The sequence below is a fragment of the Pleuronectes platessa genome, chromosome 10 (assembly GCF_947347685.1).
Source record: "Pleuronectes platessa chromosome 10, fPlePla1.1, whole genome shotgun sequence".
NCBI lineage: Eukaryota > Metazoa > Chordata > Actinopteri > Pleuronectiformes > Pleuronectidae > Pleuronectes > Pleuronectes platessa.
In genome coordinates this window covers 13,368,621-13,438,085 of record NC_070635.1, presented here as the reverse complement: position 1 = coordinate 13,438,085, position 69,465 = coordinate 13,368,621, and the positions used below count along the sequence as shown (strand labels likewise).

Genomic DNA, 69,465 nt, shown 5'->3' with positions numbered 1-69,465 from the left:
CGGGAGACATCTGGGAGGCAAGACGTACGGAGGCCAAAACCAGCAACCACCGATGAAGTGGTTTCCAGATAAATACTCGAACGAGTCTGTAATGAGCTGAGGAATTATTTTAAATTCATGGTAGGTGTGATGCGAATGCAGATTAAAAAAATAAATAATTGAATACTCTCCACATCTGCGTCTGGTTTTTTGTTTTTGTTTTTCAGTGTCTAAAACATAAAAATATGGTTTCTTTAAATAGGAAATGACACCTTTTTACTATACATACGTAAAATATAGACTGGGAGTATGCAGGCTGATATTTGTAGTGGTATTTGGTGAAATGATTGAACGTGTTTATGGCGTGTTGCCTCTGTCATTAACGCTTCATTATGTCATATATCACATCATTCTGCCTGTGGGGGGAAAAAACTAAAGAAATAAAGAAATACAAGAGTCCATACAAGCTTCTGTGTGCGTGTGTGTGTGCGTGTGTGTGTGTGTGTGTGCGTGTGTGCGTGTGTGTGTGTGTGTGTGTGGGTCCTAGAAACAAAGCCGTTTTTTTATATCACAGTTTTATTTATTGTGCCCTGCAGGATTCATGGGAAGATTTGACAGATACTTCAGGCGCGTTATGGGCCCACAAATCAAACTGCTTTGCACGTCGACATTGTGCTCATAGGAAATATCAGATAAATTATAAAAAGAAAAGAAACGCACTACAATGATTATTCGGCTTTTCGCCCCTCAGGGATTCAAAAAGATGAAATTCTGGGTATGAATAAATTATGTTTATGAATGAAATAATCTCAATTTTCATGCTCTGGTACTTTTATACCACCTGCCTCTCTAGAGTCAACTTCCATGAGATAGTCTCCACTTCCTGTTGGATTCAAGTGTCCTTGCCCAGTTGCTTTCTGGGTAAAGGCAAACATGTATAGGCCTGTAAAGGTGGTTTTAAGAAGTATTTGAAGTAAAATAATGCAGGAATTTCAGGATAAATTTGGCCTAAAAAAATCCACCAGTGTATTCCTGATGGAAACAGCTTTGATCTGATGTGTTATGGGCTGAGCTCACACAACCTCACTTCACTCTACGGGCTTCAGCGGTGCACGAATAAGGGAATCAAACTTGTGTGCTCATGACTACACTGCCCTGAACTTCTCCTCCACAGTTCACCCGCGGCCTCCTCTGTCACCAGAGATGTCATGAGGTTTGATGTATAGGGGTCACGATAGGTCATGGCAAGCAACAGCCGAGAAACTTTCTGTTTTTCCTCGGCACGGCTCCTCACATTGCTGCTTGCACAGACGAGATCCATCCCAACATTCACAGGGGTCAAACTGGGATGTCATCCACGCACAGCACTGTATCCCAGTGGCTTTAGAAACATTTCAGAAGGTAGAACATCTGTATTTTATCTTGTTTTTAAACCGTTAATCCTCACTTATCCTCACAGTTATCTCTTATTCCTCAGAGGAGGTAATGAGATGCATGTGGGTGACCTTTTGAGGGGTGTGGGAGGTAGAAGAGGGTGAGGTGAGGGGGGCATTGAGGGGGAAACAGGAAGGGAGGGAAGGGTTTGAGGTATCTCCCACTCTTTGGACTCAAGTTCACCTCAGCTACAGGGTCCCGGTAAGGTCCAGTCTAATTCCTGGTAAAGGGAGGTTGTTAAGCTGCATCATAAAATGTGTGTGATGCTGTCAAACATGTTCACCTTAACAACAGCGACTGGGGCCTGTTGACTCAGCCATGGATATTCACATAGCTGCTCATTAATGGATTATATTGGTTTTAATATTGGATTTTGGGCTGAGAAAGTATTGGTACATGCATGCATGCAGCTGAGTGAGATTTTTGAAAATGAATTGTCTCTTAAATGTCTCTAAACTCTTAAATAAGAACAAGTAATTCATACTCTGCTTTTGCACCATTCTCACAAAAGACAATAAAAGAAAGTTAGTAAGAAGCCTCCATTTTGTTTAAATAAGCATCTTTAGATAGCAATTCATGCCATAATTAAATGACCATAAAACGAAAGAACCAGAACACTTAGTGGGATTAGATGTTCCATGATGGAAACGACACAAGTGGCGCAGGTCTGTAATAAATGGGGAGTGGCCTTTTGTGCCTTGAACGCATCACTCTGAACGCCGCTCCTCGGATGAGCCGCTGCCTCCACCTGCTGGTGGTCAGGGCGCACTACAGCACTGTGCACGGAGCTGTGACACCATCAGCAGGACGGGGGGGATCCCAGTTCAAATTAAGAACACTACTGTTTATTTAGTAGTGTCATTTTCTAGTAATAAATTGATAAATGTTGTGGAATGTAATTTGGAAGCTGTTTCAGTGTGTGTGTTTGTGTGTGTGTGTGTGTGTGTGTCTGTGTGTGTGTGTGTGTGTGTGTGTTACCAAGAAACTACATCTTGATATTTGTTGTAAAATATCTTTGAATGACATGCCTCAATAAAGGTTGTTGCCAGCTGCAAAACCAAGACCTGTGTGTGTCTGTGTGAGTGTCTGTGTGTGTAGCAACAAACGGATGTGCCTTTTCTGCACTGAGACAAGTCTAATTGTTAGTAGACGGTTGTAAAGCAATTAGACGTTTTAGGACATACCATCCACCATCGACCCCCCCCCCCCCCCTCCCCTCTCTCCCTCTGCTTGTCTGTCTGTGTTTGTGTGTGTGTGTCTATGTGTGTGTGTGTGGGTGTGGGGGGGGGGGGTCTGTGTGTGTGTGTCTATGTGTGTGTGTGTGGGTGGGTGGGGGGGGGGGGTCTGTGTGTGTATGTCTATGTGTGTGTGTGTCTATGTGTGTGTGTGGGGGGGGGGGGGGGGTGTTTGTGTGTCTTTACGTGCGCCTCTGTGCAGCTCGAGGCCTATCTTCCAGCAATATTACATATTTGACTCTTTGCCCTGGCGGAAACGCAGCTCCACGAAGCCTCTTCATGCTTCGCTCTTTTCGCAGCTTATAAACAGCTGAAGCTGAGATTGTGGTTTATTGCAGCGGGGACATCAACATGTCCTACACGCGACATTGTTAATGTCGATGCTGCGATAACTGAGTGCAAAGCAGCCCACAGGCCAAAATGGGTCTGGCTGTGTTTTTTCCCCTTCACTGTCACAGTCACTTTCTGAGAAACTCTCTTCTTCGATAAAGGATCCAGTGATTATTCATCGCTGCTCGTACTTTTTATCTTTATGAAAGGGTTAAAATGAAAAGCTTTAATTCTCACAAGATATAAAAATCTTAATGTAGAAATTATTATTATTTCATTAGATTTTATACTAGATATTATTATTAGAAATGCAGTTTTATACCAGAAGAGTTCAGTAAAGCATTTCTGAGAGAAACCAAATTCAAATAAAAAGTGTCGACAGGCCTTGTGAAGTTTCTGTGGCTCATTTGGTTTGTTGCCGCCATAAAGCAACAAACCAGCAGACGTACTTAAAGTTTAGAAAAAGTTTTTTCTTTAATAAAACTGTTTTCTGTCTCAATTTAATTCATTTTTAATTCTAGTATTTCTTCTAATCTTGTCTCTGAAGTTTTTTCCATTTTTTCAGGTTGAAAAAAGACAATTAATTAAATGAGTTGTAGTTAATTAATTTATATTATCTTAGAAATATACCATGTGTATTAACTCTACTCGAATCAATTGCAAGCTTATAATAAATAATAATTTCCTCACATGCTATACAAACTACTCTTTATTTTTTGGATGAAACTAAGAACGATGAGGTATTTTTTAAGTGTGCACAGTGTTTTCACAAATGGTTTTTAAAAAAACGTTTAAAGTGGCAGAAACATAAAAAAATAACTTAAACAATGAACATAGATAGTGTAGAAAACATTCAGGTCAAAGTCGAGGATAATTCCATGCACATAACAAATAGGCCTATTATACTTTACACTATATGTGTTTGTTTGTGTGTGTGTGTGTGTGTGTCTGTGTGTGTGTGTGTGTGTGTGTGTGTGTGTGTGTGTCAGTGTGTGTGTGTGTGTGTGTATCTGCGCAAATTACAACATCTAAAGTCAAGACGAGACACTGTGTCCCCTGAAACACATGAAAACACTGGATCGCTGGAGAGAGAGAAGGGAAAAGAGGCAACAACACATAACTTTACAACCACATGTGTAACAGCTCAGGAATACTAAGGACAGACGACCCCCACCCTCCCCCCTCTCCTTCCCCTCTTTCTGTCTCGGACTCTATAATCCTCCATCAGTTCAGAACCGGGTTAAATGTCCCTCCGCCGGTCCTTGTTTTCCTTCTTCATCTTCATCCTGCGGTTCTGAAACCAGATTTTCACTTGCCTCTCGGTCAAATTCAGCTGTCTGGCTATCTCGTACCTACGGTCCCGAGGGAGGTACATGTTAAACAGAAACTCCTTTTCCAGTTCGAGGATTTGGTGCTTTGTGTACGGGCAGCGCTTTTTTCTGGTGGGCTTCGCGTGAAGCCAGTTGGATGACGGGTTATCTGGAAACAAGGGGTTGGTCAGAACCAGGAGAGAAGAGAGTTAGGCCCCAAATGCTCCCAGTCAGGACAGCGTTCATAAAACAAGGCGGTGTAGTCTAGCGAGTGGGGGGTTAGGCATGCTGCTCGCGACAAGGTTATAAATTTGTAAAGGAATCCTTCTGGTTTTATTTCCACTCGGCGCTGAGCAATTTGATGACAATGATATGAAAAATCATTACCTAACCCTTTTGGAATGTGTGTAATTACGCAGTGGTGTGTGCAAACCACCTTGACAAATAAGCATGTAAGAATATGCACTGTGTTATTAACAATAAATGGCTTTTTACGCACGTTTTGTTTTTTTAACGCTAAATCGGTCCATGACAACCCCGTTACATGTGCAAGCATTTCCATTTATCTAAATTTCTCCATAGAGTGATCAGAGTATAAATAAAACGCTGCATCGCTTACTTGCATCTCGCTCCCTCTTCCCATCTGCTGACGGGCTGTCGTCACAGGGTTTAGACGTGGATGTGGTCTCGCAGGGAATCTCCGTAAGGGACGCTCCGTTTTCAATGTCAGACAAAAGAGGTGTGTGCGTCTCCAAAGTTGTACATTCAGCGCTCCCAATCAGAGGCTCGGGTTTGATATCATAGTGCATGGCCGCCGACGGTAATCCCGTCAAACACAGGGACGCAGAGACCGGGTCCATCGCCCAGGAGCGCGTAAACATGCCATCGCTGTCGCCGTTCGTGTAGTGGTGATGTATGTAGGTCGGGGCGGCTGTGTTCGGAGGGTGGGCCGGGATGGGACTCCAAGATCCACCGAAAATAGAAGATTTCCCCTGCAAAGGACACGAATCCTGTCCGCCATATTCGGTGAGCAGCGTCTGCTCCACCCCTGCAGCTGATGAGTACCTCGGTGCCATATCTTCCTGCTCGGGAAGAACACGCGAGTCAACATAATAACTCGTGCCCAGCGTCGACATCGCACAGAAAGAGCAAAACGCAAAAAAAGCTAACGCGTCACAGTCCTGCAATCTTTCCAAAAAACAGATTCATTGCATGATCAAATGTGCTGCGTTCCTGCACCAGCTTGGAGCTCAATGCGTCCAGCAAGTTGAACCTTGCCCAAGACTGGATAGGGCGCCCCGAACACGTGACCGTGGGACAGAACAATAAATAATAAATCAGCCTGCTGCTCAACTAAATGGCCACCATTTTCCCCACCACATTTTAATAGCAAATCCCCGCGTCTTTATTGGGGAATATTTCGTTTTATAAGCAATAAACGTTAGATTTTTTTGTCAGGAGATGTAATGTTGTTGTAATCGAACATAGTTGTTCTAGAGGGGAGGTCTGACACTACTTGAAAGTCTCCATTTGTGAAACAAGCTATTCCTTTAAAAAAAATTGTGTTTCTATAAAAACCTAATGGGATTATTTTTTCTCCAAAATAATAACAGTAAAAAGGCTCAAACCTATAATAATGTTATGACTTCCTACTATAAAACTCTGGTTTTTGGAAAGCAATTTGAGTTTTTTCGGTGGCTGGTTTGTGCAACATCTTTTTAAATAAGAGAGAACCACCGAAGATGTGTTTAAAGGCTCGTTGGACTTTACAAGAATCTAAACACATTAAGAGTCCGTTTCCAGGATGCGCATTGGTGCGTCTGCGGGGCTGCGGGTCCACTTTGAAGGCAATCTAAAACGGAAAGTGGGGTGAGGTTATTTGGGTGCTATATAACAGTCCTTTTTATCACGGGCAATTGGGTTGTTTTTCTTCAGGTTACAACCTGGCTGTCTCAGCTAAATATCACCAATAAAGCTCGGCCTTTGTGTCCTTTCTCTGGGTGAGCAGACGCATCCGGCATTTCCTACGGCGAGGCAACTGGCAGACTGCAATGATCATAACCGAGGCCTTGTCTGTGCTTTCCTGCTCTGCTGGACGCATACAGGCTTTAATCCCCTCATTTCCCTACAGCGTGCATCTTTACGCCCTGCTGCTAAAATCAGACGCGCACTCAAAATCCCTCAGAGACGTATAATCTTGAATTACAGTTAAATTTGATTCTCTGAAGATGTCTCTCGCCATTTCCAGACACACACATATCCTACATATAAGGTTGCACACAATGGGGGGGAAAGGAGCCACATTAAAATGAAATCCTCTGGAGTATTTTACGCACAACAATAAAACCCATTATTGCACCTTGTTTTGGAAAAATCCATTTAGCTTCAGAGTCTGTGCCAAATTATGAACAAAAGACGAAAAAAAGAAATGCATCCAGTGATTAACAGCGATGCGCTTTTCGTGTGGCGACGAGTTTTACTGAGGTAATCAAGGCAGTTTCGTGTTGTGGGAGAAATAATTTAGCCCAACAACATGAGACTACCTAAACCACTCAGCAGTCCGCTCTCCTCTTCTGCGAAAATCGGCCACACCGTGTTTTAACAACGTGTTTTAGTGTGAAAACGGTAATTTCTTGGTGTAAAATCTGGCTACATATTTGGAAACCTGCAAAAGCGCAAAAGACAATAATCAAACAAATGCTAGGATTAGAAAAGGAACCCACATAGTCTCACATCGTGCACCACGAAACTGTTTTGCATCGTTTTAGACTTTTGTTGTCTATGTAGCATTACAATGTGTCATTAAAAAGTTACATTTGTTTTGGAAAATGGCACCTTTACTTTAAAACACTTTATTTTTAAAACAATGAGAAGAAACAATTCTTCCCTCTGACGGGGTTCACATTTAAATATGATGTTTAGGACGAAAAGCCTGAAGTGTGCACGGACATCTATCACAGGCCTAACTATGGAGAACAACTCGATGAGCTACTGTGTGTAGTGTTTAGTGTGGACGCAGCTGACAGCCCAACACACAAAGGCACCATCAGCACCACACACTGTACATGTGCCAACTTTACAGTGTAAACAGCGAGCAGCCCCCCCCCCCCCCCCTCTCTGTGTGTGTGTCTCTCTCTCTCTTTGAGTGAAATAAAAAAGTCTACAATTGCAGGGATGGTTTTTATTAATTTGACCAGCAAAATGTGCAAATATTCATCCAACCTCTTGGGTTCTCCAGCTGTCACACAAAAGGGTCTACACGTATCTGTGACACAAGTGTCCCAAGGGACTAGTCCAGCATGCAAATTCCAATGATTCACTCAAGTTGAATATACAATATGTACAAGCCTGCAGCTCAGAAACTTTGTGGTCACATTCTGAACATTTTTTTTTTTTTTTCAACACAATGGATCAACGTTACAAATGTAGCCATTTATAAATACATATACCCACGACAGAAAAACTTTAACAGACGTGAAAATAACAATTTCCAAAGAACAACAATCAATAAGTTAGCATAGGGTCCTATCTTCTCCATGGACATTCTCACAGTTGGGTGGGTGGTGGGTGTTGGGTTGGGGGAACTGCACAGGCGCCCTTGCCATGGATGCAGGAGGGCGCCAGAGACGCAGACCGCCGTCTCACGAGAAACTGAAGTTGCCGGAGAGCTCTCGGATCCTATTCTCCCGGCTCATTTTTTTCAGCTTCATCCTCCTGTTTTGGAACCAGATTTTGACTTGCCTGTCAGAGAGGTGCACACCGCGGCTGATCTCCAGGCGACGCTCCCGAGTCAAGTACATGTTGAAGAGAAACTCCTTCTCCAGCTCCAGAGTCTGGTGCTTGGTGTAGGGGCAGCGCTTCTTTCGGCCACTCTTTGCTGTGAGCCAATTAGCCGTAGTTTCCATTTTCGCATCTCCTACAATGACAGGGGGAATTACACGTTAGAAGTATTAAGGCAACAGGTGTGACAAATCCATTTTTACTGAAGGGATCTCTAACAAAAAATACAGACGAGAAAAATTTAAAATCCAATACAATCTAAATTTGTAGAGTTGATTAAAGAGTGGTCTCAAACCATTGGGTATGTTGGCTGGATGACACCTACGCTGTGACCTGGCACCTACCACACAACCATAGATTAGATGGGCGCGTAATGACTCATTTCTACTACGATTTTACGCACAACCAGAGAGCTCTGTGGATAGCCTCATAAATGCAACTCAGCACTTTACCAGACACTGCTATTTGCTACCGTTTAACAGCCTTAACCACAGCAGCCTGTAGCCAACTGCATCTTCATTATGACATAAAACAGTCTGCAGGAAATATAGCGAGGCCTGTGTCTTTGACGAGAGGACAAAAAGAAATCAGTGCTGTGCAGGGCAGATGCAACACAGCACACTGGCCTTCCACTACAGTAGATAATTACTAAAACCTGATAGTACAAAAACAATCATAGTTATTAGTGTGCTTTATAGTTATCAAAATATACTTGTTAAAAATAAATCTGTACGGCCTGGATGAGTTATGATGCAAAAGGTCACAGCACAGATATCTGTAATCTTAAAAAACAGCAATTACTATGATCCCCAGCTCTGATTGGTTCAGTCATGTTCAATTTCGCCTCATGCCCAATAAACCAGTAAATACCCGGGTTAACACACACCTGTGAGTGGCTGACTAGTTGACCCAAATATTTATCCTGGGTAAGAAAACTTCAACTTATCCTCATGCATTCATTTGTGGTTAGAAATGTGTCAAATTTGACGCGTAAAAATCCCATGTGCATGCCCTCTATTTGTGTTTATTTTGAATGTAGGCTTTGTCGAGTCTTAACCTTTGACGGTCTTTTCTGGACACTCCGCACTGCACGGCTCTTCGGGCTCGGGGGAGGATGAGCCCTCCGGGGAGAGGCGGCTGTCCTCCTCTCTGGCCGGGGCGCAGGGCGCAGGGACAGGCGCCTCCTCGTGGCTCTCCCTCCGCTCGGGCTCCGCGGGCGCAGCCGGCGGCAGGGAGGACTGGCTGTCCAAGCGGGCAGGTCGCTGCAGGGTAAAGTGATTCATGCTTGGCTGGACGTCATGGTAAAGCCTGGAGGACGTGTATGACTGGGACAGGCGGAAGTAGCCGGGGACCGGCACGGTGCTGCCGGTGACCGGGCATGATGCGCTGGAGTAGGATATGTCCTCTACTGTCGCTCCTTTTGGACATTTGTCAGACTCGTAAAGACAATATGCGCCCTCCTCTTTTATCGTCGGGGAGAAGGAACACTGAGCCATGTGCTGGCCGCTGGGTTGATCCACCCGGCAGGATCTCGACGGCTCCAGCCACGTTTCCATCCCCTGAACATACGGAGCTGAAGCAGGGATCACGCTCTGGGTGCTCGGCTCGTTGCGCTTACCGATCCCCGGAAAACAGGAGCCCGCACCGGAGAGTCCATATGAATATTCCGACGCCGGTGGCAGATACACGCCGTTACTCTGGTAATACGAACCGCTGTCGGTTCTCACGTTGATTAAAGAGTCCACGAAAAACGAATTTCCAGCTTGGTTGTTGGGGCATGTCATCGTTGTGGTATAATTTGACGGAGGATGAAGATAGCCCTTTCTGGCTGACATTTCTTGTGCAAAACATTGCTGAATAATTACTGATACTCACGCTTCTCACTGTAGCCTGCAGCCAATTAAAACACCAGGCGAGCACAGACTCCTCCCAGTCCGACCGGGCTGCTCCACTGTGCCATATATTTTGTTTTAGTCTAAGTAAAGAGAAAAGTGAGGTGGGAAAGTGGCGCATCAGAGGGCTTTTAGGTAAAAATCTTTAAATCTCCTCAGAATCTCCCAGTTTGAGCCCCAATCAGCGCCTGTGGAGCCCAGAGCTGCCTTTATCTAAATTTAACATCAGCCTCTGTTTGACAACTCAGTTGCTGAAAGCTTTCCCTAACAATTATGTACAATGCATAGCTTTATGGCCAGTTTTACAGCACTGTAAACATGAAGGGTTCTGGAGGAGCCTCTGAGAAGCTCTGTCTGCGTCAAAGACCCCAAAGAAGGTCGAGGGACTCTCCACCCCTTCTCGTGCTGCTTTGATGATTATTATTATTTGGCCATTTGAAAGATTCCTCGTGGACTGTGCAGTTGCAGTGTACACATGTTGTTTCGTCTCGCCACATTGCAAGACTTCCATCTGAGCTCGTCCAGCTTCAGAGGACCGTGGTGTGAATACTGTGGGAGCACATTCCTTGGCTGAGTCCAGTCACCTTTTTTTAACTGCAAAGGCTGTGTGGAGCATTTATGAAGGTGACACGCAGGCACACTGGAGCGAGCGCCTCAGCTGAACAAAGCCCTGGAGCTACATTTTCCTTTCCTTCATGCTCACCAAAGAATTACTCTGTGCAGAAAAAGGAACTAACATGATCTCGCTATTAACGCGTAAGAGAACTATAATAAATAGTTCATGATATTCTTTACGCACAATCCAGACACACACATACACAACATGAACACAATCACCCACACAATACAGGCACAAACAAACAGAATCACACACACACACACACACACACACACTCTTATTCCAAGAACTATATAGTCCCCATTCTCTCCAATCTTGTTACGCCCGAATAAAACGCTTGGAGTCTGCTTTAATTGAACACTTGAAATTGCAGAATTATTTTGGGAAAGAAAAATGTATAATAAAAAAAAGAGACCATTTACGTTATTTTTAAAACTACTTTCTTTGTATAGTTATTCTTTATACTTAATTTCTGAGACAACAGTGCTTCACATCTGAGTTGCTGGTTAAGCGAAAGAAAATATAGAAAAAGTAGTAATTGTGTTTCTGACCCAACTCATAAATACAAATAAATAAATGGCTAATTATTGTGTAAAATATTCAAAAGTTATTAAATATAACCTAATTGTAGCATTTGGTACAATTTAATCTTAATTTTAAATAAACGCTTGAATAATCTGGTATTGATTTTTTGGTGCAAGATCGCCTTGTCAGGTAATTCAAACGGATATTATGGAAATTAGATTCGGTGGTTTCCTTCATATAAATAAACAAAGAGCAATTTAAAAAAACGTTAACCTGACGTCTGCAATATTTAAATATATAAATAAACTCAGAGTAACGGCAGTGTACTTCCTTAGGACAATATGGTTAAGAGTTAAAAAGGCCAAACAGATTTAGGTCAGCCTGCATGTCTCCAAAGATGGTTTCAGCCGGAAGACGTCGACTGCCTCCATTTCCCTGTGCGTCTGGAGCCAAAGAGTCTAGAAATCAGAGCTACACTTTATGTACTGCCATTTAATATGGCGTCAAACATGCAGCATGTCTGGCTGCAATGGATGATCATTTTCATTAAGCCTATTAGATTATCTGCTGCGATGATCTCCAGTGTGCGTAATGGGGGGAGCTGCGGTTGTTTTCTATTCCCATCAAAGCTGAGCTTGTATTCCATAAATAATATTTCTTGAAGGAATATTTTGAAGATAGAAAACTAAAATCCTGGAATAATTGTTTGGCGTAAAAACAAAGTCTAGCTTTGGCTGTGTCCATGTCAGCGCGCACGCCTTGGCACTCACAATGAAACACACACACACACACACACACACACACACACACACACACACACACACACACACACACACACACAAACACACACACACACACACACACACAAACACACACACACATGCACGCACATTCAACGAGCTGCATCAAAACATTAAAGTGAACAAATTGTTTATATGGGACAATTCAAAGTTTCTATAATTTCACGTTTACATTGTCTACGTACAATCTAAAGAACATAAAGCCAATTATAAAACGAGCCATAATTTACATTTTAACCGTATAGAGATGATAAAAGTTAGTGAGCCACATAGTGCTTGGAGTCTAGGCCCGTGTGATCTTATATATTCGTGTGCGTTAGTCACCCCAGGCCAATAACTTCTGCACAACTGCAACCTGAGTAGCTTCTTTGGATCTGATGCTCAGAAACAGAACGTCTTTTCTTGCACTATTTACCCCTAGCTATTATCTCACAGTAATGCTGCCATTATATCATAACGGGTTGGAAATGAAAAAAAGCGTCTTCACTCCAGCGCCTCTCAGATGGAGATGAACAGGGAGAAAGTGGAGAAAGAGACATACACGTCCCTTAAATCGCATTAAAAAGCACAGCGTGCAGCCATAAAAAACATATATATGAAACATTTCATCGCCTACCTTAGCAATGACATCGTGACGCGTGGTGACATATTCTCAAGCAGCTGAGCCAAACTTCTTTTTTGATATATCTCAATTCACGGCAATGACATTGATCGGAGGAGCGCCTCCCAGTGGGCGAATGGCACGCAGGCCCTGAACGCGCCGCGCCGCACAACACAAATGCAGAATATTCCTACCGCGGTAAGATGCTGCAACAAATGACGCCGGAAAGGTCCGTGAACACAAGCTTTCAATGCTCACAGCCGTTGTTTTTCAGCCCCTTAGTCACAGTTAATAACCTTGGTCTCAGACGCTTTATTGCACTACACTCCAAATGCTCCAGACGAATCCGCGTTTTATGGCCAAGTTACTGGAGCAACTGGGAGGATGTGCAGCAATCAAAGTGGAATTCCTGGGAGCCTCACAGGACGCACGCTATATGGAAGGCATCAGGGCCCTTATTAGCTTATGGCCGGCTATTTAAGCGGTTTTCAGGGGCCTTGTGGTGGACATAAAGCCACCTCAACCGAGTTCTTACCCATCATCTTTACGCAGGCTTGCTTCATTGTGCCAAGGTCTCCATGACCTAAATTCATAGCCTGTTTATATAGAATTAAAAGTGGTGTGGTCTCTTAGGTTATACTCCAGACGATAATACATGATAGTAAATAAAAGGTCATGCAGCTGGTGATGACTGTGAGAGTTTGTCAGCGCTTTATGTATTCCAATGTCACTGCCTCAACACAGGTTGGGGCTTTATTGGCTGAAAGGGAATACGCTCTTAAACCCTGACAACAACTTCCCTGGTAGCATACTCACAAATATTTTTACCTGATCTGAAAAGAGCTGGTCAGTTAAAATCCATATACATTCAAACAAGTGTCATGATGCTTTCAGGAAACGCTAACAGGCATGATGGGTCCAGAATCAGCCTCTGCACGTCACCCAAGAACTGAATGGAGCCTTTGTAATGGATATCAAATTATAACTGCGCCAGATCTTATTTCCAGTCATCGGGGGGGAATAAATAGCATCAGACACACATCAGTCGTACATCGGATACTAACCACGTGCTGGTGTATAAAACAAAATATGGGATTCTGTTTCATTGGCGGGGTTCCTGCGCTTTTATCAGCGGTTTGCCCTTTTTAAATGAAGCTGGACAATAATCCGACCTTACGGCCCCAGAGCTGAACAAAGCGCTGGCACCGAAGGTCCGAGCGCAGATGTTGAATTTCAGACTTAAAACTGTGTGAAATCTATTAACTGGGATCAGATTATTTTAACTTAACTCATTCTCTTACTATGGGAGCGTCATTTCATGGGGGCACAGATTGATCACCGCCAGTGATGCCAGGTGGGCTCTGTGGAGTAATTCCATGACACACAAAACACTTTCCAGTTATCCGAGATGTATTTGTACAATAAAGTTAAAAGATTAAGCGAGAGAGGGAGAGAGAGAGAGAAAGAAAGAGAGAGAGAGAGAGAGACAGAGAGGGTAAACACGACCAATAATACCATGTCAACGTTTCTGACCACAAAAGTTGTGCGTAGGCGTGCGTAAAATTGAGAAAGTTTAATTTAAAAGAGGTTAGAAAAACGTATTTGCTGAAAATACAGTACAGTACATGTGTACACTGGGGACAATTAAGTTTCATTTCAAGAAGAAAACATTTTTTTGAAAATGCAGTACGCTAATACCCGTCTGTTTAAAAGGCCTAGTATAGGCGAAAGTAAATTCAGACACAACTGGTTTCCGCGTAAATACGCAAACACGTAACTTTAAAATCTGGAAATATGATAGTCCCCAAATATAATAATAATAATAATAATATTTATAATAATAATATTAATTATAATAATAAGAGAGGCAAATGGGTTTAATGACAAAAAGAGTGTAAATAGAATTCATTATGAAGTCTGGTACATTAGAAAAACTCGCCACCTTGTCCTGGTGTAGATGTGAAGTCTACATGATGGGTAGCATTGTTCATGGCTGCGAGCCAGTGTCACTGTCTTTGTTCAGTTGGTTTTTATAGCAAGGGGTTCGTGGTGTAGTACTGTAAACGGTCCCTGCTTAGTTTCTTCTCCTTCATCCTCCTGTTCTGAAACCAGATTTTCACCTGGCGATCTGTGAGATTGAGCATCCGCGAGAGCTGCAGCCGCTTCTCCTTGTTGATGTAAACACTGAAGAAGAATTCCCTCTCCAGCTCCCTGATCTGATACTTGGAGTACGGACACCTCTTCTTGCGCGTCCTCTGGCCACCTGGAACACAACGAAAAGCCAAAGGTCACACTCACACATATCCCATCACACATCTTTTATAAGACACATGGCAACAGACGTGGACGTGCTGAGTCTATTTCTTGCTCTGGAGCAGGAGCAGTTGTGAATCGTTGGAGTTCAAGTGTCTCCATCCTCTCAGGCCTCTTGTAAACAAAGACTGGACTTGATAGTGGAACATGTTGGGCATGAGGGATTGCGTGTCGGAAGTTGTGAAAAACCACTACAAATCTGTAAATCCATACTGGCTGGTTTTATAAGGGTGAAGGCGTGGGCCCCAAACCCAAACCCACTGGAGTATCATGTATCTGTATAGTATGCTTTTATTGTGCGCTTTTGCTTCGACTGTGCGTAACAAAAACCTGTGTTGGTGTTAGTTTTGTGTTAGTGAAGCAAATTCCTTCATGCATGGGGGAGCAGTTGTAGGATACGATTTAATCCAGCCAGTGATTCCGTAAATATTTTTGTTTAAATAAGGAGCAATGTATAAATCTGGCCAAGAGTGAGATTGAAATACAGCCCACTTCAGTCAGCAAACAGTAACAATAAACATAAAGATGATGAGCAAATTCATTCCAATCACAGTGACAATAATGTGGGGGGTTTAGGGGCACCTGGGGTGTTTGGGTTGTTATCTAAGCAGTATATGGAGACAACAACTATTTAGCATATTAATACACATTTACGGGTTATTAAAACAAGACCATTCATGCACGACAACAGAGCAAAACCTGGAGATCCTGTTTAAAATCCTGGAGGACAAGCTTAACGCCAAAGTCTTCACGGCCAATTTCAACCCCAAGCACGTGATCTTGTCGTTTATAACATAGTTTTGTTATAGGGTAAATCTACAGGCCCTCCATAAACCTTACGTGCATATAAAAACAGCATATAAAACGCTTTTAAGAGCAACGCGTTAGATTTTTCTCCTTATTGCAGTAGGCGCGTCTACTCACTGCTGCCTTTGCTCTGCTTCTCCTCGCCGTGGCCGGGGGACGACTTGGGGCTGCAGCTCTCCGCCGTGTCCGAGTCTGCGTGCGCCGGCGCGGGGCTCGCTCTGGCCGCGTGTCTGTCCGCGTCCGTCGCCTGTGCTGTCGGTGTTGTGCTGCTCTCCGCGCCCCCGTAGGCAGTGTCGAAGAACTGGTCGAACGCCTGCGGCAGGACGCCGTTCCTGCCTACGCTGCCGTGGAAGCCCGGCGCCGGGTTGGAGGAGCTGGGGTGGTTGGCGCTGGAGCCGCCTTTCATCAGAAGCTCTCCCCCACGCGAGGTCGGGCTTGCCCAGCCGTCCCTGTGCATGATATCCTCCGTGTAGCAGTGTGACAGGCTCCCCCTGCCGTGGTGCCATTTACTGGAAGAATCAATGCCATAGTCTCTGAAAGCCACTTCTCTGACGGACGGGACCTGTGGCAGCGCTGAGGACTGGTGGTAGGAGTATGTCATGGGGCAAGAGGACTGGCTCTGGGTTAAATAATGAGGGAGACCCGAGAAGTCTGCTCCGGGGACGTAGTAAGTGCAGCTCGGTAAATACATATTCGAGCCAGAGATCCGCTCATTGAAATCCATAATCTGCCTTTGGAAATGTCCTAAAATAATCCTCGCATTGTTCCTGCGCGGCGCTGCGCTCCAGTCACTTTGAGGCAGACTGCTGGAGCAGAAATCCTGAGACTTGCAAGCTGACGTGGGGATCCATCTCTATCCATTCCTGAGGGCCAAAGCCATGTGACCACTGGCACAAAATGACAGATAGCCTACGCCTCAACGTGTAGGCTATATGAGTCAATGAGTCTATGAAGAAGACCTTTGGCTGCACGGGGAAGGAAAAATACCGAGAGGGAAATTTGCATGGACCCAAATTGGGCAATTTTGATGGAGCTAATATCGTAAGCGCGGGTTCTTCGATCCCAGTATGATTGGTAGGGCTACTGGTGGCTGTGTGTACACTATTGGTGTTGAATTAACACATCACAGAGGAGAATATAACAGATAATAACAAACGATTTCATGCGTAAAGTTCCAAGATTTAAGTTTGTAAACCTAACCCTCACCTTAACCCCAACCTTAACCTTTACGCAGAGATTTGAATACTTTAGATGATGAGGATCACAATGCATGTATGTTTACATGAGGTAGATTATGCATGTACACCTTAATCCTTGCAGCACTAATGGAAACAATGGGGAATTTGCTGCATTTGATAGGACAAGGGAATCTGCACCGGAACGTGCGTCAATTATGCGTCAATTACTTTTGAAAGCTATCTTCACTGATAAGGTCGTTTTTTGGATATTTTGTAATCGAGCTCATGCATGCACGAATTCCTGTAACCTCTGTTTGTGAATCTAATACTGCTCCGCTGGCTATTTATAGAGCAATGGAGTCGACAAGTGGCGGAGCGAAGTGAGTCATGCTGCACTTTTACCAGGAATCAGTCCAATGTTGCACAGGGAGACAAAGAGACAATAGCCTGTAGACAGGCCTGGTTGTTTCTCTCTCTCCCCCTCTCTCTCTCCCCTTGTATGGCTGCTTCATGCCTATTTATGTGGAGTAACATTCTTATAATCACCATTAAAACATATATGCATATATGGAAGGATATACATGTATGTTTTTATGGATAACGACTTAGGCTCTGTGGACAAATGCGCCATATCTGCAGAGTTACGTTCAACTGCATGCTGGTTTTCTCTTGTTTGTTTGCGTCAAAGTTGATGTTAAATCCGTCTGTATGTTTATTCACCACGTGTTGGTAATTGTGCACAATGTGCTCACTGCACAGAGGATTCATGCGCCAAAATAAAAACGTTGGAATACAAAGAAGAGGACGGGCCAGAGAGCTGGAGTGAAGTTCACATGAGGGCAATCAGCTGATATACACGCAGTCACGGCAGAGCACGCGTTTAATGTTTAATGTAAACACACAGATGTTGTTTATAGGCCATGAATATTGAAAGTCATTTGCTCCGATCTTTACATCGCCTGTTCCCTCTTTTGCAACGCCCAAAATAAACCGTTGGACACGGGCTGTTTCCCCACACTCCAATCCATTTTCATTAGCCAGCGCTGCTGAGTGGAAGCGGGCACATGTGTCACGTAACACTTGATCCGGCTGCATGGAGCAACTCTTTTTTAAAATTCAGTCCAAATTCACGTTTCCTGCATCAAAGACTGTGAATTTGTCATGTGCAGGGAAGCATTAGGAGGCGGTAATATTTCACTCATGTCCAGGTGCTTTGCTGCTCCACTGCCACTCACTGACTGTGTGTTATTACCATGTGAGGCTGTTATTCACTTGGCGATTAGAATTGTCTTACATAATAAATGTGAAGGTATTTTTTATAATAATTGTTCTGTGGTGGTGTTCAGTCGCTCATGGGCAGCCTCAGGCCGAGACTGGAGGAGGGGCCCAGTTTGTCACTTTAAACCTTCCTCCTTCTACAGCTCTGTTTTCAACAGGGTTTGGCCTATAACTATTAACAAATATCAAATAAAAACTGAGCCAATAAATGTCCTTTGGTGCACTAAAGTAAAAGTAACTAATGGGCTTTGAAGAAAAAATTAAAAAGCTGGTAAACCTTGACCCCTAAATTATCTAGTGATTTTCAAATAAATAAGTGGAATTATAGCCAATATGCTAAACAGATTTCCAGGTGCCATTTGTTTATATATTTCTTAAATTAATTCCCGGATATTCCAGAGTTGCTGATCGCTTGTGAGTCGTCCTAAAAGGTTCAGATGCAATCGGAAATGGGGAAAAAAATGTAATCTTGAGGCAAAAGATTTCTGAAAAAAGAATTCATGCGTGACGTTTATAAATAAGCTGGAAGTGTAACAGTGATTTAGATCTAACCCATGTGTCTGGTGTGGATTATTCTAACGGGATTGAAAAAACAAAACTATTTTCTTGGTAAATTCTCTGTCCACACTTCTGCAGGATTGTGGTTTAGTTTAATAGTTTAACGATTTAGTGACTTGTTTTCTCTTGATCCCTGAATTTATTCGACCAGAAGCTATTTTCTAATATTGAACTGAAAGATTAAGAGTTTAGAGGCCAGGCCGGGAAGTTTGTGCAGAACAAATTACAGACATCGGTTAGTAGTATTTAGTTTGATATCGGTTACTGATGTAGAGGGACATTTTTATTTAAATGTATAACTGTCTTGGAAATAAAGAAGGTGTTAATCAGTATTACTGTTCCAGTAGGTTTGAATTAAGTGTTTCTGGGGAGACTGTATTTGTCTCACATGGGGCCTTTAAATTGCTGAGGAGGAAACCAAATAGCAGCCATTTTCAAATCTCCTCATTTTTATAATATTCAGGATGACTTGGAGGTGTTAATAAAGATAATTTAAACTGATTTATCACTTCAATTAAATATTTCTGTGTGAGGAGTGCGAGGAGTTTATGTTAATGAGAGTTCAGCATGAAAAATTAAACATGCAAAACGATATTGAGAAGATATAAGTTTAAAGATGAAACAAAAAATGTGCCCCTGGTTTTTCCTTTACTGATTTTTAACTTTTGATTAGATTTTCCCATGAAATCGTCTTTTTGGAACTTGCCTCGGCCGCCCGTGGTCTCATTATATTTCAAGTAAACTATATTGAAATATGATAGTAAAATGAATTCAGTTTGAAGATACAGCAGATAAAAGATGTGAAGAGGCAGAGGACAGAGGAGGAGGAGGGAGCAGGAAAAGATGGTTGGTAGCTGCAGTCTGACAGCACCTGGGTTGGTGTGTGTGTGTGTGTGTTTGGGTGTGTGTGTGGGGGGGGGGGGGGGGGGGGGGGGGGGCGTCTCCGGATGCAGGGTGCTATTTAAGGGGGTGGGTGGGGGTTTATAGCTGAAGCTGCAGTAAAATGGAACAACTTAGAAAGCTTAATAGAACTTTCTCTGCGCGTGATCCCGATGCCAGCGGATTGGACGTTTAGCCTTTTTGTTTGATTGTGGACACTAAACAGGATTTGTCTCGTTTTTATTTTCAACTATATTAGATTTTCAAATAAAGATTTTTTTCCTACTTGATTGTCTGAAGTTCATTGCAACCTAACCCCCCCAAACATTTCAGTAAAAACATTTTAGAGGATATATATAACTGTCTTTTTTTTTTAAAGGGAACTGAATCAAAGTAAATGTTTCATTCTTCTGGTTCAGCCTTTTATGTCTTTGTGAGTGTGTGAGTTTTAGTGGCTCCAATTTCCTCCATGTCAAATGGGAACTTTTAAATTCAAAGCCAGGGTCCATTTTTCCAATTTTACTGTTTTTACACACAGGTTTTGATCTGCAGTTTACATCATGTTATTATTATTCTTACAGTAACCGATTCACACACTTCAGGCCCAGCAGCCTTTATACGGGACTTTTCTGGAGTGAGCTGCACTGACGTGTTGAGCTGTTAGGGGGAGCAGTGGCACAGGGGAAGAGAGGAGAGCCACCCCCCTGCACAGGAACCACAGAGGAACGTCTCTGAGTCCATCTCCATACACGGTTCAACAAGGTGGAAGAATATTTATAAACCAGAAACACCCTAAACAAAAGTGGTCAACAAAGCAGCACACATGCTCAGAAAATATCCACAAATGATAAACCTGTGCTCATAGAGCCATTCTATCCAGTCTATCAGCAGCCAGGCCTCTGAGTGCAACGATAAACTTGCTATTGTTGGTGAAATCCCCCTGTTTGTGAGAGAGAGGTTAACACTCTGCTGCCTCGTTATCTGGAACTAAAGCTTCTTTTCATGGCACTTACTGACCAATCAAATACAGACGAACTACAGAACCCTGCAGGTCATAAGGTTTGACACCAGGACAGTTCAGAACTCTGTTGTCTGTATCCATATTACATATAAATCAGTAATCCTGTGAAGGAATATATATCCTGTTCACTGATGTCGATTAGTTTAGCTTACTGTAAATGTCATATTCTGTGAATCATGCTAACACCATTATTTAATTTGAGAGTATATCAGTGTATGTATCAAGACGAATATCAATATAGTGAAATATAGTTGGTAAATGGGTTGTTTGGTTTGTTTGGATGACGTGTCAGTCTCTTCTGTTGCAAACTGAAATAAACAATTTGTCCCTGAACACAAAACGAAACTCATCATGAAAAGAATCACGTCGTGTAATGGATTTACTCAAAGAAAACAGACTGCGCCTCTCATGATTTTAATATTTCATTTCTCCGTTTTAAGTATTAATGAATCAATATGCTCATGAACTGTGAACAATGATTTTCGAAACGACAATTTCGAATTCCACTTGATTAAAAAAACTACATGAATAGTGTTGGCCCGTGAGTCCATTAGTTTAACTTTTTCATTTCACATGTGTAGGGAAACAAAAATGAAAATGAGATAATTCGATAAAAAGCTTCTCATTCTCATTTTCAACATATCACGATTATGTTTGTGTTAATACACTGATTCAATTAAAACATATTTGTAACCTATATGTCATAAAAGATATATAACTTAATACAATAAATATTAGATTAAATGCATTTGAAGTGATAGTTACAACAACGATTTTAATTATAAGTTCAACAATAATAATAAAAGTCGCTGTAACTTTCCCAGCTTTATCTCCTTTTCTCAAATATATAATTACTATAGTACCCCTATTTTTTTTAAGCTAATAATACATAAAGGCATCATTATTAATGAAGAAATATGATTTTGAATTCTTACCCAAATATTTAATTGTTAATGTTGATATGATTTAATTTATTTACAATAGGTTAAGTCTAAGAAGTAAGATGCACTGACTGCAGAGTTCCTGGATAGAAGCTGTGCTGTCAGGGTTTCACCACTAGATGGAGACATGAACTCTCAGAGGCTCAGACTCTTAAAGGCCTCAACTCACCATCAGCAGCTCAGACACTTTCCACTGTGACCATTTGAAAATGGACCATGACACGAACTGATGAAGCGATAAACCTGATCCTCTTAGATCGAGCACTCGTGTTCGTTTTGGACTCAACAGGATGAATGAAAATGACAAGCTCACAACGCGTCTCTCAAACATTTATTGTGAAAAACTTTGACTATTGCAGTAAAAACAAAAAAAAAGGTAGAATAGATAGTTGGAGTGAAATAGTATTTACATTTTTAAATATGCGCACTGTTTCAGAACTTCTTTTTTTTTAACGAGGAATCATCCTGGACTGACAGAGAGGAGGTCAGTCTGTTGACAGGCGAGTTATTCAGAATAAATAACCTGTGTTCAGAAACAAGACGTGACGGGGACGAGGTTTGAGCAAAAATATAGAAATTCTCAGACTGTTTGATCACTTTTTAAACAAACACCCTCTGACGAACAGATAAACTGAACGAATGACATAAAGAGATTGGTGAAAAAGCACATATGTCTAAGCTTTTAAATCGTTTCAAATTGTGAAATTAAGATTTTCTTAAAAATGTAATTGTGTATCCACAAATAAATGCTGTAAGAGAGTTGCTTAACGCCTTCTCTTTGGTTTGAACGAATGCGTAAAATGTCAATTTACAGATTCGATCGTTTGGTTATTGTTAATCAGCCATTTGTTAAACTTGGCCCGCTTCTTCTGTCGTGATCTTAGACAGAAATTCCTTTTCTTTTTCTTGGATATTGGATTAATGTGTAAAAATGAAAAATTAGAACTGATTCTAGAGATTGTCTACTCTTCTTAATGTTCTGTTGGATTAAGGCGCGTGTTTCTTTGGGTCTCTCTGGCCTTCAAAACCAAATCTCTTGTCAAATCTGAATGTTTTCAGGAGATCACACATCCCTCGCAGAGTCGCCTTGGTCGACATGTAGCACACCATTTCCGATCCTCTGTGAACAGGCCGCATCGACTGGTTCCAATTAAAACGTGAGGAAGTAGAGGAGTGGGCAAAAAAAAAAAAAACGGAGCCACAGTGGCGTCAAAGAAAACCTTCATATGTAATAAATTATAGCACAGTTTTTTGGGGGGAGTGGAGGAAAAGCACATCCATGTCCGCATGTCACCTCCTGATCAGTATCTCCACAGCTAACTGGAGCTCTTGAATTTATGAACGACCTTCTTCTCCTTTACGCGCCTGTTCTGAAACCAGATTGTCACTTGTCTCTCTGTCAGGTTCGTCTGCGCGGATATCCTTCTCCTTTTGTCCTTGGTGATGAATTTATTGGTGGTGTACTCCCTCTCCAGTTCTTTCAGCTGCACCTTGGTGTATGGCACACGCTTCTTCCTCCCACGGCGAGCAGAGCTGTCTCCAGCAGATATCGATTCTGAGGAGGGGAAGAAAAATGCAAGGTCATATTTCAATCTGCTCGACTGCATCAGTGAGAACACGATTTCAATAATATCATTATTTTTTCTGTTTTGCATTCTTTATTCTCATGTGCGTAAAGCAGTGCAATTTACAAATTTGGCATTAAACATATTTAAAAATCAAATTTCTACAGTCTATTTGCACATTTCCTCAACCAATGCTTGTTTATGATAGTAAAATAATTTAAACATACCTTGTAACGAGGATTTCCACAGAGGATTTGGCTGGGGCTGCTCCTTGGTGCAGTAAACTTGACCACTCCAGCCATTAGTGATGGCCCATGGCTGGTAGGGCTCCATGGGCAACAGGGGCTCGTGTCTTGGCTCAGAGGGCGCACTGAGCGCCGGCACGACAGGCACATCCAAGTAGCTTGGCTGGTAGGGACCGGAGGAGTAGCCCTGGTAAAAAGCAAATTCTTTCGCCCTGCTCGAAAACTCCTCACCGGAGACAGAGGAGTCCATGTATTTCTCGCCATAGCCAGAGGGCTGCGCGCACGCCTTGACGCTGCCGTGTGACATCCTACATGGATAACTGTAACTGCTGCCAAAATATCCATACGGCAGAGACGCGTTGGGTGAACTCTGAGTGGCAGAACAGGGGCTACACTGTTTGCCCGGCTCCCCCATGCCAGAGACTGGCACCTCATTCGCAGTGTAAGTGGTGCTGGGAGCCAGCGAGGTCGGATGCGCTAACAAGTTCCTGCACTGGTTCGCAGCGAAATTGCCTCCAGTAAATCCCTCCATGTTCTTGCTTCTCTCATCCAGGCCGTTGTCGTAGAGGAACATCACCGGGTCAATCCAGTGCGAGTGGAGGAGCAATGAGGCGGTCATAGCATGCCCTACATCGAGACGACCAACTCTTTTTCAAAATCCCCTCGACTGAGCTGAGACAGGGACTCGGGCAGAGTAACGATACCCACACGCCTGAGTGCATCAGGATCGCGAGGTTATTGGCCAGGGTCGAGCACGTGATATGCAAAGGAGATGATAAACGTCTAGACATCAGATAGAGCAGATCAGGCTGTGAGTGTTTGTGGAGACGCTGCACATCAGCATATCCACGTTTCTTTTACGCACATAAGACCTGGATGTATTTTTTTCTCCAATCTCAAATTGACCTGTTCATCTGAATTCTGAACACAGTGAAGCTGAGATGTCGAGACCAATCCCATCGATCAAACAGAGGAGCTAGAACAGACTTACATGAATAATTGTGTAATAGGTTTAGCGTGAGAAAAACTGTAAGTGATATATGTATATTATTTCCCGTCGGAACTGAGGCACAATTACGCGTGCCGTGACAGTTACGCGTGCCATGACAGTTACGCACACTTGATGGATAACGCAAATGGGATGTATCCTGTTTTGATTGGAAATGATTTCGGGTTTAGATCGTAAGATTTATGTTTTATGCGCATTCAGCAAACAATTTTCAGTTTGACATTTTTTGGGCGCTTAATTGGACACCATATCTTTAAATAATCTGAGCTGACTGGATTTGAGCGATGCTTTTACGCACAAAGATTTCACAGACGCATTTTTAAGAAAATAATAGTGCATCTCTACTGTAAATAACTAAAAAAGCATAATATATAAAATTAAAACATTTCATCATCCTCACATTTGGCACGATGATATGTCCATGCAAACTCAAACTTGGCGTCCACAAAATATATGCCAAACTTCCACATTTGGCTGCACTCTTCCTCGTTCAGCTTTGGACGCGGCTGGAGGCCAAGGTCAAGTTGAAAGTTGCAGTCTGGCCAAATAAGCACCTCGGGCCAGGGAGAACAGAGAGGAAACACCGCTGAGAGCCGGAGAGGAGACTTAATCGACAGGATGTGCTCGTTTGTGACAAGGAACTTCAACTCTGTTTTTTTTTCTTTATTCGTTTAAATCTGACTTTGGCAAGAAGATCTTCAGGCAGTAAATAATCAAACACCAGATCTCAGAATGGATTCATTTGTTTCGTCTTACAAAGTTAAAAAAGTGACTCAAATTGGAAAATAAAGCAGACATCTCCATATCTGTACATACGTGGACTCTTGTTTTCCGACGCGCAGTTTGGACAACGAATTGTTCGGCCACTATAAGGCACTAACACGTTCAGTAGACTGTGCGGGGTTAATATTATTATGAAAGAAATAAGTAAAAATGTTCACACCTTTCTTCTTTCATATACATATTTTTTTAATTTCCCATTTTTTGACTTGAGGCCACAGACGCAGCGGAATGTTTGCGCACCTAAATGTGAGCGCTTTTTATTTTTTAGTAGAGTTTTCCCACCTTTTGGGGCAGTAAATCTTTATGGCCCAAGTTCATAGCTTGTGGGCAGAGTGAGTGAGTAGTGGTCTGCACTTCAGGCGGAAAAAAAGACCTGAATGTTTTATATGTAACTGGATAAGTCCAAGTCTGAGTCCTATTTTTGTTTGTTTGGTTGCGTTGTCCTGAGCGGAGCGGCCTTTTGTTTACCGCCATTACGCAGAGTATTGGGATAGAAAAACCTTCTGAAATGGCCGAAGAGACTGGTGTTGGGGGCCCGTTGTTCACACATGAATGCGGCTCATTTGAAAATGTATAAAATCGGATAAATAGCAAATAGGCTACAGTTCTCATGTTATATTGTAGCCGAATAGAAATGTAATTTTCGAGACGAGCTTTGTTTTTCATTTCAGCACAGACATACTGCACTTAATTGCCCAGATTCATGTAAACGTACAAAACACCGCTATATAGTTCATGTTTACATTTTAAGATTTGTGAGTCACAGTTTATTGTTCGTATATACGCGCTCAAGACAAAGAGAATTTAGTGCTGGGCCTCGCTTCGTCAAAGTCAAAACCAAACTGCGGTCAACTGACAACTAAAAAAACAACATTTTGAATATCAAGAGTGAAACATAAAAGTATAATAAGAAATAGACGCATTTGACTGAGATCCGCTGAATTAAAATTCGCATTTAAATACGATTGTTTTGCGTTTCTTAAAAAAAGAACCCATGGTCCCATGCAATGCGATGTATTTCGATGGCTCTGATGAGTTTTAAATTGCTGGATTTGGTTTCTGTTGCTCCTCGTTTACGGAGGAACGAAGCTACGCATAGGAAAAGTGAGTCACAATGAAAGCCACAGATTGAACAATAGAGGCGACTCTCACTGCGTTTAAATGCAGAACAGGAAAAGATCGGATCGTTGCACGTGGCCACATTGTGGATCACAAACAAACTGCGATTAAACAAACAAACAAAAACAAGGTTATCTTTCTTCAGGGAAGTCTGACTTTAGGAAGAAACTGATCCGCAAGACACAGACTATAAATGAATGCCCCTTTCGGCTGTTGTTGCAAAATTACAAGACAGACGACAAATACACGACGTATTTAAGACACTTCTATCATCATCGCATTAAACAATTTAAAAAGCAAACAGACCACTGAATGCAAAGCTTATAAAAAGACGCAGCGAGTTGCAGGAGGGATGATGGTGATGATGTCAGGGCCTGTGTGTGTCTGTGTGTGTGTGTGTGTGTGTCACTGTCTGCTGGAGGCCTGAGACCAAAGCGCTGCTCTGTTTGCAGGACCTATCAAGTACATGACAACACGGCTCTCAGCCTACAGTGCTTAATGGACTTTTTATGGGTTCGTCTTGTGATCGCATGACCTGTGGCACCTTGGCCCCTCAGTGGCTCTTGGCAAACTACATCAGAAACATGCCGCCCTCCTGCTCTGGCCTTAAAGTGGGGATACGGAGAGAGGGAGGCAGATCCCCTGAATGACGATACTGCAGTATGTCCTCCTTGTGGAGCAAGGAACAGGCAATGCGTTATATAACTCCAGTAAAGAGTAATCAACGTAATAGAATTTAGATAATTGGGTTCATACCGAAGGAAAAAGTTGCAGAGTCCTTGTCGTTTGAAACAACGCGTCAGCGCTGGTCTTGTGTTGCTCTGTTCGGCGCCTCGCATCCTGCCTCTGGATCTGCAGCGTGCACGCTCCTCCAGGCAAATGATTGCTCAACGGCTTATCCTGGCTATTGAACCAGTGGCACACGCGACGCATACTTACATTTGGGAGCCATTTACTAAAGCGATGAGCGTCCAAAACGAGTCATTTAGAATCCAAAGTGGCAGCATCTCTCTGTGCCTCAGGTTTAAAACTCTTCCAATTGAGCAAATAACTAATTTGACATTTGAGCTGCACATGAAAGGTGCAATACAAATAAAGTTTATAATTATTATTACTGCAAAGGATCAGAATAAACATGATGCTTTCAGACAGTTATCGCCTTTCCTAGTCAGTCATTAATAAAAGGACGAACTGAAAAAGATGGTAAAATTATTATTCAATAAGTTTTAGACCTCACATTTTGTCTTTTATTTCCTTACATTATATCATATGACACTCGTCTCCAACAGTAACATTTCCGATGTCAAGAGAACAGAACAGCAACATAAAGAAATGATCACAAACAAAAGATAAATATGTGGAGACTGAACAGTTGTTCTGTCTTGAACAGCGCTAATGATTCATCTCAACACCAAAGGTCCCCTCCCGACTTGGCATTTTAAGAAATGCAATCTGCAGAGCAGCCGCTACTTCACAGTCTACTTATCTTATGAATCCACATCTGCATATCTGACAATACACTTGCTTATTAAGTTGAAAAGGAGTGTTTTATTTTTTTAAAAAGGCTACAGATCACACAGGAAATTTGATTTCCTATAGGAAGAAGTGTTCACGTTATGCGTCTCCTTTTGTCGGAGCGCCCCAGGGGTTCATGTCTTTCACAACTTTGAAAAAAAGATAAAGTAAAAAAAAAAAGAAAAGGGAGAGAAAAAGTCCTCAGGGTGAAATGCACCCCGACTACTCGTGCGTTTGTCCTGTGCAGGGCCGGAGCCTGGCAAGGCTGTGGACGTGGTGGAGGCGGACATTACTGACCCTCCTCCTCACGCAGGAACTGGAACACGGAGGAGAAATCTTTATTGGCATAACCACGTGCACACATCATACGGTACATCTGATGGGCTAAGGAGCCGAGGGGGACAGGAGTCTTTGTGCTCGTGGCCGTGTTCTGTGCTAGCCCCAAGTCCTAAAAAAAGAAAAGAAAGGCAAACATACTTTAGAAAAACCTATTGGGCTGAAAATGTCACTCTAAAACAAAAACCACAGGTCCACACACCAGATATTTCTTTTTTCATTTTGTTGTAATAATATTGGCTTCACTCCCATGAAGAAAGACTGATGTAAACTGCAGCTGAAGACTTCACTGCCCCATTTCAAATTGTGTGACCACAGACAAAACGTTTTTCTTTTGTCACAGACCTTTTATGTATACATCACATTTCACACAGATTAGTCCTTGACTGACATGTGATAAATCTGATCCATTTAAAACTCAAGACGTATTAGTACCGATATTTATTTTACTTAAAAGATACAAAAATATAGAAGACATGATAATTTCTTGACGATAACTAAAGTAAATTTAACCATTTACTGTAATTGAGTGCAATTACACTGACCTTCGCCATCAGCTGGGTGCCGAAGCCTCCCTGGTAGTTATTCCCTGAGGGGACTCCCTCCATAACTCCAGGCACAGGGTTGTAGGTGTCACTCGACCAGCAGCGTCCGGAGCTCATGTTCAGGATTTTGGCCAAAAGTTTAGGGTCAAGGCCGAGTCTGTGAGTGGAAGAAAAATGTCATGTTACAGAAAATATATTGCAGCAGCATATGTTAACAAGATATATAATCAGTTTCCTGTTGTTTATTTGAAAAAATAGTTTTCACCTGATTCCCAAGTTCATCGTCTCTGAAGTACCAATCATTCCAATGGCTAAAAGCATGTTGTTGCATATTTTAGCAGCCTGGAGGAGATGACAGGATTAGCATTCAATAACGTTAACACCAGGTTAGATTACTTGAAATAATATTAGTGTACAATACTGCCCCAATACTTATGACACAACACTACAAATTAATCCTGATATTATATTTTATATCCTGAAATATCAGCTCTTACCTGTCCAGTTCCGACTTGACCGCAGTACACCACGTTGGCTCCCATGCAGCTGAGCAGTTCTTTGGCTGCAGTAAATTCCTCCTCCGCTCCTCCGACCATAAAAGTCAGTTTACCCGAACTAGCAGCACCCACACCTGGGAATGGGAAATCAGTTAAAAGTAATAACGTTTATAACAGCAGAATTTTCGAAGTAGCTGGAAAAACATATGATGCATGATGATACAAGTTTAGCACAGCATTAAAGAGATACTTCTATTAATGTAAATAAAACTGTTTATCACACAGAGGCGCAGTACAAACCAATGCATTGCATTGAGATGCAATGGTGAGATAATAATATATATATAAAGCTGCATATCAATCAATGCATCTTCTTTTCTTCTCATAACCTGTCAGCTCTGTAGCGCATGTTGTATGTTATGATCACAAAATCTGTTAGCTATACATGTATAATCTGAACATAATGCAGAATGAATTATTAATTTGTGGACATGTCTACTTGAAATTCAAGCATTAAATGTCAATTAGACATTGATTTCAATGGAGGGCGATTTATCTTTTTGAACTACATGGATTACGTCACTCACTGGAGAATTTTTTTAATTTAATTGAATATGCTAATAGAAAAAAAAATTGAAACAAAAACAGGACAATTAATCAGTAAAACAATAAATGGGAAATCCTCACATCCATACAAGAATTAGAATTCAGACTCTCTCTCTCTCTCACTCCGGATGTCAGTCCAAAGTGTTTGGGCCGTGTCGTAAAAACCCTTCTCCTACAATTTAGGAAAACAGCTGTTTCTGCATCTATTTGTACATTTAACACTGCATCCAGGTTCACATGGGGTTAAAAGCTAAGTAACACAAAATAACCAGGTGCAAGCCACATGGTTACCAAGAAATGAAGCAAGAGTCTCATAATTAATCCTAAAGTTTACAGGAAGCTAAGAGGGGAAAAGGCACAAAACGGGTGCATTACATTTCCCTCTGCCTCGTCTTTGTGAACGGCAGCGTTTTGTATTAAGTGGAACTTGGAAAAAGTAAACTAGTGGAGACAGGTGGGAGTTACAACAGTCAAGTTAAGCCGAAACAAAAAACTCTGAATGGCAGTAAATTAAAACACGTAGTGAGATGTCAAAAGCAAGATTTAACAACAGCGTTAACACAGTAAAGTTCACACATTGATTGCTGCTGTAAAAATGGGGAAGGAAACTTCAGACATCTTAAAATATTATAAAAAAGCACGGTATGAACAAATAACTGTCAGCCACTGAGATGACAAATAAGTCAGTGTGTCATCTGCACAACACCAAAACCTGATCGTGACTAATCCGAGAGATGCCACACAGTATAGAAAAAGATAATAAAACTGAGATTAAACCATATTAGCAATTGCCTTTAAATGGAGATGGGTATACACATATCTTTTTATAAGTTTTGATAGTATTGAAACATGATTTATCAAATTAACTATTTAAACATGATTCAAATTGTGTCCCAAATACAAACTACAAAACTTATTTATAAAGCAACTCAAAACCTAACAAAGTGGCCAATAAAATAAAAAGGATACAAATCTCTAGGTTATATACATTCTATGCTTCAAGAGAAGTGAAATGTGGCTTTTCTTTCTGGAGTGGGACAATGATGGAAAGTCAACAACATATGTATTCTGCCCTTCAGTTACAATTAATAAACTGTCAGGAAAGAGAAGGTTGTTGGACTTTTTTCTCCAGCGGAAGCATTCCTCAACTGTGCAGCGGCTGAAACTTCACTGACACATTCGAACTGAGAGCTGAGACCTTGAGCTAGAGGAGCACCGGCTTTACTATCTGGGAAATAAAAATGATAACATCAATGTTTTTGGGGGGAGAAAACTGTAAGACCTGACCGGGAGAGATTTCCGTTAAACACAGCCTATTTATTGTTTAGGAATGTTTACTGGAAAACCGTGTGGTCACTTCCTCTCAGAGATTTCCCAGATGGAACCCTCCCCTGCAAATGACTATATGCAAAGTCTACCAAGACTCGGATGTAGTTATTTCAGAGTAAGTTGAGGAAATCTGAAAGATGGCAGTTATCTCGTTACGGACATATTTTCACACAAAGTCAGTCACATGCTGACTCAATTACATCCCCACCACTGTGTGTGTGTGTGTGTGTGTGTGTGTGTGTGTGCGCCGTTACATCAAGGCTTTAACCACACTGTTTAAACAGTCACTACCATTCCACTGTACTTCTTTTAATTTCTGCCCGACCACAGACAAAAAGAGAGAGATGTTCAAAAAGTTTCATTTAGGAGCCTGGTGATTGACACGACACATTAAAGAATGACACACTTCAGTTTGCACTGGTTAAACTGCTGCTACCACACAGAAGTGCAGACCCACATATGTTAAAGACAAAAAGCAGGACAACTTTAATCCATGTGCACTACCACAGGACGGAAGCATATAAATCATTACTAATCTTTAGGGCCAGACCATAAAATGGACCAGTTTGAATTCAAACAAAGTGGCTGTCCTGACGTTGACGAGGCCAAGTTCAAACAAACTGTTTCTCTGTGGACCCCCAAGAAAGTCTGAGAGCACATGCTTTACTGTTGGAAACATTTAAGCAGGAAGAGGCAGCTCTTCTCCTCTTCGCCTCAGATACGAAGCCGGTGCACTTTATTACGTCCACCAGGAGGTTTGTTTTCATCTTGCCTGTTTGGTTTTAAGTGAGATGACACAAAAACTTCTAAAAAGTTTAGTTGAAGGATGAAGTATGGTTTAGAGAAGAACCAAAACCATTTTTGTGTGGATCCAGGATATTTGTACACTTTCTTTAGCATTTCTAGAGGGGGTGTTTTTCTTTTCACCATTTTATCAGGAGGAAAAATTATAAAAGATTTCGATAAGTATGTGAACTTTGTTGCAGCCTGATTCAATTTAAGGTGACTGTTGGGCCATGGCGAAGGTACACTCGGTTCTCAGTGATATTGTAGTAACCAGTGCATCAGCTAAAAGCAACACAGTTAATTTGCCACCACTATAATCCTTCAACTTGACAGAACCTTGACGCCTTATAAATAAGAGCCCTGGTCACATACAACACACAGAATATGGTGATTCCTATAGGACAACAATGTACAAAAAAAACCACTCTAAATGGAGGAATGCTTGATTTTCCATAATTCCTGATTGCTAAATAACATCAACAAACAATAAAATATATTAATAGATGACTGGTTTATTAAACTTCTCAGTTTAATCTCAGCTTCTAAGAGATGGTTGACTAAAAAGCAGAAGAACCTCAGTTTAATGCAGCACATTTCACAAAACTGCAAGGGCCTCAAAAATTACCACAAGGTCTCGACACCCTGATAGCTTAATGGTTAAAGCATGTTTTGTTTTTAATATTTTGTCAACTAAAGTATGCGTCACTTCCTATTACGTCTACGGCCCGGTGCTTTTCCCTGCAGGTGGCTAATCTTGAGATTCCGACCCCCGGCCTCGACAAGCTAACCATGGATAAATCCCCAAAAAGACATTTCTGAGGAAAATAGAGTTTAATTCTGCTTGGACCGATTCATTTGCAATGATGCCGGCTTACCTGTATGCTTGATAAAATAGCAATAATATGTCAACAGTTTTTTTCTTTTTTGTCGATCTATGATTTCATAAATGCAACAAACTATAGTTTTTATATATATAGTATATCTATATATAAAACTTTGTAAGCTGTGTTATCAAATATGTTTTGCGGCTCCAGACCAATTTTATTTGGTGGAAGAGGGGGCAAAAGGGCTCTTTTGATAGTAAAGGTTGCCTACCCCTGCTTTAGGGTCACCATATAATAAAAAGGTAAAAGGGCGAGAAATATACTTCAAATAATCAACATAGGTTATACCAGACACCTTCACGTAAGTAGCATTTACTGCAACCTAATTCATGATTCAGAAGTGTAAAAAAACAACAACAAGAAGGTACCTCCAGATACTGGTGCATCCATGAAAACTGCGCCCATCTTCTCTGCAGCAGCAGCCATCTCTTTTGAAACCGATGGGTCGATGGTGCTGGAGTCAATGAGGAGGGAGCCTTTCTTTACCTTTCTGTCGGGAAAAACAAATAATGCTTAGGAGAATCTGCGATAAGTGTAGGAAGTTATCTTGAATCATATTCAAAAGATAAACCAGAGTATACTTGAGAATGCCATTAGGTCCGGTGTACACGTCGATGACATTGGGACTAGAGGGGAGCATTGTGATAATGCGGTCGGCCTTGTCGGCTACCTCAGCTGGATTATCCACAATCTGAAAGAACACACAAAAACCTCTGGGTTAAGAGAGAACAAACAAGGAACTTAAAAAAAGAAAAAAGAAGAGTTGTCTGCATTTCACGGACTCACCTGAGCTCCCAGCTCTTGCATTTCCTTGCAGGACTCCGGGAACACATCTGTGGCGATGACTGGGTATCCATGCTTCAGCAGGTTCTTTGCCATTGGGTTTCCCATGTTGCCCAGACCAATAAACCCCACCTGTGTCTTTGAGGCCATAGACCTTGTGGAGACTAAAACATAACGGCCAAACGGATCAAGAACAAGACACAGTATCCTTAAAATTATATCAATATGCCTTATTTGTATTTACCACACGTTTCTATAGATATCTAACTACATCTTCTAAGAAGGTTATGTTGTCATGTGCGTGTTTGACTGTTTGATATTTAACATTACGCAAAAACTACTGAACGATTAAAATGAAACTTTGTGGAGGGAGCAAGGTACGAATGAACACAAGGGAAAAAACATTGAATTTTGGAGGAAATCTATTGTAGCAGTTGGATCCAGGTATGTTTTCACTTTCTTTAAAACTGCCAGATAGCGCATCAGACTTGGTGAAGATGTGCACTCTGCGTGCACCCTTGTAATTTAAGCCTCCATGTCATGACAAATGTATTTGCATAATTTTAGGCAAAATCCTGTCTGAATCCAACAGCAAAGAGTGTTTCTAAACTGTAACCTATCCTACCATTGCCAAGAGAGCTGATTACATTACAATTTACATTTTAACCCTATGCAGATGCCCTTCAGTGTCAAAGTCATCTTATGCAATCATACCCTGGGCTTTTCAATGATTACTTTGGTTTGGGGGGTTGCTCTTCCATAAACTTATGTCAACATTAAAAATCATGAATCACTTATATACATTACATTTGATTCCTTCAGGCCAACTTCAAACCAACCCAACTGCTGTGTTCCCTTCTGTGAGATTGTGTTACAACCATTTGTTCGCTCAAATGCTGTTAAATAAGCAACACGACAACATTATGCAACCTGAAGGCACACTTCCAATGACGGATGTTTGCAGAAGAACGAGTATATCTGAATTGGACCTCACAGAAGCTGTTGTAGCTTCAGTTTAAGAAGTCACCGAGTCACCAACCATGTTTCTGCAAGGTGCAGGGGGACAGCCATTACATAATGAACCCCAGGCAGAGAGTGTAGAGAAGGACAGCGGTCAGAAACAAGGCCGTGGAAACATAATGGCTGTTCGCGCGAAGGCATTTTAAAACAGAACGAGCTCTTTTAAACATGTGAAATGTGAACTCCAGGCCCTGAAGCAGCAGCAGCAGCCAACAAAGCAAATCCAGAGCAGCCAAACTTCTTCTACTCCTGCAGCATTTTAACAGAGACGAGTGTTGTTTTAAGCCATAACGAGGCTTCAGCTGACAGCCGGAGCTCCTGGAGGAGACACCACGACGTGTGTATCGCGTGCAGGGTCTGAGTTTGTTCCGCTTACCGCACACAGAGTCAACATGCTTGCTACACCTTCCAACTAGGTACCGAGACCCTCTGAGCACGGCGGCCATGCTTCTTCCCTCTTGATCCTGCGTGTGACGTCGCGGGAACGTGATTTAATGGCAGGTTCGTCCGGCCAATCAGGCGACAGAGCCGCGCAGCGGGACTTCCTGTGTCCAGCCAATGAGCTGCATGGTGAGGCGGGACTTAGAGATGTAAAGGGACACGTTCAGCATAGATATCTATGACGTTGAGCACGAAGCGAGCGGAAGTAAATATTGTACCATGTCGTTTATATTTGGAAAATAAATATTTATTAGTAGAAGCAAGTTTAAAAATAAAATAAAATATGGAAACAGGAACTGTGGTTGACAACACAATACGCATGCGCGCTGACTTGTACTACCACGGGCTTTAAACCTACACGTCAGCTGATTTGGTAACACCTCTGACACACCCACCCGTCACAAGATAAAGAAACCTGTTTTAGGGAGGACTTGTATGATGACAGATTTGTCTTCATGACAGATTTGTCTTTATTTATTTCCTAATGTGCATATTTATGATTTCACAATAAAGTGAATCTTTAGAATAAACCCAGAGATGCCCCACTTGCTTTCAACAGATCCCCCAGAAACTCTGCTTTGGTCTGTCTTATCCAACATTGGGAGACGAATTCAAAAGTAAGACCCCACACATGTATTTCTTTGTTAGGGCCAGAGCACTGACAAGCACTCACAGACAGGGAGGCCCTATTGAAATTGTAGGGATTATTATTATACATTTTCAGGCAAATTAATTGGCTTTTTGAGGGCTTTAACATACTTTTGTATTAGTTACCTCATGCGCCGAAGTGAACTGCGCACATCCTGCGCAAAAGCAAACCGCGCACCTCCTGCGCAGAAGCGAACTGTGCACCTCCTGCGCAAGATTTTAACGATTTTGTTTTTTATTTTGTATTTATTTATTTATTTGTTATTGTTTTTAATTTGACATAGCGTAAGATATTGTGCAATTAATAGGTGGTTGTAGCCCTGCCAATCTGAGGGGTTCAGTTTCTTGCCAAGGACACTTTGGCATGCAGATGGGAAAGAGTGGGGATTGAACCTTCTGGTTGGATAACAACCATTCTACCCCCTAGGCCACACCGCCCTTATAGTAACATTAAGGATTAGATTATATTTTCATTCCCATGATAAACTAAGCACAGGAAGAAGATGGACAAATTATTGTGTGTATGTGTCTGTGTCTGTGTCATTCTATGCTGCTTTTGATACACATTTCAGAGAAAACCATTGTATTTTCTACTTTACTACATATATTTTACAGTCTTACTTAAAAGTTACTTTTATATTTTTGGATTTGAGATACTGGCTGATTTAACATGCTTTAAAAACCTATTGTTAGAGAATAACCCAGTAGTTTCCAACCTTGGCTTCTGACGCCTTACAAGAATCACAGTGTGGGACACATTTAATTTACAGTTTTTCTCCATTGCTTTGGCTCATTTCACGAAACAGAAATGACATTCTCAAAACAACACGTGCAAACCTCCAAACCACTGGGCACTTGTTCACAACAGATTGGAATATCTCATTCCTTTAATCAAATTGCAATTGTATTAGCACATCCTTGCAATGACAAGTACAATTTCCAACAGCTTGCACAAGTTTCAAATGATTTAGCACACCTTTGCAAACGGTTAGGTACAATTGCCTTCAGTTAGCCCAATTACCAATTGAATATATATTGCTGGTGAAAACTGACTGTCGCTTCTCAGTCAAGTGGTCGTTCTCTGCAGAACATGTTGGCATAATTTCATTGTTTACATCATCACCTGCACAATAGTTCACTCTACTGTCAAAATCGTACAGGCACATAATACCATGAAAAACATCATGATATATACTGTAATAAAGATATCTTGGATCATTGGCTTAATTTTCAGGTGCAACTAGAACTTTAGTAATCAAGGTTGAGTTTCACACATCTGATCACCAGTCACACAGTGAGTTTACAGTTTTTCTCAATTGCTTTGGCTCATTTCACGAAACAGAAATGACATTCTCAGAGCTCTAAGTGCAATTGGCAAAATAGCCCATATGGTTCAGCTAAACTACATAGATCACCTTCAAAAGGTCATATCTCACTATGCCAAATTTTAGTTTTGATGTGCTTATTGTTTGACAGTATATTGTGCTGTACACATTTTCTGTTACTGTAAGCACGATGTATGGCAATTACTGTAACAATTTCCATGGCAGTATGAGTTCAATAAACATATTTTATGTGAAACCTTGAATAAATATTTTTTCTGTTTGATACACATAATATTCTGGAAAGAAAACATCTACTGTAACCATTCAGTGACCATTCAAGGACTGAGCCAAGATTGAAATGTGCACATGAAGGATATTTCTATGGTCCACTGCCATACTGACAAAACATCTAAACATTTTGACCTGTAGTGTTTAAACAATGCCAAAGGGACTTTTCATTTTGGGGGCACTGACTATTTGTATGAGAAAAGGATTTAGTTTTGACTGATGAGTTGGCTGTTTTGGGAGAGATATGACTTTTGCAGGTGTGCTATGGAGTTTTGCTGAACCATCTATGTTATTTTGAGAGATGAGCCACAGCAATCGAGAAGGAAATTTTCATTTTGGGGGCACTGACTATTTATATGAGAAAATGATTTGCTTTTGAAACTTGAGTTAACTGTTTTGGGTGAGATATGACCTTTTGAAGGTGATCTATGTAGTTGTGCTGAACCATATGGGCTATTTTGCCAATTGCACTTAGAGCTCTGAGAATGTCATTTCTGTTTCGTGAAATGAGCCAAAGCAATGGAGAAAAACTGTAATCAAATCAAACCTCCGGCCTCCTGAACTTTTACTTTGAAGGTGAGCTGTATATCTGTCCCCCTTTGGATGTCCTCGTTCAAGTTTAGGTTCTCAGGTTGACTTCCACTTCATGCACAGAGCAGGTGAGGCCTCACTACTGCACGAATGTATAACAACAACAAATCCCTGGTTTCTATTACAATTTGTTTGTGTTTTTACATACAAAGACAATTGAAGTATCCATCTGTCCCTCCCACCTTCTGTCTATCTATCTATTTATCTATCTATCTATCAATCTATCTATCTATATATCTATATATCTATCTATCTTCATATCTATCTATCCATCTATCTATCTATCTATCTATCTATCTTTATATCTATCTATCTATCTATCTATCTATCTATCTATCTATCTATCTATCTATCTATCTATCTATCTATCTATCTATCTATCTATCTATCTATCTATCTATCTATATATCTATCTATCTATCTATCTATCTATCTATCCATCTATCTATCTATCTATCTATCTATCTATCTATCTATCTATCTATCTATCTATCTATCAATCTATCTATCTATATATCTATCTATATATCTATCTATCTTCATATCTATCTATCCATCTATCTATCTATCTATCTTTATATCTATCTATCTATCTATCTATCTATCTATCTATCTAACTATCTATCCATATCGTTATGCTCATAAGCATTTGTCCAAGCATTCACGGTATCCATTACTCTTCAGAACATTTGTTATTTGTATAGTACATTTTCGCTTGCAGAGAAGAAAATATAAAACATTTATTAGTATTTATCAGGCAACATAAATCAACGTCTTTACACTCTGGTTCATTTAATGCTAGTTTCCCTTTTGATTTAGATTTCAAAGCAGATTACATAATAATGTAATAATATAGTAGAGTAATTGATTGTAAAAAAAAAGTTCCTGGTGTTTCATTAAATATGTTTTTCTAATGTTTGATACAGATCTATATTGCAGACTGCATTGTAATAATGTAATAATTATATTTTAAGGGTTTCTACGTTTTTTTTAAATGTATTACATTATTATGTAATCTGCTTTTAAATATATAATAAACAAATAAGTTGTGTGTGTTTATATATATATAAATATAAATATATGTATATGTATATGTATGTGTATATATATATATGTGGAAATATTAAGGACTTTATTTCTTTGTTGTCATTTTTTTCAGTCGAGTGGGATTCCCGAGGTCTTTTTCCGGATATGACGTACTTTTATTGTTCCAGGAAGTGGACCGGGGAATTCACTGAACTGCGTCAACAATTGTTTTCATGATATACTCGGATTTCAGCGTCTGTTCAACATGTCAACGAGGTACGTTTACGTTTAGTTGTATAACTATTACCGTTCAAATCGTTTGTCAAGAGTTTTCATAAGATACATCGACTGATCGTCTGCGTCGCTAACTGCACGCGTTAGCTAACCTTGTCCTCCACTTTAAAGCTCTGCCGTGCTGCTCTGTTTTCCTTGAGGGCGTTGGAACACTATCAACTATAATTACTGCATTGTTTACTGTGTAAAGTGAATATTTAACTCGGGACACATATCTTCTGAGCACGTATATCCGTGCCCTGGTTTTAACCCGTGTTGTTGTCCTGTAAAGTATGGGGCTAACGCTAGCTAGTTAGCAGTGATAACTGTTATCGCATTAGGCCTCGTCGCGTAGTTGGCAGTCGTCGGTTTTAGCCACCAACACAGTGGACCTTAGTCAACAGACAATTCCGGTTGATAACGTCTGTGTCCACTCTATTCGACAATATTGTTGGGAGTTCTCGGTCCTCATCAGAGGAAATGCTTAGGCTGTCCCGGGCCCAATTACGTAGCTCAAAATTACATCAGCTGAGGCCCAATGGGAAAATCCAACCTGATGTAGAACTCATTAGTCACATGGCCTGGTAGTGTCAGGTTTAAATACATTTTATAAAGAAAATAGGTTTCTTCTGCTGTCCTTTTAAATAAATATATTAACAGTGGCCCTGGGCCAGTAAAGATTCCAGACAGGGAAAGTTGATGGACCTGTCCTGGTCTCTCCGCTACGGTGACTGTTACTGTGGGTGTTATCCCATTGTTTTAGAATAGAGGACAAGATGGTGAACATCCGATGTACGTCTGAAGTTCTTCTGCACAATTTAAGATAGAGTTACTTAGTCTGCTGGTATGAGCTATGTGCTTTTTTTAGACTGCATTGTGTCTGTTACTTTAAAGGTCCAGAATGTATGATTTCTGTCTATGGACATAATATAAGAAATTATGCTGTCAGTCGTCTATAATTATCCAAAACTAATTACCAGTGAGTGTTAATTAGCTCTCTATATATGCAATGGGTGCAGGTCTTCTTCCAAATGGTCCACCTTTTTGCACCACCATGTTTCCATAGTGACCCTTAATAAACAAACCAGACACTGGCTCCGGAGAGTTTGTTTTTATTGGAAGAGGAGGGTTCTACACTTGGCTGCTTCAATTTAAAACTATGAAAATACTGATACGATCATGAAGTCACCTTTTCTCTCTGTGGCCATTGTTTCTGTGTGGTGCTCTGTGCAGCACTAGCTTGTGCCAATATTTACTGTAGCTAAGTTTTTATCAGTCTGCCAGTTCGTAAGCCCACATCTCCCAATTACAAAATAAGTCATGATGTTTTGTAAAGTCAACCTTTATTCAAACAACATGGACCACAGTCTGGACAAGCCACGTCACCTCCATGGGTTGTGACTGGATTCTGGTGACGATGCTATGAGCTAGGTCCTAAACACTCAGTGCCTGAAAGGGTGTGTTTGATCTATTGTTCCCATTCTTGCCAAATTTGTGGACTGCCTCACTATTAAGATGTCATCTTGCAAAGACGGACACTTACAATAACTACAGTGATGAAGAGGATTATAATAATAACCATAATAATAATATTATAATTGCCTGATTCATACAATTTACAGTACTCTTTAATTATATCACTATTAACCTAATGTTTTATAGTGTAAGGTAATGATTACAATGAATTTTACCCTAAGTGTTACGATATATGATTCTTATAGTTGTGAAATATTGGAAAAGGTTTTTTTTATTTCTTGGCTGCAGGGCAAGTGAAAATATACATGGGGCCAGCAAAATTCAGATCCATCAGCCAAGTGGGTCAATGGGGAACATTTTAGGTTGGACACTGCCTGAATATGAAGTGGTCAAACGAGCTGCCAAAGTGCATACTAGGTTAAAACTACATAAGATCCTAGGAATATAGTTATCACTGATCCAAATAAGAAGCTATGTCACACATAATAATAGTCATAATGTCTCATTGAACAAATGTAATACAAGTGTAAATGCAAATATTATGTCAGTGAGTCCACTTACAACAACTACGTAAGCAGAAATTATACTCCCACAGGACTGTTCTGAGAAAGCAGCGGGTAGGTAGTAGCCACTAGCTCAGAAATACACAAAGCTATCCTCTACCCTGAGACACATAATACATGGTGTAAATGTCATCAGACCAAAATAGATAAGATATACGACCTGGATATAAAACGCATGTCGGTGCCAGGTGTATAAAGCTGTGAATAAATATCAGTTTTACTTTCTAATCCTAGTAAAACAAAAGTAATCAGAGAGATAAAATACATGACTTCTGCTTTATTAGTGAAATTGGTACATAGTGTCTACACAGCCAAGGACAGGTTATTTCTTGGTCTTCAGACTTTGTTAAATAAATATCGGACCGATTATATGACCACTGAAAGTTGTGGTTGGCATAAGACAGGCACTAATAGTGTATATTGTTTCAGATGAATTCATGTTGTAGATATGGTGTTACTAATCCTGTGCCTTTATTGTCCATCACGTGTTGGAGATATAAGTTAGTGATTCGTTTTATGAGCTGTGATGTCTTGGACCATGCCTGTGTCTTCTTCTGATAAATAAACACTTTGCCGGTCATTTGAGAAAAGTTTTCTGGTCACAAACTTGGACTTTATTTTTTCCAAAATTGCGACACACTCGTAAGACACGTCCACTGATCTTGATGTGATAACTGGGAAATGAACATGTGACCTTAAGAAAAAAAAACTCAACACTATTTCTGCTATCAAATTGTACCACCTGTGATCTTACATTAGCAGACATCTTTCCACTGTACATGTTATATAATTCAACAATTTTAATAGATTTTAAATGGTCAGTCTAGCAAAAAGAGGATGTGTTCTTATGAAAACAACCACAACAACATATGATTCAAATTGCTTTCACTATAAAGTAGACAACTGACCGTATAGATGACATATTTTTATAATGCAGTAATTATAGGAATGTCAGAATTAATTAAACTTCCTTGAATAACCAGTTTCTCTTGGAGTGCTATTTTATTGCTTTCTCAGGTTATTGTTTTTTCTAATGATATATTTTGTTTCCTGTCTATTTCTGTGCAGCCACTACTGAGTGATTTATGGAACTGTTCCTGGACGGAACTTTATTAAGCAACAACATGGACACGTCAAACTTTGCCCACGTCATCTTCCAGAATGTGGGGAAGAGTTACCTGCCCCATGCTGCACTGGAGTGTCACTATACCCTGACACAGTTCATCAGACCACATCCAAAGGACTGGGTTGGCATATTCAAGGTGACTCTTTTCAAAAGTATAACCAAACTAAATAAATGTTAATGTGGAGCCAGGAGATCTTTACTATCTTAGTGACTTAACAGTGCCATGATTTTATAAAAGTTTGGACAAAGTTATGAAATCGTGAGTGAAACATTGTCATGTTTTCCTGAAAAATGTACTTGGCAGAGTCAATGGAGCATTTCGACCCCCACCACACACTTGAATGGCCCACATGGATCTTGTTATGGGAGCACTTTAAACCAAATACAGTGGCAGTCATTTATTTTAGCCTCATCTGTAGTGAATCTTGGATTTACGAAGAAACGTGTTGCTCCTAGTCTATTTAGACCAACGAGACCAGAAATGTGATGAAAACTGGGATAAAATCACTCTAGATCAAAAAAGTGTTTGTTGTGGCTGCAATGGTTCCTGTTTACTCACATGCTGGAAGTCAGAAATACCCTGTGATCATGCACTTATGGTAACTTACAGTAATACATTTGAGTCAGCCATGAGGAATTGACCGTTTCCACATCTCTACGTCAGAGATTTAAGTTGTTAATGTCCTTGTATAAGTTATGAAAACTTTGCACTGACTGAGTCTGAATATTCAGATATATTGTAGATTTTAGAGGTGCATACATTTACAGTTTTTTTTGCCAAGCTTAAATAAATAAAGTCATGTCAGGCTAATGTCTGGAGGCTGTTTAAATCCTGAAGTGAGCGCTCTGTTATGGCTGGATGCCACATCACATTGTGTTCAGCCTCAAGGTAGGCAGCAACTAGCAGTGCAGATCCTACTGAATTCTTCAACCTCTAAAACACAGAGCTGAGCTGGAAGAGGCCTGAGTGCAGGGTCGTAAATCCTGTGAATGTTCCTGGCAGCGCTGACAGATGAAACATTCCCTGCCAAGTTCTTGTGTTTGCATGCACAGAGATACCTGAATATGCTGAGCACCGGCGTCAGTTCCTTTATGCACATTTAGTCGCTATTGGTTCACAGTCTATGGAGCAGTTTCTGCTTTAGATAATTGCCTTTGTCAAAGAAAATATCCGTTTGAAGAGTATGACTACTTGGAAAATTAATTACTTTCAGATTCTCGCTTTTTCCCACGTCAGCCTAAAACTATTTACAAAGGCGTGAATGACACACTCTAACTTGGCAAGTCAATCACAACAATAGTGATAAATGGATGGGAGGCAGGTTTTTATTAGCTCATGGACTGCCTTTGGCCCCTTGCTGCTGGAACTGTCACCATGCACCCTGATGAGAGCTGCTCTTAGCTTCAAAGAGGAAAGTTGTTGGAAGACGTTGCCACAGAGACCTAGGACAAACCGTGAACCGCTTTATAATTAACCTTTCTCCGAGCTCAGCCATTCTGTGTGATTCACGGGCAACTTGCCTCCTGAATTTACACAGTCTGACTGACGAGCCATTACCTCCTGCAGCAACATGGCCACCAGCTCCTGTTAGTGTTTATGCAGGAGTGTGACATTGCAGGAATGATGGCGAATTGTTTTGTTGAGATCAAGATGCATTTTGCTTTGCTCGGCCTATCATTTTGTAACTGGTTGTATGTTTGTGGAGATTGTAGGGTTGGAGGTGTTGTTGTTTGAGGCCGTTGTTTTTTTTCCCTCTACCCCACTTTCATCCTATACTCCCATTTGTACACATTGCAGACCAGGCTGAGGTAAGGCTGAGGTAAGTGAAAGAGTTCCTCTCAGAGCTTTCACCCACCACCATCTCTGCAGCTCTAATGAGTGGACTGGTGAACACTGGCCCTCAGTAATGACACTCACTAACTAGGTGCATGTTTTAATAGCTTCCTGTTCTTTACGGCTGGAGGCTGGAAAAGCACCGGTAACAATTGGGGGTTTCGTAGCACCAGGGCCTTCTATCTCTGGCTCTGATGAACACTTGCGATATTGTAGCTGCAGGCTGTTTGTACACAGGTGAGAGAATAAACTGGCCGGATTTCTTTCGCCAAAGAAAAAAAATCCCGCTTACATCAAAAGCAACATCTGTCGCAGCAGTATCAATTTAAACATGATCTGTTGGCATGAATATTTAAATTATAATTCCGGTAAAACTTTGATAGTCACATCACACAACTTTAATCTATGTTTTGTGGTGCAGGCTGTGGTAATGGGGTAGTTTGGTCGGGCTTGTGTGTGTGTGTGTGTGTGTGTGTGTGTGTGTGTGTGTGTGTGTGTGTGTGTGTGTGTGTGTGTGTGTGTGTGTGTGTGTGTGTGTGTGTGTGTGTGTGTGTGTGTGTGTGTGTGTGTGTGTGTGTGTGTGTGTGTGTGTGTGTGTGTGTGTGTGCACTGAAAGCCAGCCCACTCAATGTGACTCTGATTTTCTTTGACAGTTTTATGGCACCGGGTTGAAGTTATGGATGTATATTCTGGACTCCCTCCTCATCAGCCATCAGTTAACAACACATAAAATACATATAATTACATTTTGGTTTCAATTTTCAAGTTGCCTATGTATAAAATTTTCACCTATTTCCCTCTTTCCGGTTAGAAGTGAGTTGTTGCTACATTTCGGCAGGGAGGCTTGTTCATGACAAGGGCTGGATGGTGGCACATGGTGACCAGGAGTCGGAGTGGTTCACAGAAATGATCGTTATTCCTCTAAGACATGAAATTGCGTTATCCTAACTTAGATGAAAAACCTCATGATTACTGGAATAAAGCCGTCGGAGATATTTTGGAGGTGGATGTGTATGGAGCCTGTTAATCCTCCATTGTTATTATCATACACTGATGTGGTGAGAACGCCTGGTATAATTGAGTCCCCACTATGTCTCACAGGTCGGTTGGAGCACAGCGAGGGACTATTACACATTCTTGTGGTCCCCTCTTCCTGAGAACTACGTGGAGGGCACCGCAGTCAACAGAACAGTGGTCTTTCAGGGTAAGGCAATGCCAAAGTTTTATATAAGTTTGACACCTTTAAAAAAACACATATCAGAGGGCTGTTCAGGGGATTGTTAAACCTTTTAATACAAAATTAGGGAATGGAGTTAAATGAGAAACTTAACCCACAAATCTCTGTTCTGTTGTGAAAGACAGTTTAGTTAGGTGTTGTTGAAACTTTTATACCGTTTTTTATTAAGCAATTGAAACTGTCACAAATGCGGGAAAGACATGTCTCGCTTTTAAGATTCACACCCACAACATCACTCGTGTAGTTTTTTCTTCCAGACCTCTGAACAACTACGGCAATACAGTGTCTGCACTTTGTACCATTTCAGCTCCACTTATTATGTTGAAGTTATATAGGCATTTTGTGGTAACTGTGAAGTTTCAATGAAATTTAGGACGGAGATGCATTTAGAGTTGTTCACAAGCATCTTTTTCTTGCCCGCACACTGAGTTCACTGGCTGTCATTTGCCCCTAGGATATTATGTGCCAAATGATGACAGTGAGTTCTACCAGTTCTGCTACGTGACCTACAAAGGTGAGATCCGTGGAGCCAGCACGCCATTCCTGTTTCGGGCCAGCAGCCCCATAGACGACGAACTGCTGACAGAGGAGGATGATTGCAACTCTGACATCCTGGTGGTCACCACCAAAGCTGGCTTCCTCGAGGTAGCATGTTCCTCAGCACAGCAGCTTAATACATCCTTGTTTACAAGTGTTTGTTGGCTGAAAGTGAAGTACTGCGTTATTGTGTAAATGGTGCTTGAACCTTGAAATATTTATCTTTCTGTGCAGAAAAAGGTGGAAGAAGCCCAGAGGGAGAAAGAGGAGCTGGTCAAAAATATAGCCCTACTGCAGCATGAGAAGGAGCAGCTGGAGGCTGAGAAGGAGAGTCTGCAACTAGAGTTTGAGCAGGAGAGAGATACGTGTGTCCAGCTGAGAAGAGAGAACCAAGTAAGCAAAGAGATCCTGCAGTAAGGAGGAAAAAGGTCATGTTTGTTGTTATGTAAATATTGCTGAACTGGAAAATGAAACCAAATGCCTAGTTCCTTTTGTTCATTTAATGAATTTTTACTTTAATTTAGCTGCAGATGCTAAAATAATGAATTCATATGATTGATGCTCATCTCCTCTTTTTGTTATTTTGAGTTCAGCTTTATATTTGGCCAAGTAGTCTTTTAGCACCCCCTAGCGAAAGACTGCAAAATATGCAGAGCTCTTCAAACTCCTGATCCACTAAAGGCATAAATCACACTCTTGACAGATATGAATGTCTGTATTATCAAAGCTGTAATTCAGCTTTTTATTGCACAACATTAAGTTTTAAAAGCAGTGTCAGTAGTAATTCATATTGCTGTCTTCACGGTTTGAAACGCCTCACCGATGAAAACATGATTACGGAATTTGTGGCTGTTAATTTTATTACTATACTTTTATATGATATTTTTATGTGCTGTGAATATGAAGATTCCAAAATCCAACTTATAAACCAAGTGTTAAAATATAATTTCCTATTTGCTTTTTTGATGTCATCTTTTAATATTGAAAACGCCACGTTGACGCATAATGTTTATTTAGATTTAGATTCAACTTTCAAAGACAATAAACTTTTATGATTCACGCAAATTTTCCACACGCTTAGAGTCAATGATAGAGATAGAAGGTGATATACTAGGACTATATACAAGCACTATTGTGTCACGTTAGTTTTTAACCTAGATTTAATTAGCTCTTCAAATGGAGTAGATTTATTTCCTCTATGAATGAGAGTGATTATACTCCTCATAAGATCATGTCGATTACCAAACCTCTGTATTTTATTTGGCCCCACTTATTTAGACTTTTATTCAATTTTTTTCCAACATTATATTTTATCGTCTCATAGGAGGTGCAGAATTCTTCCCAGGCCCTGCAAGAGGAGAAAGAGGAGGTCAAGAGGAGACTGGAGGAAGCCACAGCCAAAGTCATCCAGCTGGAGGAGGATCTGATTGGAGTCACTCAGAAGGGCCTACAAAAGGAAACTGAGCTGGACAGGTGAGTTCAGGGCGGATGTCACACATTCACTGATTTACTGGTTTTGTTATCTGTTCATGTACATATAATAATATGAACCCTGATTGATCAGCCAACTGGTATGAACGTATAGATTTTGATGTGTGATACAATTGGTGACTAACACTATTTAACCCTTTCTTAGTCTCAAAGACAGAGTGAAGAAACTTACAGCAGAGAAGGAGGCACTTGATTCTCATCTCAAGAATGAGAAAGATGAGAAGGAACTCTACAAGGTAAAGTACTACTAGTAGTAATTTACTAAATTGTGTCATCACATAAACATTAATGTATTTAGTTTATAATATTGATCTTTTATGGCTAAAGACATGAGAATATTAACAGAGATTTCATGCTGCTTGCTATTTATTTCCTATTTATGTGTATATTTATATGTCTTCACTTGCTGTTGTGTTGTGTTGTGTTAACTGTACTTGACCACTATGGAAAATAGTTATCTATGTATTTTTCTCATCAACTATATTCAACCAATCAATCAGTGTAGGATCCTTTGGTCACAGTGGAGGTTTTCAAGATTTAACTTTTTCCTGTGTTTTCTATGTAGCTACATACAAAAAGAGCAATTCAAGATTCATTAAATTGTTTGTTTATTTATATATTAATCCCCATAATATGTCTAAAATTACTTAAATTAAAAAATTTTAATAGGAAAAAAAATTACGAACTAAACAAATGGGGAACAGCACACTTCGTAGTTTTAGTTGAAAGTGCAACATAGTGTTTTAAAAGGGAAACACGTTCCATTAACGTGTAATACAGTTTATGTGGGTGTAATTGTCAGTTGTTAAAGCGGATGTGGGTAGAATCTGTTGAACATTGTGCTGGCTTCAGCTGAAAAGCTGATTTACCTCTTCACTGGAAAACTGATTGTGAATTGGGGGAGGGGGGTCATCATTGTTGCTAGAGGCTGACAGTAAATCAGGGAGGAGATTCTGTCTTTGTTGTGACTGTTCAGTTACCGAATCAGGATATGAGACCATTAGTTCCGATGCATTCGGTGGTGCCCCCTGTAGAAGGTGCTAACAGCTGGGATGGGGAGACTTGCCCTTTTTCAGTTTCTGGAGGGAGCTGCTGTTGAGCTTTATTTAAAATAGTTGCGGTCAGCTCATCCTCCAGGTGCGCTCTCAGAAGCTGGAGGTTGCTGACCCTCTACACAGCAGTGCCATCGTAGTGAGCGGTATATGATGGTGCACAGCGACCCTCCTGAAATCAACCAGTCACCATCTCTTTTGTTTAGATGAGGAATGCGCTCTACTGAATAGTTTTTTCATATTGGAGACCTGAAAATTAGAGGTCCAGTTCATCGACACTTCCGGTTTCGTTCCAGTTTTTTCCACATTTCCCGGGTGAGAAAACTTTGGCTTTTCCTCCCCAATCATTTAGGCTAAGCAGGGCATGCGTTTTTCTGTTCTTTTTCGGGTCCATCTGGTGTTTCTACCTCTTTGTTGTGGTGGGCACCACACAGGAACTGGGAGTGCCACACACTGCACTGTTGCCACGTAAATGGAGCTAAAAACCCATTCCTAATTTTACTTGCACCATCACACTGGGGTCGTTGCACAAGGAAAACTTTATAGGCCTATTTCAATCTCTGTTTTGTAATTGAGGTCATGCAACATTTGTTTTAACAGTCATTTGCTCTTCGGTACATGATTGTGATTAGTGTTGCATAAATGAGGCAAAAGGCAACAACTTAATACGTTATAACTTCTCATGTTTTATAACTGTGTGTGTGTGTGTTGTGTGTATTGTGTGTGTGTTTGCATCTGTGTGTGTGCACACCAGATTCACCTGAAAAACCGGGAGCTGGAGAACACTAAGCTGAGTGCAGAGCTACAAATGCTGAAGTCTGTGGACGTAAACAAGGAAAACACCATTGCCCAGTTTAAAGATGAGGTGGGACGTCTGCAGACGTGCCTCACTGAGAAGGAGAAGCAGTACAGAGAGATCCTGGCCAAAGTGTCTCCCCTGGTACAAAGAATTTTGTTTTTAAAGTAAACAAAAAGTCACAGCACCTTGGTAGATTTGTCATAAGACACATTTAACTCCACACATTCTTCCGTCATGTGATAATTTAAAGATAAAAGAAAATTGTGAAAATAAGAAAGGTTAATCTAAAATATGTCTGTGTTTGGCAGGGAGATATGAAGGCCCTGAAGGAGCAGCTGAGGCAGAAGGAAGAACAGATCCAGGCCAACCAGCAGCAGTCCTCGCTGTTATCCGCTGAGTTGCGGGATGCCTCTCGGACTCGGGACCGCACCATGTCTGAGCTCTACCACATGAAGCTGGAGGCCGATGCCCTTCGCCAGGCCAAGACTGAAGCTCAGGCCCAGTGTGTCCTCCTGGAGCGCCTGGTGGACCAGATGAAGACAGAGGCCAAGCAGGAAGCAGTAAGGATGACGGCCAGTCTGCATGTCAGGCTTGGTTGATTGAGTTAGCTTATGTGCTTTTTTGGGATATCTAGTTGTAATGAGCAAAGGTATAAAAATTATTTTGACAACATTTAAAGAAAACATTTGACTCTGATGTTTGAAAAACATTTCCAAAAGTACTATCAAATCATTTAAGATAATAGAAACTAATATATGATGTTTAATTAGATGTAAAATATATATCAAAGTTATCTTTCTCATTGTTTGACTGCAAAATAACTATATAAAAGAGTGTATGGTGTATTTTGGTGTATGAGTAAGTTATGGGAATATAAACAAAATGACAGAAAAGGGAAAATCCACAGGGGATTTTACAGCTTCTGTTCTTAGAAGTTGTGACCTGACCAACATCCTCCCCTGATCAGTTCAGTTTCTATCTACGACCGCAGCTTCTTTCCCTGTGTATTTATTTGACTCTTGTACATTTTAATACACGTTAGACAATTAAGACATTGTAGATTATTTGTCATGAAGGGTTAATAAGGGTTCCCTTTATATACTGTATCTCTACATCTTCGTGCAGCTGTTCGATCCCTGTGTTTTGAAATCTCTAATGTGACCTGTTGTGATGTTTTTCGTCACAAGGCCGAAGACGAGGCCGCCGCAGACCCAGCTGTTTTGGCGGAGCTGCAGAGAGAGGTGGAGGACCTGAAGATGCGGCTGCACATGGCTGCTGAACACTACAAGGAGAAATACAAGGAATGTCAGAGAATGCAAAAACAAGTGCTCAAGCTCTCTGAACCGCAAGGGGTAGGTCCCACCAGATACCGGACGACAAACTGTATGCATGCCCCTGGGAGCATGCCTCAGATTCCTGCAGCTCTATGCCTGCCTGTCACACTAAATATACTAAAGGGTTTCAAAAGTTTCTTTGTCCACTCCTGTGTTTGTTTTGCTGATTTCTCACCAAAAACACCTGGAGCTTGACCGACCCATCTCTATCACGATTCAGTGTGTTTTAGTAGTGCACGTTGTAATTTCACCTTTTAATGTTGATACACAATCTTCAGGCAAGACACAAACATTTATTTAAAATGCTGTAATTTAAATTTTTGCCTACTTAATATTGTTTTGCCGTCTTCAGGTCTGTGTGTGCTTGTGCTAATGAGCCATTTCTATTTCTCCCTTTTGTTTGTAGGATGTGAAGAGATGCTCAGCACAGGAAGTCACAGCAATCCCTTTGTCAGTGAGTCCAGACACATCAGTGCCAGGTAATTCCATTTTTTATCGAACCGTGCTAACCTGTAAGCCAAAACTCTTATATAAGTTTATCAGCAGTGTCATTTCGTAGGTGACGGCCTGAATGACCTATTTCATATTAGAAATCAGTCAATAGTTGTCTGACTTGTCCTCCCAGGGAGTCCAGGCTCTGCTGATCCTATGCTGGAAGCCATCATCCAGGAGAAGCTCAAAGGCTTCAGCAGGGAGGCGTCCGACAGAAATGACAAGTACAGAAAATGCAAGCAGCTGCTGATGGTAAGAAAACACATTTTTCTATCTTGTTACTTTCACATATATCAGCATTAGACCATGTAACCGTGTTGTGAAGGGCTTGTGTCGTACAAAGGTATGAAACAGTGTGATTGCTCTTCAGGAGGAGAAGGACCGTAGCTGCATGTTTGCTGATGAGCTGGCCAAAATGGAGGTGAAATTCAAGGAGCAGCTGAAGACCAATGAAAACCTGAAGCTGCAGCTGGCGGCAGAGGAAGATCGCTACAAGGTTGGTGAAGCCGGAGGATGGCCGCCGGTGACGCTGTGCTGTTGTTGAAGCAGGACCGTTTCTGGACTTGTGTGTTTCTACCTCTGTGTACTGCTGGTGAAGCTCAGGGACTAAGCTTTGATGCTATCTCTTCCCCTGAACACAGTCACTCTGACAGTGTGGTTTATGAGCAGGCCTATCTGTGAGACCACGTTTTACTGCTGTTTATGTCGGGCTCCGGTGACGAGCGACGCTTGGCTCGGAGGAGTCCTCTCCAGTTGCCTGGCTAATGCTGCGCTTGGATCAGATCTGGGCAGATATTTGCTTAGTGTCTGGGGGGAATTCAAACAGGTTGTTTGTCTTTGAGCAGCTCTGTACATAAATCTGTCCTCAGCAAAGGGAAGCCTTTTATGGCGATGATCAATTAATGTCATGCACTAAGGTCTGTCTGTACTTCAGCGATGCACAATTCAATCAGCATCTTATGTCAAAGTTTGAGAATAAACAATAGCCCCATTTACACAACCAGGAATGTAACACCACTATAGCACCTATAGGTTTTTGTATAAATGGTACGTAGTCACTTCTCTGATTCAAGAATGCTGGCCACGGCAATATGTAAAGAAAGACGGAGTCCTAATGGCCGCGCAGCAGGATCTCTGCCAGAGTCTCTGATTCTGTGTCTCTTGTTTACCTCAGGGCCAGGTTGCCGAGAAGGGACGGGAGCTGAAGGACCTGAAGGAAACCCTCGCACTTGTTGTGAAGGAGAAGGAAAAACTGGAAGGGCTCCTCTATCTTCCCCAACGCAATCGGGTCTGTTTTTAATATGCCTCTAATTGTAGAAGCAAAGTAAATGAGTTCTTATTTTCCATTCCATTACTTTGGCCCACAGCGAGGTCCTCGCTGACCTAAAATATTGCTTGGAGGTAATGCAGCTACAGCTAAGAGGAGCGGAATGACCCAATTTGAGGTTTAGACTGTAAATTAAATTGGCGTCTGCAACTTACATCAATAAAACACAGCGTCCTTTTCCCTTTGAAAGCGAGAAGAGTTTCTTTTTTTTGATGAAGGCACTAATTAAACTGTTTGTGTGTGAGCGCAAGAGAAAAAGCAAGAGCTGCTGTGTGACGACAGCAGTGAGTTATTGCTCAGCCCGACAGACTGGGAGGCATCGAGGGATGAAAACGGATATGTAGCTCCCCAGAGAATATGTTGCCTGTGGTGGCATATATTTATATATATATATACACACACACACACACAAGCTAACATATGTATATCTGTGTTATAAAATTCTGCTGCTCCCTCCCACAGGAGCTCCAGAAGGGCAGCTCCAGCAGGAAGGGAGATCAGGGGGTCAGTGAGAAAACCAGCTTGGAGAGCATCCAGCCCAGCGTGCCTTTATTCCTGCAGCACCCGGTCCCTTACACCCAGGACGCCCCCACCCCCCTGCTGGTCTCCCAGAGCCCCAGCAAGCTGAAGTTTGGGAACCCTTACTCCGCCTCAGACTCAAAAGGTTGGTTCTCCATTCAGCTTCTAGCGTAAACATCAACAATTGCAGAAATGATTGACTTGTATCCACAGCCCCTGAATGTGTCTGAATTCTCCCCCATGCAGATGAGGCGGATGAGGAGTTCTCAGACGACCAGCTGCTGAGGCTGCCCCCGGTGGGCCCGCCCTCCTGGGACAGCAATGTGGTGTGTATCCAACCCACCCGCAACCACAGCCGGCCAGAGGGCCACGAGGAGCCCGAGGAAAAGCAACACAACAACAACAATGTAAGCCTCACTCTCTCATTTGTAGTGTACAGCTAAAGGCTATTCTCAGTATATCAGTGGATTGACTATTTTATGTGTCTTTTCTCAGGGTAACACCAACGAACAGCCCGCTGCAACTGAGCCTCACAGCCCCTTTGTGAGCGACGCACAACCAGCCTTCTGCTTTGATCCCAGGTAACGCAGCCTCACATGCCTGCACTCTCATAAATGTCGTCCACGTTGGCTGCACCCTACAGTTTTCCAAAGCGGCGCATTGTTCCATGTGTCAAGTGTTTGTTCTGCTGCACAGCCGCCTTTTGTTGGCATTAGTGGAGCAGCAGGCCACCCACGTCGCATCACACAGATGCCATTTATTAGCCCGTGCTCCTGGTTTGCCCACATCATCACTCGACTCTGCGTGTTCACCCGAGCTTTCTTCCCTCCTCTCCTTTCTCTCCGCGTGCAGCATGGACATGAAGCGGTGTCCGCTCTGCGAGGTCATCTTCCCGCCCAACTACGACCAGAGCAAGTTCGAGGCGCACGTGGAGAGCCACTGGAAAATCTGCCCGATGTGCAGCGAGCAGTTCCCGCTGGACTGCGACCAGAAGGTGTTTGAGAATCACGTGCTCACCCACTTCGACGGCCACACGCTCACCTTCGACTAGAGAAACGGAAAAAAATCTGCACATTCAGCTCTGCCTACTTCCTGTCAACCACTGAAATAAATCCTTCTGCACTCTTTTCTGCATGTAATGGTGTGAAGATCCAGTCCTTAGGACTGTACTGACTTTTCGCTTTGTTACTTCGATTTAGAAACGATTTGAAGTGATGTGACATTTTAAAATGACATTTTGATTCAGTGTACATTGCAGGGCTACGAAATCTGTTTGCAAATTCGAGCATTTTTTTATGGGTGAAAGATTTCCCCTTCATTTGGATTAGGAGGATAACAAAGGGGAATAAGACTGTTCTGTACGTATATATAAATATATATAGTGACCATAAATTGACTCGGCTGTCACAGACTATAGGATGTTATGAATCAGGGAAAGAGATAAGTGTTTACCAAACTTACATTTAAAAACATCAAACCAAATGCTCCCCCGTTCCCCTTAAACATCCCTGTACAAGTCATCTGCTCAGTCTTTTAGCCTTGGTGCACTATATGCAGTCAGGGAGCGCTCTTCAGTAATTACATCCAGACATGATTATACAGTATATCGTCAGATCATCTATTTTAGAATAATTAAAGCCAATGATATTGTGAAAGCCTTGATTTTGTGTGTATATTGCTTTGTTTTGTTAGGTTTCCTTTAGTTCTGATTTTATTTGTGTCTCAACCTGTAAGAACCTTCATATCATCAGCTGATCAGTGCATGCTGAGCTTCTGTTGAAGTTCCCTCTTTTCTTTCTTCTCTTTTACAGTTAAGTTATTTTATTCATAGTAATGTTTCATTTGTTAAGTGAGTTCCATGTATCTGATATGTACTAATAAAGACTGTTTGAAACGGAGCCGCAGACTTGTGTGTCAAAACACAAAGAACACAAAGAACATCAGGATTTATAGGCACACAGTAGAGGAACTTTTATTCTAAACGTAACAAAAGTTTACATGAAGCAGCTTTTTGAAGAAATACAGTACATCACCATCAGTTTCTCTGGTTTTGCCTTTTCATACATGGTATATATGATTGGGATTTTTTTTCCTAACTCCAGAAACATATGAAAATATAATTTAATGCACTTAACACATGACAATACATTCACTGTACACTATATCAAAGACTTTCCTCGAAACTGGCAGTACAATACTGTCACAACAGTTCCTTAACACTAACATCCATGCAGTGACGATGTTACCTAGTGGCTCATTATTCACAAATGAGCAATGTAGACGTTGGTCCTCAGCTCTGAAGGCGTTTCGCCTCGTTTCCGTCTCGCACCACACACACCGGAAACGAGAGACCGGGGAAAGAAAATTCTAATTTGTTGGCAACCCTGTTACAAAAAGTGCTTGAATCCCTCACGGTAAAACAGCGAGGACAACTGCTTTCATCTTTAAGGAACGTGAATAAGAGCTTCAGGAACAACGACACGCTGAGTTCCCATGATCCCATCAAACCGCATCAATACTATGAGAACACGTGGGCAGAACTGTGGTGCTGAAATGCTTTCAAACGTCACCTGAGATCATCCTCTGTTGCTCACACAAGTGTTTGCAGTAAAAACGGATGAGAAAATAAGGCTTGTAATACTTGTGATATGAAAAGAAGGTGACCGAACCCGACAACTGATTATTAACAGCAAACCTGATGGAGAATGAAACGTACGAATGTTGTGACATTACCCACATCCTGATTTTTCTCAATTGCCTCCGTCACATTTTTTTGAGGCAGAGAACCGGCGCCTCATCTCTCCACAAACACGTTTCAATCTTTCCTCGGTTTCTTGTAACATTGCGCTGCCTTTAAGGGCGGACGCCCTTCTGCACATGCAAGGCTACTTGTGACGCCGTGTGGCCATTCTCTAGCCTACATCCTTATCAATGAGCACCATTTGAAAAAAAAGAACTGTTCAAATGGCAGCCTAAATGTGCAAAATACAAAACTGAACTACTTAAGGATTGAATATACTGAATACAAAATAAGGATGAATAACAATAATAATACATTTACTCCATGCAATCAAAAATAGTGTCATATAAGAGAGCGATTGACAGAGAGGGGGGGGCAGGGGGTTTGAGAAGGAGAGGAATGACATGGAGTAAGAAACAGCCGCTGCTGGTGATGATGGTGCTGGGAAATGGCCTGAAGCAGAGAGTGCTGGTCCGTCACCGAGCCTCTACTGCTGCTGCATCTTACGGAGGATGTCAGTGGAGACGGGCGGGTGGAAGTTGATGGTGTGGTGGCGGAGGCCCTGAGATGTTTTGTAGCTCTTCCCACACCGGCACTTGAAGGGCTTGCGCACCCTTATCTGGGTTCGGTGGCCGTTCTTGGCGTGATACTTGATCCCGTTCACATTCTGTAACGAGGGAAGGGGAAATGAAACAAGACGTCACTATCGAGCAAAATCATTCATCAGAGTTTGACCGTTAATATGCCATTAAGTCAGCCTCCTTGTTTCTGGGAAGATTGTCAAATTGATTTTGAAACCTGCAGGGATTTTATTTTATTTTTAGCTACTGATAGGTGAGGCCTGTGTGAGGTTTTGATTAATATGAAGGTGTTGGACGGGATCGAGGTAATCCTTATGTGCAGGAAAGCCAGGTTCTTCCAGACCACACAGAGACTTGGCTTCGTGCACATGCGGGGGGATTGTAACGCTGAACCAGAAAACATCCTTCGTTAAAAATAGTTGCCACAGTGGAGTAAGAAGGCTGTTGTCCAAATATCATACTGTGGCAGAAAGATCGGGGGGAAGCCCGCAGGCTTTTGTCGTGCACTGCGTCTCTTTCATCATTTTTGGGCAAAAGAAGTGGTCACCAATAAACATAAAGAGTGTAGAGCGGGGGAAATAAAAATGTTTTCTTGTTAAAATCCTATCTCGTTCTCCCCTCAAGCCGCCCACCGCCTCAGACTAAGTCATCGCCCATAACCCTGTCATTCACGTCAGCAATGCAATTTTCTCAGGCTGCCCATAATTTATCCCAACCACCGCGCCAGATGTGAGTGGAAAATCCTGTAAAACTCCACATTGCTGAAGTGGACGAGATGTATGTATTTATGTTGTTGGAACGCTCGACTGAGAACCATTTCCCAGTCCACAGCAGGGAATCCATTTTGGCTTTACATTCTCATTAATGCGAGCAAAAAGAATCACGCACCTCACACTTTGGACAACATGGATGCCTCAGGTCTTCTCGTGGCACGGACAAATACATTTCACACTGTGGCGTTATGCTAAAGGGATTTGAATAAGAGGTGTGGAGTTAAACCTACCTTGTATCTCTTTTTACAGCCTGGCACAGGGCAGGCAAAAGGCTTCTCGTCTCCTCCATTCATGCACATGGAGCTGAGGATCGACTCGGAGCTGATGGCGCTCTCTGTAGTCCACGATTCATCACTGTCCGACTCCTCAAAGTCCACGTCCTCTTCATCACACTCGCTACCTGTGGGAGGGTCAGAGACATCACGTCAAACAAGTAGATGACTCAGGACGTCAACACCAGACGTGTGATAATACACAGGTCTCTTAAGAAGCTCTGATTTACTCGCGCTCCGAGACTCATCTCTGAAAACCCATCGAGACAAGCGTGGATCTTTTCTCAGCATGCTTTCGGACAGTGTTCCCATAATTTCATCCTTGTGTGTCCCCGTGCTGATGCAACGACTGAAATGTGCCAATCGTGAGAAAGAATTTATACATTTTATTGAGGTCTCTGGGTCAATTAGCTGCAATTGTTTTAGCGGTTAGCTGAAGATGTTCACAAAAAGAGGACTTGAGCATTTGGGAAAAAACATGTTGGTTTGGAACACTGGAGGGAATCTGAGAAATTAAGTTTGAGAGCAGTCCATGATTCTGTGGAGCTTGAATTTGGAGTTAAATTACAAAGAAGTTTTCTCACGCCCCCCATTCATCCTCGGTTGATGGACAATATCTGTACAATAAAACGTCAAAGTATATCTCATTCATAAATATCAGTCCTCTAAACATTGTTCCGTGGGAAATCTGTCAAAATGTTTTTCTATCTCTGTCTCATTTAAAGAAGTGTTAAAAAGACAATTTTGGATCCACAAGTTCAATGGATTCTTGCCTGACTCATACCCATGAAGCAGTTTTTGCAACATCTTGCTTATAAACAAACAAACAAACAAACAAAGATGAAAACATAACCACTGAACAAAACCAGGATGGACAAATGAAGACTAAACTACTCATAGAAATCAACTATGAGTAGTTGATTTCAGTTTCACTTCACTACACAAGGTTTTAAAATCTTGTAATTTCCATCGACTTCTATAAATGGCGATAACATATAACTTATCTTTACCTCCCACAGTGAGTGAGCCAACCACTGTCTCAAAATGATCTGACAGGGGAAGCAGCCCTGTTTAATTTTAAATTTTTTGAGTTTAAACCCTGAGGAGGACAACAGCTTTGTCTCCGCCCATTTCCACACTATGAGGCAGTCGGATTGTCTTCAGTGCGCCGCGTGTATTCCACTGAAACTAAAGTCTGGACATACTCGAGGTGAGTGTGTGTTGGACGGTTACCTGTCGGCGTACTGCTGCGGAAGGAAGAGGAAGGCGTGATGGGTGGGGTGACTGGAGGCGTGAGGTTTCCACTGGTGTGGCGAGGCGGTGTGGAAACACTGCTGCGAGACAGATTTCCTGTCAGCGAGAGGGACAACTTGGGCTGCACCTTCTTCTTCAGGGCGTCGTGTTCTCGCCGCGCAGCATCTGTCATAAACCTGGCATTGTGGGAAACAAGTCGGGTCAAGGTTTTTTCTTTCCAGTCAGTGACCTGCTCTGATGTTCACAGAGCTCCAGCATTAAAAGGTCTGCTACTGTAAAACATGTGCTTGGAAAAAAAGTATCATTGGCTCCATTCCCATCAAAAAAAATAAACTTTCACCAAGGTTTATGATGGATAGTAAAGTCTTTGGTAAATGTCTATCATAAAAAATAAATGTTAACATAGACATTGTTACTGCTGAAGTGGAATTAACAAATTAAGCGATAACCACATCAACATGTGTTTGCGAGGGCAGGGAGACAGTGGCAGACCTTCTTGTACACTGGTTTGTTGCGTAAGGCTTTTAAAAACCACTATTCCAGCACCATATCAAAGACGACTGGGATGAACCCAGTGCAATAAAAATAAACCCAGCCGGCAAACACTGAAGCAATTCATCGAAGCGATCCACCAGATGACATCTGACGTCGCTTGTAGTACCTCACAGGAACACTTGACATGGGAAGTAATACTCACTGATTCAGAGGACTCACTGACATTAAATATATCAGACATGGGTATATTTACAATAAATCTATATCGCTAATGTTGCTGTGGCTCAGGAGGTAGAGCGGGTTGTCTATTGGAATTTATAGTGTCCTTGGCAAGATACTAAACACACAAATTGTCACCCTGATTGTGCCCCTTTGGACCCGATCTTTAATAAAGAAAGTGCTGCACATACTGTAGATGCACTGTATGTGTGAATAGAAAAACTGTACTGTAAAGATATACAGACCATTTATTGTGTGAGGGTCGTGGTGATCCCAGCTCACCATGTGTGCAAGGTGGGATACACCATGCACTACTTTTAGAGTCGTCTTTGGACTGTGAGGGGAAGGCAGAGCACCCGGAGGGAAACCCACACAGACACAGGGAGAACACGCAAACTCAGGTTCAAACCCAGACTTCATGAGTGAAACTGCCAGTTACAATTCTTTACCTGTTAATGTAGCTGAGGGCAACATATGTCGGCTGCTGCTGCTCCTGCTTCTCCAGAAGTCGGAGGTCTGTATCTGAGCAGGACAAAGAGACAGAGTAGGGGAATTAGACATTAAATACACAACAATAAACACAGAGTTACAAGCCATTTTGTCTCAAAGTTTGCAGTTTTACATTTAGAGATAGGAGGTTGGACTTGTAGTCTGAGAGTGAAACACACACTAATCCACAAATCTCCATGGACGTATCCCAACCAATCAGAAGTTTACAGTGACATGGATCCCTTACTGGTTTCTCATCCACCAACTGCAAACATCTCTGGTAGTTTCCCATTAAAAGGACAGATGCCATAATAAATCCACTAATATGTATGATATTATATATAATAATACATCCACTAGGCCTTTATGTTGAAGTAAAACCTTTAGGAAACCTCCTGCATCAGATTACCAATGAATGTGTCGGTGTAGGTAAAGCCTAATAAAAATGATTTAGTGTAAGTAATGCAGTGTGTAGTACAGTTTGTTTAAATGCGCTGCACATGTACTGATGTCATGCTGTGTGGACTACAGTCACCACTGAGGGAAGTGACTCTGTATCAGCTCCACAATTTCCAGTCTAATTCTTTCTTTCCCTCATCGTTCCCTGAGAACTACACTACTTTTATCTAAGATTCACAATAAGATAATTAACACATCCACTTCCTTCTATTTTTAATTTCCATTGCCCGTATTTTTGGAAAAGGCTGCTGTGCAGATGCCACATTTCTCCTACATGACCGCACTTGACGCACACTGCGCTCCCCCACGCTGTGCACCAGACATTCATCTTGCTCAGCGGTGCTAAATGTACAACAATAGCCACATCTCCACACCCCGAGGAGAAGCGGGGCCGACTTCAAACACCATCCCCACTGCCGTCCATGTGGGAGAAGAGAGATGCCCCATAAAACAACAGTGTCTACCACATACCGGCTGAGTCTCCCTGTCTGCCTCTGACAGAGCTGTGAAAGACTGCTACCCCCAAGTGGTAAAGACTCACGCCTGTTTCCATCGGAAAGCTCACATGCCTGAGGCCACTTGTGACACTGAGAGTTAAGTGATGCTTTTTCATAGCATAATGACTGTGAGGCAGCTTTATCAAACTTTATATGTTCAGTGAAAAAAAGGAATAACGTTCAGTACTAGTTAATACATTTTTTATTTTTTATTTCTTCAAAAAAACAAAATTCAACTGCTTAAAACAAATGGAAATAGTGTAATTAAAGCTTTGGTTAAAGGGGTAAGCAACACCTTGACAGGCTGTAATAAAACCCTGAGTCATGCTCAATTATCACTTACGCAGCGTTGGGCTTTTACTCCTCTTTGTTTGTTTGTTTTATGTTTGTTGGACTGGTGCATAAAACCGAATAACAGGTTTCCAATTAATGTCATGTGTGCAAAAAGGAGAATTGAGAAGAATCTGGAGCTCTCTGCCTGAGGATTTCAGATAGGAGCTTTACAACAAATACTCTCATTATGTGTGGAGGGGAAAGACCAGGACAAAGGTGCAGATCCAAGATACTTTCTTCTAATCACAGAAGGGGAAGTCTCTTTTTCAGCTGTTCTCCAGTAACAAATCGGGCTAAAAACCTGTAACTATCACCAATGTGAAGCTGAGATCATCTAGATTCAGTAGATAATCAACAGTTTAGGGTCTAGGCAGAGGTATGTGCTCTACTAAGAGTATTTTAACATAAAATACGAATATAGAAAAAGCTATTGTTGGGGGCAGATATTGCACTGACACCAAAACTACTAGTTCCAACAATAAATACAACTTGGAACTTTTCAGTGTGTTTCCATAAGTTTTTTTTTTTCCTTCTAGTTCCAATGTTTCACAATTAAGATTCTGTGAGTTAATTTCACTCACAGGTTTCAACTTGATTACATTTCTCTTTGGGAGGAGCCGAATACATTTTGTCATCTGGAAGCCATAATAACAAATCCATGTCGAGTAGAAGATGGACAAAAGCTTGAAGTGTTTGAAATACACCAGTGGGGTATATACATTCAGGATGCAGACACACACACCTGTGCACACATAACCATGCATAAGGGAAACACACAGTGCAGACTGCATGCTGTATTTCAAGTGTCAGCTACCAGCTTGATTCAGTCATAGAGAAGGTGAAAGGTGACGCTGACCAGATAAACTCAAACCCAAACCACATTTAAGTATACACGAGAGAGCGCAGGTTTTAGAGGTCTAACAGAAATGGAAGTTGACAAACCGATGTCAGTGTGACTTTAACACTGGTGTCAAAAGACACAGGGCGTCATCCACTCAGAGGTTCAGGCCGAGCCTCTTGGTTGAGGATGAAATAGTGGCAGCTTTACGACACCGGCAGGTAGGCTGTAAGAACAGCTCTAACCTTAGCGCCTGCGGCTCAGGAGGTTTCTCTCAAGGCCGCAGTCGTAAGCAAGTGTTTCATTAACAGTGGATTTATCCCCAGCGAGAAGGATAGCACACCTCTCTCTACTCTCCAGTTAAAGTCCTGGAAACAGCAAGTGGGAAAGACACACTCATAACGTCACTATCCCCCTGCCAGAGCGGAGACCACTCTGAGCTCTGTGTGCTGGTATGTGTGTGCGTGAGTGCACCAGAAATCCCTTCTAAGATCCCTAATGAGTCTCCAGAAGTGGAATGGCGGTCTGCTCACAGACCGCTCAAAGAGCATTGGATCAGTCTGTTCCCACACGCTGTAAATCACACACACCTCAAGTGGGGACTGGGGAGAAGGGGGCCTGCCGGGGCCAGTTCCCCCGGCAGACTTCTGCTATCCTTCTGGGGCCACCAGCAGTCAGGGACCTGGTCGGAGGCGCCTTAAGTAGAGATGGGAACCCCTCTAATCATGCTACTCAGGTGGTCCACTTCGGTGGTCGACTATTAGAAGCCTTCTGAGAAGCAAACTTTGTGGTTTTTAATCCACCATCTCCAGTGCAGCACAGGCAAACAATCAGTTCCAAGCCTCAGGGACTGTTTACGTACAAGATGAGGAGTCAGGTATGGAAAAGCACAAAAGAATCCAATTCAAAACATGTATAATTAATTATGTATAATAAGGCTCGTTGTATTTCGACTATGTATTTAATACATATTGGTTTCTATTTTCAGAAAGTTTAAATCACAGTCAACCTCTGACCTCTGTAAAGGCTAAAGATAAGATGTAAAAATAAATGAGAGCTACAGGTTTTAGATATTGTAGAGCAGAGTAATTCAAACATTCAGTGACACTGCACCCAGTCTTAAACACTTTTCATTAAGAAAAATGTTTACATTGAAATTTATAACAAGTGTTTTGTGTTAGACGTGTTTGAAATGTGTTTTTCTAACAACTTCGTTTAAACAAAGCTGCTGAGCCTTAATAAGTCAGACTCACCTCACTGTCTGCGTGAAGCTATAGGATTTAGCTTGTTTTTACCGTCTTTGTGTGAAGCATGTGAGTGTTTAGTGAGTGAGTCTGTATCAGTGCAGAAAACATGATGGCATCACATGTTCTCATTAGTGACACTACGTCGGCCTTCAAGAGGAAACCAAGGGACGATCACACAACCAACCTTCCTAAGGCAACAGAGGAAGTGACGCCTGCTGCCCTCTCATAACGCCCTCCACGACCCTCTCTCTCCCTTATACACACACACACACACACACACACAAACACACACACACACACACACACACCAGACACACAGCTCCCTCTCTCATTACCACAAGCGTCTGGCTCACCCATCCACCCTCATGGCCAAATGCACTGCAGGGTAGTGCGGAGTGGTGAGCATTATGGTGACATGTTTATGGCGGCTCTGAGCAGTGGGGGACATTACCAGGAGTGGTGGCACAGGTAATTCATTACGATGTGACCTCTGAGGAGGAAATGAAACAGAGTCGAGCTCCATGTGTAAGCTGCCTTTGCAGGTTACTGAAAAAACATGGGGCGGTTAAAAGTGATCTATTGTAAATAAATCCAGCACGGACAGCGAACCTAAAAATATACACACACACACAAACACCACTCCGTACACACGTCCACAAAGACACGTTTGTACAAATGCACAGATAAACAGGCACATACAAATATACACACATTCATTGCTGCTCAATGCATCTGTATACTTACTTACAACTTTATTAGTTTTTGAATACTCAGTTTATGTGCAAAATGTCACGACATGGTGAGTTTCTCAAATCCTAAGAAAACAAAATAAACTGTTTCCTCTGACCAAGAGTCACAAACCTGAAGATATTCAGTTGGTGATGATTTGAAACAGAGACAAGCTGGAAAATGGCAGAGCTGGAACTTTGAATGTTTAGCACACTTTCTTTATAAAAATGATTGAAACCATAACTTAATAATTTAAAGTGTTGCAGATTAATTTGCTGCTGTTTGAATAACTCGTGAAAATAGGCTAATATTAATTTTTCAATACCAGTGTTTTTACACTGATAGTCAGTTGTTTACCATTTTTGAAAGGCTAACACACGAGTTAAAGTAGGTGGAGCATCGCTCCTCAGGACCAAACTTATTCATGATAGTCAGAGAATTAAATGAATACATTCAGATTTTAAATGAAGGGTAAATCTATAAAGCAAGTCATGAAAAGTAACCAATAAATCGAGGTCTGGTTCAGTTTTTTGCTTCTACACATTAATTTATGTACAGTAGCTGTGAGAACCCCTCAGATCAGCAGCATTTGACATGGGACGACAGCAAGAGCCACGAAATGTAATACATCCAAGCCAAAAAAATATCCCGTTTGCTCTACATTAAATTACACTCCCATGTTGCGCTAAGTCGACACGGGCTGTGAATTATCTCCTATAAGAAATGTTTTATTGGGTACGGCAGCTCCTCGTGTTGCAGCCACCGCACAGGAACAGGAGCGCTGGTGTCAGGGAAAACGGGGGAAATGTAATTAGGCCCACCAGGTGCACAGATCAGGAAACCAGTTACTGCTTCCCAAATTTATTACTTCCCCGCAGATTTTGAGGGGTGCGTACCCAAAACCTCCTAACTGGGCCTTCATTGAGGATTAGCAACAAACACAGCCATTGTTACAGAGCCTCACACCCAAACTCTCACAGGTCTGAATAACACAGTCGCCATTTGCTTCTGGGCCACAGGGGCCTGGTCGCTCGGTGACAGAGTAAACATTTCAGTAGCTGTGTTTGTGCAGTTTAACACACGCCACGCAATAATACTGGAGCATGAGCAGATCTTACAGGCTAAACAACATGACTTAGATTCCGTGTTACAACTTTCCTCTGTTCCTTTTTTTGGGGGGCTTATTAGCTTCTGTTCTCTTAAAGTTTGCCGGGTTTGTTCACAAAGGTCCATGTGGACCACCCAGCACTTTAACTGTGCTGTCAGGATGATGGAGGAAACAATACGTGATTCATCATGAGTTTGATTTTTAAGTAATGTTGGCTGAATTAGATTTAAAATTTTGAATTCAAACTTGAAAGAAAAGTACAACCCTTCGAAAACATTGCTGTTTTGCTAAATGTGTATGAGAAATATGAATAATATATAACACTCTTATTTACCTGGGCAATAAAGCAATATTTATGATTATTGCAATGAATTTTTTACCAACAGCAACATGACAAAAATGTATATTGATATATTGATTATTCATTTTGTCAACAAAGGGGGAGGACGTGTAAAACATAATTGTATGACCTAAGATTTATAAAATGTTTCTCTGTTTATCTCTGCTGTTAAAGCAGATTTTGAAACCACAACCTTCACTCAATAGCCATAATCAGTCTTTAAACTTCGATATTGACTGATGTGAAAATATCTCAATATAATTATTGACCATATAATCCAGCCAGAGTATCCTTAATATTATCTATTATCTCTCTTAATAACGACTTCTGTTTTTCAAAAAATGTTCACGTATTGGAACAAGCCCTTTGGCTGGTTACCGTATGATTCAATACACTGTGTTAATAACAAGGAGCTGAATTTTGGTTTGTAATATCAATGGTTATCTTTTATTGTACACACCACGCATCCCAAAAAACGCTCCCTCAACCCACAGCAGAGCAGCGCCACCCCTTGGTCACAGGCCTGAACAGCAGGCCGGCTCGGGGGGAAAAACAGGGACAAGAATGTGTTCTTGTTTTCCAGGCGCCTAATTATAAAGGAGAGCGTGCTTTAAGCAGCAGGCCACCAGATGAGGAGGAAGACAGGCCAAATCAAGCACTCTCTCTGTAATTATGCTTCACAGGCACTTGGCATCACGCGCAAGATTTCCCACTCCTCAGAGTGGGCACGGGAGAGCGGGCGGAGGAGGAGGGGGGACGGCAGAGTTTTTCCACCCTGGGCCAACTAATTGGCTCATTATTCCCCAATAAGTCATTTGGAAGGATTTTTTTTCCAAGGCTAACACCTCGGACACATGCTCAGCACACAATCAGAGGGCAGAGGATATTAAAGCCAGTCAAGCAACAAACAAGAACAACAGAGACAGCTGGGCCTTGTCAGCTTCAATAATAAAAGTCTGAAATATAAGATTAGGAAACAGATGTAGGAGCTAGAGACTGTCAGACTGTGAGGAGGGAACTTAATGTCTACAATAAATGTGCTAGTTCAAAGATAAAAATGCTTTAGGACCCTTTCTGAGTGACTTCTTCAAACACATGGATTTAGTAATAGTATAGGATGGAGGACCAAATCTCGCAATAAATAAGAAAACAAATAAAGTGAGACAAAAGTTTCAATATAGGCTAAACCAATTGACTGTTTCGATCGTTTATATATTTAATAATAAAGTGAATATTGCTATAAACACATAACATATAACCAGAAATTAGAGCCCTTGAGGAAAGCCATGATATAAACTAAGAAATGTCACTTTACACCTGTGCATAGAGGCGACTAATATAAGTGTTGTGAGCACATGAGTTTCTTTTACGTTGTTCACATGATCACATGGATGAGACCAACTGTGTTTCACTTAATTTACTTCATTAAGGACAATTTAGTGGTGCTCTAATTAAATGAACACCATCTCCACTTCACCATCAAGTGCCACACAAGTTACTCAAACAGAAGTCTAAAATATATCATAAATTAGCTAAGGCAAACAAACTGTGGTTTGGTCCATAATACCGTTTCAATATTTACACAGGCAGTGATTGTTATTGTATTTCCCCACATGAGCTAGAGGTGGCGCTGTTTATTATCTTACACCTTGATGTGCACTTATCATCATCTTTGAGCTGCTTGTATAATACAGTGAGTTCCGCATGTTACAAGCTGCTCTAAGTTTCCTTTGAAGCCATTTCGACCATGTTACACTCCAGTTCATGACACAAGGTCACATCACCATGGTGAACAACACAGTCTCTAATGAATATCTCCAGGAGTTATTTATGGTAATTTATTCCAACCAGTGACACACGTCTGTCTTTTCAGTGTCTCTCTTTTTCAAATCTACATCCATATGATCCACGTTAAGTAATGAAATAAACCCAGTTATCATGGATTTGTGGGAAATAAAGAACAGTTATACACTGATCTCCAGAGTGATTGTTATAATTAACTGACCACAAATGATGTTGACTGTTGTCATTTAACAGACAACACAAACGAAGAAAACAGGGGCATGTTGGACCTGTTTCCCACCTATACGTATGACAGATATCAAATATGGGCTTTATGTATATCCATCCTAATATAAGTATAAACTACATGTCTAACTTTAATTTTGGCCCAAATTCCAAATTTGAGTCAGTATCACAGCTAATGTTTTATTCTTCTCTCAAAGAGGAGAACTTTTCATACGTGAGGAGGCATGCTCAGAAAATGTTGGTTCTCTTTGGATCTACTGACATATGTGAACAAACATTTTCTGTGATGAAGTTTAACAAATCCAGATACTGATCCTCTCTCACTGATGATCACCTGTCATCTGTCCTTCGCATATCCACCTCAGATATTCAACCTGACTTCAGTGCACTTGTTCATGCCCAAAACAGACATCTCTCTCACTTAACAAGAAAAAAAAACGCAAATGGGGCGATTAGACTATATGCAAATAGTAATAGCACTTTGTATACAGTTAATTTAAAGCTGATCTTTGGAATACTGCAAAAAAATTGCATACTTTGTTCACAACTGTTCTTGTAAATGTTGATTAAAGTGTGATATATTGTTGGCGTTATTACTTTGCCTGCCTCACTTTTTCATTGCCTAACCATAATATTTACTCTTACCTGTAGAAGCTTATCAAATTAATATGAGTAGAATTAAGTTCAGCTTATTGGTCCGGACCTCCACAACTGTCCATGTTTCTCATGTGGCCCTTCGGGAAAATTAATTGCCCACCCCTGATCTAGATCACATTTCATATTAAATTCTTACGATATATATCAAAACAATTTAAGTGTACCGCATTTCTAAGTTAAAGTAACTAAATTAATATCAACCAAACAGATTTTAAAATGACAGTTAAAGCTGTGCCCAGTATTTACAGCCTGAAGCAAGATTGTAAAACTCTTACAAACAACCTTGACTGGACCCAAAATCTACAATTAGAAGATGCAAAAATACGCGTTGTTAAAGATTAGAGGCCATGAAGGCTTAAACTGAGCTGTATTCTCATTGTGAAGGAGTTGCAGCTGGAGTTAATCCAGGTGAAAGTTTAACCCCTGGGTTCGTGGTGAGTGAATCCTGCAGTGACTCGGTGACGGATGCTGCAAATGAACTCTGCTGTCGTGGCGAATGGCGATGACGCGTATCGATTATTGATTAGTTCTCCTCATCGGCTCGCGCAGGCGGTAACTTCAGTCACGACGGCGGTGAGCGGCGCGCGGGCCTCCGGCCGCCGCACGACCGATCCGCCGGTGGTCGTCGCGCACACCAGCGGTTCCTCGGTGGTTCCGCGCCGCTGCGCCGGTGTCGCAGCCGTCGGAGGCTGGACGGAGACACGGCGTGACACGGAGACGCGGGCGGCGGAACACGCACCGCGATGTGTGCACAGGCGGGTCCGCCGCCACCACACCTAGCAACAGGGTTGTCAGGACGCAGGAAGTAACTCGCTAGCTCGCTAACTTAGCCGCTGTATGCTAACATCAAACCTCGGCCATTGCAGCCCGTCGCGTAGCGGCTCTTACCGATGTGGTTGTCCTCGATGTGCACGATGAGCTCGGCCAGAGAGTCGAAGTGGAGTCCGCAGCCCCCGAACCTGCAAGCGTTGGAAAAGAAAGAAGCAGCGGCGATGCCTGTCATGGTCGCGGCTGCATTGGAAGTGGAGGCAGGCGGCGGCGGCGGAGCAGCGGCGGCGGGGCAGCAGCGGGCGGACAGCGGTGTGAACAGCTGGAGCGGCGGGGGCGGTGCGGCGACTTCTCTGATCTGCGTCAAAGCAGCGGGAGAGAGAGACACGCACACCGGAAGTCGAACTCATTGAGGTTTGGCCTCCATTAGAAAAGCATCCAGTGTTTAGACGGAGCATGCAGCTCCACAAACAGACACTGATTTGATCTCATCACGGTGAACGCGTGGATTTAGAGTTTTGTATTTAATAAATTATGTTTTGTTCCAAAAAATGAACATTGTGAATAAAGGTTAAAAGATCAGGATAGTTCACCCAAAGTTCACTCAAAAGGAAAATTCACACAATACCTACTCACCAATTTGCAGATGGAGGGGTGGGTGAAGTTTTTGATTCCAATAAACGTTGTTGCGTTGCAGCCACATCCCATACAAATAAATGGGGACCACTTCTTCAAACGTAAAAAAAGCCCACAAAAA

The 69,465-nt window shown here is 41.7% G+C and overlaps 7 protein-coding genes across 7 annotated transcripts; 1 reads left to right on the top strand and 6 right to left on the bottom strand.

Annotated features, from left to right (window-relative positions):
• Nucleotides 1-4,218: 4,218 nt before the first annotated feature.
• hoxa9b (homeobox A9b) lies at nucleotides 4,219-5,424 on the bottom strand. Its single transcript, XM_053433020.1, has 2 exons — nucleotides 4,908-5,424; nucleotides 4,219-4,457 (listed from the first exon to the last, which is right to left on the bottom strand). The coding sequence occupies exons 1-2, from the start codon at nucleotides 5,422-5,424 to the stop codon at nucleotides 4,219-4,221; spliced, it is 756 nt and encodes a 251-aa protein (XP_053288995.1).
• A 2,505-nt stretch (nucleotides 5,425-7,929) lies between these two features.
• hoxa10b (homeobox A10b) lies at nucleotides 7,930-9,903 on the bottom strand. The gene is made up of 2 exons (XM_053433059.1): nucleotides 9,126-9,903; nucleotides 7,930-8,204 (listed from the first exon to the last, which is right to left on the bottom strand). The coding sequence occupies exons 1-2, from the start codon at nucleotides 9,901-9,903 to the stop codon at nucleotides 7,930-7,932; spliced, it is 1,053 nt and encodes a 350-aa protein (XP_053289034.1).
• A 4,632-nt stretch (nucleotides 9,904-14,535) lies between these two features.
• On the bottom strand, nucleotides 14,536-16,349 carry hoxa11b (homeobox A11b). The gene is made up of 2 exons (XM_053432821.1): nucleotides 15,743-16,349; nucleotides 14,536-14,768 (listed from the first exon to the last, which is right to left on the bottom strand). The coding sequence occupies exons 1-2, from the start codon at nucleotides 16,347-16,349 to the stop codon at nucleotides 14,536-14,538; spliced, it is 840 nt and encodes a 279-aa protein (XP_053288796.1).
• A 6,447-nt stretch (nucleotides 16,350-22,796) lies between these two features.
• hoxa13b (homeobox A13b) lies at nucleotides 22,797-23,909 on the bottom strand. Its single transcript, XM_053432820.1, has 2 exons — nucleotides 23,273-23,909; nucleotides 22,797-23,035 (listed from the first exon to the last, which is right to left on the bottom strand). Exons 1-2 carry the CDS (start codon nucleotides 23,907-23,909, stop codon nucleotides 22,797-22,799), a joined length of 876 nt encoding a protein of 291 aa, XP_053288795.1.
• Nucleotides 23,910-27,421: 3,512 nt separating this feature from the next.
• Nucleotides 27,422-35,008, bottom strand: hibadhb (3-hydroxyisobutyrate dehydrogenase b). The gene is made up of 8 exons (XM_053433398.1): nucleotides 34,879-35,008; nucleotides 33,486-33,646; nucleotides 33,281-33,390; nucleotides 33,068-33,189; nucleotides 29,095-29,228; nucleotides 28,863-28,939; nucleotides 28,598-28,754; nucleotides 27,422-28,164 (listed from the first exon to the last, which is right to left on the bottom strand). Exons 1-8 carry the CDS (start codon nucleotides 34,946-34,948, stop codon nucleotides 28,006-28,008), a joined length of 990 nt encoding a protein of 329 aa, XP_053289373.1. The 5' UTR covers nucleotides 34,949-35,008; the 3' UTR covers nucleotides 27,422-28,005.
• A 3,959-nt stretch (nucleotides 35,009-38,967) lies between these two features.
• tax1bp1b (Tax1 (human T-cell leukemia virus type I) binding protein 1b) lies at nucleotides 38,968-54,779 on the top strand. The gene is made up of 18 exons (XM_053432531.1): nucleotides 38,968-39,097; nucleotides 42,202-42,395; nucleotides 45,195-45,297; nucleotides 45,785-45,975; nucleotides 46,102-46,260; nucleotides 47,192-47,340; nucleotides 47,504-47,594; nucleotides 49,165-49,350; nucleotides 49,518-49,769; nucleotides 50,397-50,561; nucleotides 50,950-51,022; nucleotides 51,169-51,287; nucleotides 51,406-51,531; nucleotides 52,210-52,323; nucleotides 52,825-53,026; nucleotides 53,128-53,288; nucleotides 53,377-53,462; nucleotides 53,734-54,779. Exons 2-18 carry the CDS (start codon nucleotides 42,219-42,221, stop codon nucleotides 53,930-53,932), a joined length of 2,553 nt encoding a protein of 850 aa, XP_053288506.1. The 5' UTR covers nucleotides 38,968-39,097; nucleotides 42,202-42,218; the 3' UTR covers nucleotides 53,933-54,779.
• A 48-nt stretch (nucleotides 54,780-54,827) lies between these two features.
• On the bottom strand, nucleotides 54,828-68,999 carry jazf1b (JAZF zinc finger 1b). The gene is made up of 5 exons (XM_053432457.1): nucleotides 68,829-68,999; nucleotides 59,665-59,737; nucleotides 58,481-58,677; nucleotides 57,206-57,375; nucleotides 54,828-56,288 (listed from the first exon to the last, which is right to left on the bottom strand). The coding sequence occupies exons 1-5, from the start codon at nucleotides 68,941-68,943 to the stop codon at nucleotides 56,109-56,111; spliced, it is 735 nt and encodes a 244-aa protein (XP_053288432.1). The 5' UTR covers nucleotides 68,944-68,999; the 3' UTR covers nucleotides 54,828-56,108.
• Between the last annotated feature and the right edge of the window lie 466 nt (nucleotides 69,000-69,465).

Bases quoted from the DNA above. Each gene is read 5' to 3' on its own strand.
- tax1bp1b (XM_053432531.1), top strand. From the start codon at position 42,219: ATGGAACTGTTCCTGGACGGAACTTTATTAAGCAACAACATGGACACG. The intron at 45,976-46,101 runs GTAGCATGTTCC...CTTTCTGTGCAG, and splicing joins CCAAAGCTGGCTTCCTCGAG to AAAAAGGTGGAAGAAGCCCA. The intron at 51,532-52,209 runs GTTGGTGAAGCC...TGTTTACCTCAG, and splicing joins CAGAGGAAGATCGCTACAAG to GGCCAGGTTGCCGAGAAGGG.
- hoxa13b (XM_053432820.1), bottom strand. From the start codon at position 23,909: ATGACCGCCTCATTGCTCCTCCACTCGCACTGGATTGACCCGGTGATG. The intron at 23,036-23,272 runs GTATGTTTAAAT...TCCCCTCCTCAG, and splicing joins GTGGAAATCCTCGTTACAAG to AATCGATATCTGCTGGAGAC.
- jazf1b (XM_053432457.1), bottom strand. From the start codon at position 68,943: ATGACAGGCATCGCCGCTGCTTCTTTCTTTTCCAACGCTTGCAGGTTC. The intron at 59,738-68,828 runs GTAAGAGCCGCT...TGTCCTGCTCAG, and splicing joins CATCGAGGACAACCACATCG to ATACAGACCTCCGACTTCTG. The intron at 56,289-57,205 runs GTAGGTTTAACT...CCCTCGTTACAG, and splicing joins GCTGTAAAAAGAGATACAAG to AATGTGAACGGGATCAAGTA.
- hoxa10b (XM_053433059.1), bottom strand. From the start codon at position 9,903: ATGTCAGCCAGAAAGGGCTATCTTCATCCTCCGTCAAATTATACCACA. The intron at 8,205-9,125 runs GTTAAGACTCGA...CTGTCATTGTAG, and splicing joins TCCAGAAAAGACCGTCAAAG to GAGATGCGAAAATGGAAACT.
- hibadhb (XM_053433398.1), bottom strand. From the start codon at position 34,948: ATGGCCGCCGTGCTCAGAGGGTCTCGGTACCTAGTTGGAAGGTGTAGC. The intron at 33,190-33,280 runs GTATACTCTGGT...TTTTCCCGACAG, and splicing joins GGACCTAATGGCATTCTCAA to AAAGGTAAAGAAAGGCTCCC. The intron at 28,940-29,094 runs GTAAGAGCTGAT...CATCTCCTCCAG, and splicing joins GTCAAGTCGGAACTGGACAG to GCTGCTAAAATATGCAACAA.
- hoxa11b (XM_053432821.1), bottom strand. From the start codon at position 16,349: ATGGATTTCAATGAGCGGATCTCTGGCTCGAATATGTATTTACCGAGC. The intron at 14,769-15,742 runs GTGAGTAGACGC...GTTGTGTTCCAG, and splicing joins GAAGCAGAGCAAAGGCAGCA to GTGGCCAGAGGACGCGCAAG.
- hoxa9b (XM_053433020.1), bottom strand. From the start codon at position 5,424: ATGTCGACGCTGGGCACGAGTTATTATGTTGACTCGCGTGTTCTTCCC. The intron at 4,458-4,907 runs GTAAGCGATGCA...CCTTGTTTCCAG, and splicing joins GAAGAGGGAGCGAGATGCAA to ATAACCCGTCATCCAACTGG.